The sequence below is a fragment of the Pseudophryne corroboree genome, unplaced genomic scaffold, assembly GCF_028390025.1.
Source record: "Pseudophryne corroboree isolate aPseCor3 unplaced genomic scaffold, aPseCor3.hap2 scaffold_890, whole genome shotgun sequence".
Taxonomy (NCBI): domain Eukaryota; kingdom Metazoa; phylum Chordata; class Amphibia; order Anura; family Myobatrachidae; genus Pseudophryne; species Pseudophryne corroboree.
Genome location: NW_026970469.1, coordinates 101542 through 173033, shown reverse-complemented (window position 1 = coordinate 173033; position 71492 = coordinate 101542). Strand labels below are relative to the sequence as shown.

General features: G+C 37.2%; 6 non-coding genes across 6 annotated transcripts; all 6 read right to left on the bottom strand.

The window, feature by feature from the left end:
- Window positions 1–23621: 23621 nt before the first annotated feature.
- TRNAS-ACU (transfer RNA serine (anticodon ACU)) lies at window positions 23622–23695 on the bottom strand. The gene has a single exon. It is a non-coding gene; the product is annotated as a tRNA-Ser (tRNA).
- Window positions 23696–29438: 5743 nt separating this feature from the next.
- Window positions 29439–29512, bottom strand: TRNAS-ACU (transfer RNA serine (anticodon ACU)). The gene has a single exon. It is a non-coding gene; the product is annotated as a tRNA-Ser (tRNA).
- Window positions 29513–42248: 12736 nt separating this feature from the next.
- On the bottom strand, window positions 42249–42322 carry TRNAS-ACU (transfer RNA serine (anticodon ACU)). The gene has a single exon. It is a non-coding gene; the product is annotated as a tRNA-Ser (tRNA).
- A 2263-nt stretch (window positions 42323–44585) lies between these two features.
- TRNAS-ACU (transfer RNA serine (anticodon ACU)) lies at window positions 44586–44659 on the bottom strand. The gene has a single exon. It is a non-coding gene; the product is annotated as a tRNA-Ser (tRNA).
- A 13955-nt stretch (window positions 44660–58614) lies between these two features.
- Window positions 58615–58688, bottom strand: TRNAS-ACU (transfer RNA serine (anticodon ACU)). The gene has a single exon. It is a non-coding gene; the product is annotated as a tRNA-Ser (tRNA).
- Window positions 58689–60955: 2267 nt separating this feature from the next.
- TRNAS-ACU (transfer RNA serine (anticodon ACU)) lies at window positions 60956–61029 on the bottom strand. The gene has a single exon. It is a non-coding gene; the product is annotated as a tRNA-Ser (tRNA).
- Between the last annotated feature and the right edge of the window lie 10463 nt (window positions 61030–71492).

The window sequence follows — 71492 nt, the reverse complement described above, 5'->3', positions numbered from 1 at the left end:
TCAGTCAGTTCTGGATTAATTTGGACCTGGACTCGTGGGTTTTACAAATAGTGTCCCAAGGGTACAAACTGGGGTTTCAAGACGTTCCCCCCTCACCGATTGTTCAAATCTGCCTTAGTCAGCAGGGAGAAGGCTTTTATTCAAGCCTCTTCGTGGTCCCGAAGCCGGAAGGCTCAGTCAGACCAATCTGAAATCTGAAATCCCTCAATTTCTACCTAAAGAAATTCAATTTCAAGATGGAATCTCTCAGGGTAGGGATCTCCAGTCCGGAGGAAGGAGATTTCATGGTTTTGGTAGACATAAGGATGCCTACTTACATGTTCCGTTTAGCCACTGCATCAAGCTACCTGAGGTTTGCAATTCAGTATTGTCATTACCAATTTCAGACGTTGCCGTTTGGTCTGTCCACGGCTCCGAGGATTTTCACCAGGGTGATGGCGGAAATGATGGTTCTCCTTCGCAAGCAAGGAGTCACAATTATTCTGTACTTGGATGATCTCTTGATAAAGGCGAGATCCAGGGACCAGTTGTTGCAAAACATTGCACTCTCCCTGACAGTTCTTCAACAACATGGTTGGCTCCTAAACTTGCCAAAATCGCAGTTGGTCCCAATGACGCGGTTGTTGTTTTTGGGAGTGATACTGGACACAGAAGAGGTTTTCTTCCAGTGGAAAGGCTATGGAGATCCAGAGTCTGGTCAAACAAATTCTGAAACCAGCAAGAGTGTTAATCCATCAATGCATTCGGTTGCTGGGGAAGATGGTTGCGGCCTACGAGGCCATTCAGTTTGGCAGGTTCCATGCTAGAGTGTTCCAGTGGGACCTGTTGGACAAGTGGTCCGGATCCCACCTACACATGCACCGGAGGATAATCCTGTCTTCCAAGACCAGAATATCACTCCATTGGCGGCTGCACAGTTCTCACCTCCTAGAGGGGCGATGGTTCGGGATCCAGGAACGGATCCTAGGGACCACGGATGCAACCCTCCGAGGCTGGGGAGCAGTCACACAGGGGGAAAACATCCAAGGAAGATGGTCAAGTCGGGAAAGTTGTCTCCACATAAATGTTCTGGAGTTAAGGGCCATTTAATAACTGCAGACACAGTACGCACTGGGACGGGTGCCCAGCATCCTCTACGGACTAAGAGAAAAGGATTTACCGGTAGGTATTAAAATCCTATTTTCTCTAACGTCCTAGAGGATGCTGGGGACTCTGTAAGGACCATGGGGATAGACGGGCTCCGCAGGAGACATGGGCACTTTAAGAAAGACTTTAGTTCTGGGTGTGCAGTGGCTCCTCCCTCTATGCCCCTCCTCCATACCTCAGTTTGATACTGTGCCCAGTGGAAACTGTGTGCTTTTCAGGAGCTCTCCTGAGCTTTCTGACAGAAAGTATTTTGTTAGGTTTTTAATTTTCAGGGAGCACCTCTCCGTTGATGGGAAAGGATACGCCATAAGAATCCTTTTGGAAATCTGCAGTCTTTTATCTGGAGATTCCCAAGCTTTTTCACATAACTCGTTCAGCTCGTGTGAGGGGGGAAAGGTTACCTCAGGCTTCTTTCCCTTGTACATATGTACCCTCTTGTCAGGGACAGGGGGTTCCTCTGTGATGTGCAAAACATCTTTTATTGCCATAATCCTATATCGAATGGATTTTGCCAATTTTGGCTGTAACTTTGCATCAACGTAATCGACACTGGAGTCAGAATCCGTGTCGGTATCTGTGTCAACAATCTGGGATAGTGGGCACTTATGAGACCCTGACAGTCCCTGCGACATAGGATCAGGCATGGGTTGAGACCCTGAGTGTCCCAAAGCTTCAGCCTTGTCTAATCTTTTGTGCAATGAGTTTACACTAGCATTTAAAACATTCCACATATCCATCCAATCAGGTGTCGGCGGAAACACCACATTCATTTGCTCCCGCTCCTCTCTAATATAGCCTTCTTCCTCAGACATGTCGACACACGTGTACCGACACACCACACACACACAGGGAATGCTTTTTCTGAAGACAGTTTCCCCACAAGGCCCATTGGAGAGACAGAGAGAGAGAGTATGCCAGCACACACCCAAGCGCTATATAACCCAGGAATAACACAGTAACTTAATGTTTGTCCAGTAGCGCTGCTGTATGTCATTTGCACCGAATTATGTGCCCCCCCTCTCTTTTCAACCCTCTTGTCTACCATAGTATAAGCAGGGGAGAGTCCGGGCAGCTTCCTCTCAGCGGTGCTGTGGAGAAAAAATGGCGCTGGTGAGTGCTGAGGGAGAAGCCCCGCCCCCTCGGCGGCGGGCTTCTGTCCCGCTTAAACTGTAAAATTGGCAGGGGCTCATACATATACAGTGCCCAGCTGTATATATGTTATATTTTTGCCAAAAAGAGGTTTATATTGCTGCCCAGGGCGCCCCCCCCTGCGCCCTGCACCCTTACAGTGACCGGAGTATGTGAGGTGTATGGGAGCAATGGTGCACAGCTGCAGTGCTGTGCGTTACCTCAGTGAAGATCATGAACTCTTCTGCCGCCTCTGAAGTCTTCTTTTCTTCTCATACTCACCCGGCTTCTATCTTCTGAATCTGCGAGGGGGACGGCGGCGCGGCTCTGGGACGGACGGCGAGGGTGAGATCCTGCGTACCAATCCCTCTGGAGCTAATGGTGTCCAGTAGCCTAAGAAGCAGAACCTTGCAACTCAGAGAGTAGGGCTGCTTCTCTCCCCTCAGTCCCTCGATGCAGGGAGTCTGTTGCCAGCAGTGCTCCCTGAAAATTAAAAACCTAACAAAATACTTTCTGTCAGAAAGCTCAGGAGAGCTCCTGAAAAGCACCCAGTCTCAACTGGGCACAGTATCAAACTGAGGTATGGAGGAGGGGCATAGAGGGAGGAGCCAGTGCACACCCAGAACTAAAGTCTTTCTTAAAGTGCCCATGTCTCCAGCGGAGCCCGTCTATCCCCATGGTCCTTACGGAGTCCCCAGCATACTCTAGGACATTAGAGAAACTAGAATTTTAATACCTACCGGTAAATCCTTTTCTCTTAGTCCGTAGAGGATGCTGGGCACCCGTCCCAGTGCGTACTGTGTCTGCTGTTATTAAATGGCCCTTAACTCCAGAACATTTATGTGGAGACAACTTCCCTGACTTGACCATCTTCCTTGGACGTTTTCCCCCTGTGTGACTGCTCCCCACCTCGAAAGGGTTGCATCCGTGGTCCCTAGGATCCAGTCCTGGATCCCGAACCATCGCCCCTCTAGGAGGTGAGAACTGTGCAGCCACCAATGGAGTGAGATTCTGGTCTTGGAAGACAGGATTATACTCCGGTGCATGTGTAAGTGGGATCCGGACCACTTGTCCAACAGGTCCCACTGGAACACTCTGGCATGGAACCTGCCAAACTGAATGGCCTCGTAGGCCAAAACCATTTTCCCCAGCAACCGAATGCATTGATGGATTAACACTCTTGCTGGTTTCAGAATTTGTTTGACAAGACTCTGGATCTCCATAGCCTTTCCACTGGAGGAAAACCTCTTCTGTGTCCAGTATCACTCCCAAAAACAACAACCGCGTCATTGGGACCAACTGCGATTTTGGCAAGTTTAGGAGCCAACCATGTTGTTGAAGAACTGTCAGGGAGAGTGCAATGTTTTGCACCAACTGGTCCCTGGATCTCGCCTTTATCAGGAGAACATCCAAGTACGGGATAATTGTGACTCCTTGCTTGCGAAGGAGAACCATCATTTCCGCCATCACCCTGGTGAAAATCCTCGGAGCCGTGGACAGACCAAATGGCAACGTCTGAAATTAGTAATGACAATCCTGAATTGCAAACCTCAGGTAGCTTGATGCAGTGGCTAAATGGGAAATGTAAGTAGGCATCCTTTAAGTTTACCAAAACCATGAAATCTCCTTCCTCCGGACTGGAGATCACTACCGTGAGAGATTCCATCTTGAAATTGAATTTCTTTAGGTAGAAATTGAGGGATTTCAGATTTCAGATTGGTCTGACTGAGCAGTCCGGCTTCGGGACCACGAAGCGGCTTGAATAAAAACCTTCTCCCTGCTGACTAAGGCTGATTTGAACAATCGGTGAGGGGGAACGTCTTGAAACCCCAGTTTGTACCCTTGGGACACTATTTATAAAACCCACGAGTCCAGGTCCGAATGAATCCAGAACTGACTGAAGAGTTTTAGACGTGCCCCCACTGGTGCGGGCTCCTGCAAGAAAGCCCTAGCGTCATGCAGTGGATTTGGCAGAAGCAGAGGACAATCTCTGCTCCTGCAATCTTGAAGAGGCTACAGACCTCTTCCCTCTTCTCCTTCCTCTACCTGCAAAGAAAGAGGAATCTTAACTTCTTGCATATCTATTGGGCCGAAATGACTGCATCAGATAATGATGCGTCTTTATCCGTTGAGAGGGAACATAGTGCAAGAAGGTTGACTTACCTGCGGGAGCTGCCGAGATCAAATTAACTAGGCCGTCACCAAACAAGGCTTCACCTTCATAGGGAAGAGACTCCCTTTCTTCTTGGAGTCAGTATCAGCATTTCCTTGGTGAATCCAGATATACAGGGAATGGGGGGAAGGGGATGTGTTCTGCACCAGCTATTAAATTCTAAATATTTGTATGAAGAGGCCCCAATAAAAGTCCATCAGTTATATTAAATATTAATTGTAGGACGTTCGGGGGTGCTACCAGAGACAAGTAATGTTATGCAGGAAAGGAGAAGAGAAAAGAATGTCTCTTTTGCTGGCGCACAAATGATGATTTAAAAATTAACTTTTAATAAATTCGTTAAAATTGTCTAAACACGAAATAAAGTACAATAAGTTTGTATAATGCAATTACCATATATAATAAATGGAAATACATTTATTAATATCAAGGTTCGCTACCTGTGTTGTGTCTTTATTATTGATCCAAATTGACTATATCAATTAGTCTGATACTGAATTACTGGACACTATGTAATATTAGTTGAATGTATATTAGTAATTCACTTGACAAATGTCAGAACCTGGCAATAGTTCTACATATCATACACTTACAGCACTCTTTCCACAATATTTTCCCTTTATTCCAGATCAAATGGTATAATCCCCCACAGTAATTATTCCTGTTGTAGTATAATACAGTATGGTTGCTGGGGACGTCTTTAATGAAAAGAGAGGGAACATCTAATGTGTCTCCTTATGGGTAAAATACTTGCAAGCTAAGTGCTATGAATAGCATCAGCATGTAGATAAATGCTGAGTGTTAGGTGAGTAATGCAGATAAATAGGGATATCTAATAATTCTATAGAATAGTGGGTGAATTATTAGATATCCCTATTTATCTGCACCTCTAAGCACACTATTTGACTGTCCACACCCTGCTGTGCCTATTACCCATCTCCTCCACCACCCTCAACACTGACCCACACATCATTCACCCACAAAGATACAATAAAGGTAGTTTGGATAAATTAGCTAAATGAAATGGATTTAACCAATTTATCTAAATGACCATTTTTGGATGTTTTCCAGTGTTTGGGAGCAAAAGGTCAATTGTCATTTGCTGCCACATATTAGCATAATTTTGTTTCAACTAGAAAAAAAAATTGGACAGATAATCTAAGTGTGGATCCAGTTTAATGCTGATTTCAGAGCCAACTATAGACTTGATTGAGGTACTGTGTCCCCGGTACCAAATACCAATTAAAATAATATTGTGAGGTGTTCAAAAAAGACTGAAAATGAGTGGAAATTATGGTTATTGAGGTTAATAATACTATGGGATCAAAATGACCCCCAAATTCTATGATTTAAGCTGTTTTTTAGGGTTTTTTTGAAAAAAACACCCGAATCCAAAACACACCCGAATCCGACAAAAAAATTTCGGTGAGGTTTTGCCAAAACGCGTCCGAACCCAAAACACGGCCGCGGAACCGAACCCAAAACCCGAAAAATTTCCGGTGCACATCACTACTTAATTAGAACTTCAGTCAATGTGAATTAATTATTGGACTCAACCATGGTTATCCTTAAAACCCAGGGGTCTATTTAAGATCGATCTTAATCGATGTTGGGCTTCCAGGATGAAAACAACACACATTTACTAACATTTTAAAATTTATATAAAAAATCATCTGTTCGTAAATGCAGTGCACATGGTTTTGCCCAACTGCTAACAAAATTCCTGCTGCGATCAACTTGGAATTACCCCCATCGATTGATGTTTTCACACTGCTCGTTCCAACCCCAAAAACTATGAAGAGGATGGGGGCATATACGCAGGGTCCATCCTGTGCATGTGCCTACATTTTCTCCGGGTGCCCCGCAGAAAATGCGAATGCCTCTGCCTGTCAATCAATAGAGGGCGTACCTTCGCAGGTATATCGCGATCATGAGCCATGTCTCCCATTTTTGTCATTATAGGTGCTCTGTGAGCTGCTGACAATGCCCCAGCCCCTCTGTCTCCCGTGAATAGACATTGGGGCTTATTCAGACCAGATCGCTTCAATTTATTTTCACCCAGCGGGCAATCAGGTCTGCACTGCACATGCGTATGCGCCACAATGCGTAGGTGCGACGGTCCGGAGATCACAAGAAGATTGACAAGAAGAGGGTGTTTGTGTGGGTGGCAACTGAATGTTTCTAGGGAGTGTCCGGAAAAACACTGGAGGGACCCGGCGTTTTGTGGGAGGATTTGTGACGTCACCTCAATGGCTGAGTAAGTGCTGAGCTGTGCAGCTCTTGTGCACATGTGATCACACACCTGCACAGCAAATTTTCCCTTCCGCTGTAGGCGGCAACCACCTGATCACAGGGATGCAAAAAACACACCCTAGCGATCAGGTCTGAATTACCCACAATGTGCATATTTGCAGAGCAACAAGCTACAGGGAGCCTTCCACCCCCCCCCCCCTTCCCCAAGACTATGGGACACTGGGGGGGGGGTTTATTTGGGTTAGCTGGACATTCCCAAAAAAAGTGACTGTCCTGCAAAAATTGGGTTAGTTGGGAGGTATGTGCAAATACATTTATTGTTTTGCATGCAGGGTAAATACTGGCTTCTTTGACATTTAGCCACAAATGCTGCACAGTTGAATTACAGTATTACACTGCAATTAACAGTTATGCTAGGACATTCCTTCTCCCAAAATCTACCTCTCTCTGCATGTTCCATCTGTCCCACAGTGGCGTGCGGTGAGGTCAGTGGCTAGTGAGGCACTACATCCATAATGTCCGCCGAATCCTGCCGATGACCCTTAGCCAATGCCCGCTACTGCCTCTGAGCCGATACCCACTGCCACCGCCAATGGCTTACAAACTCTCCCACAATCAACTGACCCAGCCCTCCACCACTAATTTCTATCTCAGTCCGATGCCGCCAATGCCCGCTGCCTGCCTGCTCATTGTTCTTGTGATATATTATAAATTTTTAAAGAAAAAAAATGAGTGTTTGGGACTGGGAAGGGTGAGGGAGGAGGACATGAATGCAATTTTGTTGTCCAGGGCTTCCATTAACTTAAAGGAGAAGGGTCTGAATGGGTTAAAAAAAATGTGTGAGGTCCCCCCTCCTTAGTATAACCAGCCTCTTTGAGCCGGTCCTGGTTATTTAAATACTGGGGGAAAAATTGGACGAGGTTCCCCGTATTTAGACAACCAGCACCGGGCTCTTATACGGGTCCTGGTTCCAAAAATACGTGGGACAAAAGATGTAGGGGTACCCCATATTTTTAAAACCAGCACCGGGCTCCACTAGCCAGAGAGATAATGCCACAGCCAGGGGACACTTTTATGTAGGTCCCTGCGGCCCTGGCATTACCCCTCCAACTAGTCACCCCTGGCCGGGGTTCCCTGGAGGAGTGGGGATCCCTTAAATCAAGAGGTTCCTCCCCTCGAGGCACCCAAGGGCCAGGGGTGAAGCCCGAGGCTGTCCCCAGCACCCCTGGGTGGTGGGTGCCGGGCTGATAGCCATATGTGTAAAAAAAAATATTGTTTTTTTGTTGTGGAACTACAAGGCCCAGCAAGCCTCCCCCACTTGCTGGTACTTGGAGAACCTCAAGTACCAGCAGGCGGGGAAATAACAGGCTCGCTGGTACCTGTAGTTCTACAACAACAAAAAATACCCAAATAAAAACACAAACACACACACCGTGACAGTAAAATTATTGAGACAGGCTGTAGCATGTGGATGCATGTAACCCTATAAAAGTGATGGATTGGGTGACTATTACAATACCCACTGTTGCTGTCTGAAAAATGATGGATTTATAGATTGCTCTGCCGAGATATGTTTTTTTTTCTAAAATGCACCACAGGTATGGATGGATAGTATACTTGACGACACAGAGGTAGGTAGAGCAGTGGCCTACTGTACCGTACTGCTATATATTATATTATTTATTATTATTATCCTTTATTTATATGGCGCCACAAGGGTTCCGCAGCACCAAATTACAGAGTACATAAACAAATAATCAAACAGGAAAACAGCAACTTACAGTTGATGACAATATAGGACAAGTACAGGGTAAATAAACATAGCTACATCAGCAGATGACACTGGAATAAGTATCAGGTGGCAGAAGACTGCTGGATTTGGTGCAGCTGAAGATTATTAAAGTAAGAAAAGAGTAAGCACATGAGGGAAGAGGGCCCTGCTCATGAGAGCTTACATTCTAAAGGGGAGGGGTAGACAGACAGGGGTGAGACAGATGGGGTACATAGAGAGCGTGGAACAGAGGTTTAGGATGAGATTTGGCTGGGTTTGGTGAAGAAGTGGGTCTTGAGAGCCCATTTGAAGTTTTGTAGAGAGGTGAAGAGTCTGAGGGGGAGAGGTAGGGAATTCCAGAGAAGTGGTGCAGCACGTGAAAAATCTTGGAGGTAGGAGTGGGAGGAAGTAATCCGTAGGCAGGAGAGTCGGCGTGCATTAGCAGAGCGAAGAGGACGGGTGGGAGTGTAAAGCGAGATAAGATCAGAGATGTAGATGGGAGAGGAGTGGGTGAGGGTTTTGTAAGCAAGTGTGAGAAGCTTGAAATGGATTCTGAAAGGGAAGGGGAGCCAGTGAAGGACTAGTAAGAGAGGAGAGGTGGACGTAGTGCATTTGGTGAGGAAAATGAGCCGGGCAGCAGCATTGAGGATAGATTGGAGTGGAGAGAGGTATTTGTCAGGAATGCCAGTCAGGAGGAGATTACAGTAGTCCAGTCTGGAGATGACCAGTGAGTGGATAAGAGTCTTAGTAGCATCCTGGGTCAGAAAGGGTCTGATCCTGGAAATATTTTTTAGATGAAAACGGCAGGTTTGTGAGAGGTGCTGAATGTGTGGTTTGAAGGAGAGGGAGGAGTCAAGGATTACTCCAAGACAGCGCACTTGGGGGGTAGAGGAGATAGTAGTGCCATCAATAGATAATGAGATTGTAGGAGGTGAGGTTATGCGGGAGGGAGGGAAGATGATCAGCTCGGTCTTAGACATGTTAAGTTTAAGAAAGCGCTGGGACATCCAGGAAGAGATAGCAGAGAGACAGTTGGAGATACGAGTGAGGAGAGTAGGGGAGAGGTCTGGAGAGGAAAGATAGATTTGAGTGTCATCAGCATAGAGATGATATTGGAAACCAAAAGAACTAATGAGCTTACCTAGTGAGGACGTATAGAGAGAGAGAAGAGGACCAAGGACAGAACCTTGGGGTACCCCTACAGTTAGTGGAAGTGAGGGGGAGGTGGAGTCATGAGAGGAGACAGAGAATGAACGGTCAGAAAGGTAGGACGACAACCAAGAGAGGGCAGTGTTACGCAGACCAATGGAGTGAAGGATTTGCAGTAGGAGAGGATGGTCCACAGTGTCAAAAGCAGCAGAGAGATCAAGTAGAATAAGTAGAGAGTAGTGTCCCTTAGATTTAGCAGCATGGAGGTCATTGCATACTTTTGTAAGGGCAGTTTCAGTGGAGTGGAGAGGACGGAAGCCAGACTGGAATGGGTCAAGCAGTGAGTGTGAGGGAAGTAAGGCGGTTGTAGACAATACGCTCAAGGAGTTTGGAGGCAAAAGGGAGAAGAGAGATGGGTCGGTAGTTGGAGAGAGTGTTTGGATCAAGGGTAGGTTTTTTAAGAATAGGAGAGATGAGAGCGTGCTTGAAGGCAGAGGGGACAGTGCCTGATGAGAGGGAGAGATTGAGAAGGTGGGAAAGATGGGAACAAGCAGAAGAAGAGATGTGGCAGAGGAGGCGGGAGGGGATAGGGTCAAGTGGGGAGGTGGTGAGGGGAGAGGAACGAATGAGGGCCATGACTTCCTCTCCAGATGCATGGGAGAAAGATGACAGAGTTGGTGCGAGGGATGGGGAGGGTTGGTAAGGGATGGGAGAAGGCTGGTTACTGATAGTCTGGTGTGATGTGATGTCCTGACGTATGGAGTCAATTTTGGATGTGAAGTAAGTGGCAAAGTCAAGAGCAGAGAGTGAGGAAGGGAGACGAGGTGGAGGTGGGCAGAGGAGTGAGTTGAGAGTGGCAAAGAGGCGCCGGGGGTTGGAAGACTGGGAGGAGATGAGGTTCTTGAAGTATGACTGTTTAGCAAGAGAAAGGGCAGCACTGAAGGATGAGAGCATAAGTTTGAAATGGAGGAAGTCTGCCTTAGAGCGTGATTTCCTCCAGTGTCGCTCAGCCGTACGTGAGCATTTTTGCAGATATCTGGTGCATTTGGTGTGCCAGGGTTGAGGTGTTAATTTGCGAGGGTGAACAGTGGTTGGTGGAGCAACAGAGTCAAGAGCAGAAGTAAGGGAAGCATTGTATGTGGAAGTGGCTTGTTCAGGGCATGAGAGAGAGAGAGAATAGGAGAGAGAAGTGAGTCAAACAGGGAGGAAAGGAATGTGGTGTCAATAGCTTCAATGTTACGCTTAGTGATGGTAGCCTTAGGAGGTTGAGATGGGGAAGTCGAGAGAGATAGGTTGAAGGAGAGCAGGTGGTGGTCAGAGAGGGGAAATGGGGAGTTGGAAAAATCAGAAATATCACAGCGGTGAGTGAAGACCAGATCCAGTGAGCTCCCATTCACATGGGAGGGTGAGGAGGTCCACTGGGAGAGACCAAGTGAAGAGGTGAGGTTAAGGAGTTTAGAGGCAGGGGATTGTGTGGGGATGTCAATAGGGATGTTGAAATCGCCTAGGATAATGGTGGGAATGTCAGAAGAGAGGAAGTGAGGAAGCCAGGAAGCAAAGTTGTCGATGAATTTGGAAGCAGTGCCAGGGGGGCGGTAAATGACAGCTACTCTAAGATGGACTGGTTGGAAGAGACATATGGAGTGGACCTCAAATGTAGATAATATAAGGGATGGTTCTGGTGGTATGAGTTGGTAGGAGTAACTAGAAGGTAAAAGGACCCCAACACCACCCCCATGGCGACCCCCAGGTCGGCGGGTGTGTGTGAATGTAAGGCCCCCAGCAGAGAGAGCAGCAGCAGAAGTAGTGTCAGAGGGCGTAATCCAAGTTTCAGTAATGGCTAGTAGGTGTAGGGAGTTGGAAATGAAAAGGTCATGAGTGGGGACCAGTTTGTTACAAACGGATCTGGCATTCCAGAGGGCACAGGATAGGTGGTATGAGTTTGTGGGAGAGATGTGAATTAGATGTTCAGGGTTGCTGTAGCGATGAGGTGGGATTAACTTTGAGGGCAGGGATGAGAGAGTAGTGATGGTACGGGTGCCTGAGATAGGAGGGGAAACTGCAGGAGGTGGGCAGGGAGGGAGGTCAGTGTGATGTGGATGGGGGTGTGGGGAGGTGACAGGGAAGGGAGAGAGAGGGAGCAGGGCTGAGTTGTGGGGTAGCAGGACCATGGGGCAGAGGTGAATGAAAGTGGGGTAACAGGAAAGGTGGGGGAAGGAAACAGAGGGATGGAGGGGAGACAGAGGAGGAGGTGGAGGAGACTAGGGGGGAAGGATAAAGATACATTATTAGGTAGACACTGAGTGATGTGGGGAGTATAAGAAAGCATTCACATAGTGTTAAGTAGGTAAATAGGTTGAGGGAAAGTGGAAGTAGGAGAGGAGACTGTAAGGGAATCCGAGCAGAAGAATTGTAGAAATGCAGGTGAGAAAAGCAGTGTAGGCTCAAGGGGTGTAGATTTAGTATGAAATGAGTCAAAAGCGTAGATAAAGTGGGTGCAGAAATGTATTTGGAGTGTAAGAAATGAAAGGATTGTGAGAGGTTTAAGAAGCAATGGTAATTATGTTAGATGTTTTAAGTGTTTGCAGGTAAAATTGCATTGGTGCAGCTGTGCTTAAAAAACAAAATTACAATAATACAGATACAGGCATTTGTAGGTGAAATGGATGGTTTATGAAATGTCCAAGTAAGGTAGTTCTGTGCTATGTAATCAGATGCAACAATCAGGAGGTGAGTGATCTGAGGAGTAAGTGACTCACATTTGTTATTAGTTCTTCAGTTTTCTTTGTTTTGTTAGATTGGTGTGCTTCTGTTTTCATTCTTTTTCACTTCGATTGAACGCTAATTGAACACTGCTGTTATGTGTCAATTTTATCACGCTTTTATAAAAATGCACGCTTAGATCAATAAATGCACAGCCAAATGGCTTTGCACAGCCTACACCATTGGACTTTAGTAGAAGACTATTACAAGTGAAACCAATAATTGAAATCTGTAACCACACCCCACCCCCTCAAATGCAAGGCAATAAATTACCTTAAAAACAACAACCAGGCATTCCACAAAGATTAAACTGGGTCTATATCATTCAAAACTTTAAAAAAGTACTTCAAAATCACATTCTATGCAATAATGTTTCAATTTGCATTACCCAGCAGAATTAGCTTTGCATATATAGATATAGTGCAGCAGAATAGATTGGTGGTTGTAGTCAATTGTAATTACCTGTAGGTGACAAGAAGAGAAGAAACGTCAATTCACAATCGATATCAGCTGAAGATAAATTAACGCTGATTGAACGCTGCGTTATGTGTCAATTTTATCACGCTTTGATAAAAATGCATGCTTTGATCAATAAATGCACAGCCAAACAGCTTTGCACATCCTACACCATTGGACTTAAGTAGAAGTCTGGTGGTCAGCAAAATTTTGCACTGTCCTCCTACTATATATAGTGCGCACAACTACTAAAATACACCACAGGTATGGATGGATAGTATACTTGACGACACAGAGGTAGGTAGAGCAGTGGCCTACTGTACCGTATTGCTATATATTATATACTGGTGGTCAGCAAAATTCTGCTCTGTCCTCCTACTATATATACTGCGCACAACTACTAAAATACACCACAGGTATGGATGGATAGTATACTTGACGACACAGAGGTAGGTAGAGCAGTGGCCTACTGTACCGTACTGCTATATATTATATACTGGTGGTCAGCAAAATTCTGCCCTGTCCTCATACTATATAATACAATGCAGCACAGACATGGAGCATTTTTCAGGCAGAGAACGTAGATATTTTCAGCACACTGAGCACAGATATTTGCAAGCACACTGAGCACAGATATTTGCAGCACACTGAACACAGAAACTGAGAAAACGCTGCACGTCCTCTCCCTATCATCTCCAATGCACAAGTGAAAATGGCGGCGACTCGTGGCTCCTTATATAGAATAGAATAGCTGCTGACGGGCACGATTGAGGGAGGAAAGGGACATTTGAATCCAGCCCATAGATGCAATGTGAATATGTAATTTGTACCTTCCTATCTTAAAATGTATATACAGTGTATATGTCACAACTGAGGGCCTGAGCTGACTGGAGGCAGCCTCAGTTGTAGGGGCTGAGGTGTAGTGGAATCTGGGAGGTTGTATCAGACCCCTGGACATGTAAGTTAAATGTAGAAGAATTGCCCGAAGGCGTGCCCACGACAACCAGGATAAAAGTCAATGATGTTTATTTTGACAAACTCCATGCATCACAGCAGTAATAAAAGAGAAACATAAAATCAGCAGAGAAATAATACAGTTCCTGGGTACTACAGGAGGACAAGGACCACAGGGCTCTGGTAGTATGAGACAGTTCTTATTATCTTCTAGTTGGAAAGTCCTTACCAGTCCCGACTGTAGCAATGGAGATAGCCCAGGATCATACTAGCTGGTGTTCCAGGAAAAGCTGGGCTGCTGTGGATAAAATGGCTGCTGTGGGTACTGGCTGAAACCAGACTGATGTAAGCACGGAGTGGATTGCTGGATGGAACCAGCCAAATAATAAATGAAGCTTGAGAGCGATGAAATATGATTGATATATGGCGTTTGAGAGCGGTGAAATAATAGTGCCGGTGGTGAGTGGTAATCTGCGGAAATGATACCGGCACTTTAAGAGGAGCTGATCTCTGCTGGAAGCTAGGCTGGAAGCAGGTAAATCTGTAACTGGAAACAGATGAGTCCCAGAGGACTGGAGAGTCAGGCTGCACCGCAGGTGGTAGACTAGAGCGGGTCTCTTTAGTGGAGGTTTGGAGATGGTAACTGGAACCTGGAAAACAACCACGGGAGAGAGACAAACTGGAACTAGGTTTGACAACCAAATCACTGACGCCTTCCTTGCTCAGGCACAGAATACTTATACCTGCAGCAAGGAAGGGATTGGCTAGGCAATTATGCAGATTACAATGGAAACAGCGGATTGGTGGAAATGAACAGGTGACAGAATCCAACATGGCTGCGCCCATGCAGACACTTGGAGGGAAGATTGGCTTGATAATCCATGTGGGAACTTTAACAGCAATGGCGGCGCCGGCCACAGTAAACAGGAGACGCCAGACTGATGAGTGCACATTTGAACCACGCGGGCAACAGCGGAGGCCGCGGCTGACATAAGCGCCACTCTGACATCCTGCATGCAGAAACTCAGGGACGGCGGCGGAGGCCGCGGGAGATGCCATTCAAGATGTAACATGGCGCCGCTGTGACAGCGTCTCAGAGTGACAGGAGAGGAGGCAGGAATGGGGACATCAGAATAACAGATGGGATCCGGTCCTGGAGCGCTGAGCCAGCCTTAGGAGGCATCTGAAAGGTAAGTTATGGCGTCCAGATACCCGGATCGTGACAGTATACACTAGAGGTCTTTCCGAACCCCCTAATCCTAACATTGTAATTTGCTTTAGGGCGCACCTCCAATTAGTCTAGTGTTTCTTGCTGCCTTTCCAATGAAGCAAGTTTAATTTAGTAATAGGTGAAAAACCATCCCTACAAAGGTGTTAATCAGAGACTTGGCTTTGTGGACACTTTTCAGAGAACAAATTTGTTAGCATAAAAATAAAGCCAGAAAATGAAGAGCTGTTTAATCACTCAATTGGATTTTTTTTTGCCGGCATATTTCTTTTTCTCTGCAACCCACTGCTAAATTGTGCTTCCTAGCTGTTTTTATTAAATCACTGAATCAAATCTAACTCTGATTACATCAGAAAAGGCCAGGTACCCTACACCATAACAGGGGGTTTGAAATTTTGACTTGTCTACTTAAAGATCACCAAAATCTGATAACAAGGTCAATTACGTCCCTGGGTGGGATTGAACCACCAACCTTTTGGTTAGTAGCCGGACACACTAACCGATTGCGCCACAGAGACACTTCGTAAAAAGTACATACTGACAAAGGCTAATAAGCATTCATCTAGAACGTTTCCTAGAAAAACTTTAAAAAGTCAATATTCTGGAGAGTTTTTGTAAGATGTTTCTTCCATCCACCAACGAAGAAACACATTGGTACTTTCCCATGATGAGTGAGTGCTTCAGGATCTCTTGCACTTACATGTGCAGCAGAGTACTGCAATGGAAGCATGCTGGGCCCATAACCCAGCGGTAGGCAGATTGAAACTATCCTCTGCTATATGCATTTTTTTTTGTTAATTAAAGTAATCCAAAACTGGGATTGATATTTTGGCTCTTTTATTTTTACTTAAAGTACAATAACTTTTACCATTTTAATTTGTATTAATAGTATATTGACAGCATTGTTTTCTTTCAAAAATCCATTTAATTTTCTTTACCCTATTATTAAAATGGTAATTGACAAAAACAAACTACATTGTCACCAGAAGAGCAATACAAAATGTACAAGTGATATATTAAAATCATCTTTCCAGCTTGAATTTCAATGATGCATTGGGGCAACGATTTTGTGAGAAACATCTTCACCCTTAAATAAAGATTTTCTTAATTCCTTACCTGTGTGCTAATTAGATATCACCTTGTTTTCACATTAAACAGACTTCCACATGAGAAAGCAGCAAGGATACAGTGGCGTTAATGTTTCCTGGTGTCAACCTGTATTATTTCAGTAGACATTGAAATGAGGATGCATCTTGCTGCCTTTCCAATGAAGCAAGTTTAATTTAGTAATAGGTGAAAAACCATCCCTACAAAGGTGTTAATCAGAGACTTGGCTTTGTGGACACTTTTCAAAGAACAAATTTGTTAGCATAAAAATAAAGCCAGAAAATGAAGAGCTGTTTAATCACTCAATTGGATTTTTTTTGCCAGCATATTTCTTTTTCTCTGCAACCCACTGCTAAATTGTGCTTCCTAGCTGTTTTTATAAAATCACTGAATCAAATCTAACTCTGATTACATCAGAGAAGGCCAGGTACCCTACACCATAACAGGGGGTTTGAAATTTTGACTTGTCTACTTAAAGATCACCAAAATCGGATAACAAGGTCAATTACGTCCCTGGTTGGGATTGAACCACCAACCTGTTGGTTAGTAGCCAGACACACTAACCGATTGCGCCACAGAGACACTTTGCAAAAAGTACATACTGACAAAGTCTAATAAGCATACATCTAGAACGTTTCCTAGAAAAACTTTAAAAAGTCAATAATCTGGAGAGTTTTTGTAAAATGTTTCTTCCATCAACCAACGAAGAAACACATTGGTACTTTCCCATGATGAGTGAGTGCTTCAGGATCTCTTGCACTTACATGTGCAGCAGAGTACTGCAATAGAAGCATGCTGGGCCCATAACCCAGAGGTAGGCAGATTGAAACTATCCTTTGCTATATGCATTTTTTTTGTTAATCTAAGTAATCAAAACTGGGATTGATATTTTTGCTCTTTTATTTTTACTTGAAGTACAATAACTTTTACCATTTTAATTTGTTTGAATAGTATATTGACAGTATAGTTTTCTTTAAAAAATCCACTTAATTTTCTTTACCCTATTATTAAAAGGGTAATTGACAAAAACAAACTACATTGTCACCAGAAGAGCAATACAAAATGTACAAGTGATATATTAAAATCATCTTTCCAGCTTGAATTTCAATGATGCATTGGGGCAACGATTTTGTGAGAAACATCTTCACCCTTAAATAAAGATTTTCTTAATTCCTTACCTGTGTGCTAATTAGATATCACCTTGTTTTCACATTAAACAGACTTCCACATGAGAAAGCAGCAAGGATGCAGTGGCGTTAATGTTTCCTGGTGTCAACCTGTATTATTTCAGTAGACATTGAAATGAGGATGCATCTTGCTGCCTTTCCAATGAAGCAAGTTTAATTTAGTAATAGGTGAAAAACCATCCTTACAAAGGTGTTCATCAGAGACTTGGCTTTGTGGACACTTTTCAGAGAACAAATTTGTTAGCATAAAAATAAAGCCAGAAAATGAAGAGCTGTTTAATCACTCAATTGGATTTTTTTGCCAGCATATTTCTTTTTCTCTGCAACCCACTGCTAGCTGTTTTTATAAAATCACTGAATCAAATCTAACTCTGATTACATCAGAGAAGGCCAGGTACCCTACACCATAAGAGTGGGTTTGAAATTTTGACTTGTCTACTTAAAGATCACCAAAATCTGATAACAAGGTCAATTACGTCCCTGGGTGGGATTGAACCACCAACCTTTTGTTTAATAGCCATACACACTAACTGATTGCGCCACAGAGACACTTTGCAAAAGTACATACTGACAAAGGCTAATAAGCATTCATCTAAAACGTTTCCTAGAAAAACTTTAAAAAGTCAATAATCTGGAGAGTTTTTGTAAGATGTTTCTTCCATCAACCAACGAAGAAACACATTGGTACTTTCCCATGATGAGTGAGTGCTTCAGGATCTATTGCACTTACATGTGCAGTAGAGTACAGCAATGGAAGCATGCTGGGCACATAACCCAGAGGTAGGCAGATTGAAACTATCCTCTGCTATATGCATTTTTTTTTGTTAATTAAAGTAATCCAAAACTGGGATTGATATGTTGGCTCTTTTATTTTTACTTACAGTACAATAACTTTTACCATTTTAATTTGTTTTAATAGTATATTAAAAGTATTGTTTTCTTTCAAAAATCCACTTAATTTTCTTTACCCTATTATTAAAAGGGTAATTGACAAAAACAAACTACATTGTCACCAGAAGAGCAATACAAAATGTACAAGTGATATATTAAAATCATCTTTCCAGCTTGAATTTCAATGATGCATTGGGGCAACGATTTTGTGAGAAACATCTTCACCCTTAAATAAAGATTTTCTTAATTCCTTACCTGTGTGCTAATTAGATATCACCTTGTTTTCACATTAAACAGACTTCCACATGAGAAAGCAGCAAGGATACAGTGGCGTTAATGTTTCCTGGTGTCAACCTGTATTATTTCAGTAGACATTGAAATGAGGATGCATCTTGCTGCCTTTCCAATGAAGCAAGTTTAATTTAGTAATAGGTGAAAAACCATCCCTACAAAGGTGTTAATCAGAGACTTGGCTTTGTGGACACTTTTCAAAGAACAAATTTGTTAGCATAAAAATAAAGCCAGAAAATGAAGAGCTGTTTAATCACTCAATTGGATTTTTTTTGCCAGCATATTTCTTTTTCTCTGCAACCCACTGCTAAATTGTGCTTCCTAGCTGTTTTTATAAAATCACTGAATCAAATCTAACTCTGATTACATCAGAGAAGGCCAGGTACCCTACACCATAACAGGGGGTTTGAAATTTTGACTTGTCTACTTAAAGATCACCAAAATCGGATAACAAGGTCAATTACGTCCCTGGTTGGGATTGAACCACCAACCTGTTGGTTAGTAGCCAGACACACTAACCGATTGCGCCACAGAGACACTTTGCAAAAAGTACATACTGACAAAGTCTAATAAGCATACATCTAGAACGTTTCCTAGAAAAACTTTAAAAAGTCAATAATCTGGAGAGTTTTTGTAAAATGTTTCTTCCATCAACCAACGAAGAAACACATTGGTACTTTCCCATGATGAGTGAGTGCTTCAGGATCTCTTGCACTTACATGTGCAGCAGAGTACTGCAATAGAAGCATGCTGGGCCCATAACCCAGAGGTAGGCAGATTGAAACTATCCTTTGCTATATGCATTTTTTTTGTTAATCTAAGTAATCAAAACTGGGATTGATATTTTTGCTCTTTTATTTTTACTTGAAGTACAATAACTTTTACCATTTTAATTTGTTTGAATAGTATATTGACAGTATAGTTTTCTTTAAAAAATCCACTTAATTTTCTTTACCCTATTATTAAAAGGGTAATTGACAAAAACAAACTACATTGTCACCAGAAGAGCAATACAAAATGTACAAGTGATATATTAAAATCATCTTTCCAGCTTGAATTTCAATGATGCATTGGGGCAACGATTTTGTGAGAAACATCTTCACCCTTAAATAAAGATTTTCTTAATTCCTTACCTGTGTGCTAATTAGATATCACCTTGTTTTCACATTAAACAGACTTCCACATGAGAAAGCAGCAAGGATGCAGTGGCGTTAATGTTTCCTGGTGTCAACCTGTATTATTTCAGTAGACATTGAAATGAGGATGCATCTTGCTGCCTTTCCAATGAAGCAAGTTTAATTTAGTAATAGGTGAAAAACCATCCTTACAAAGGTGTTCATCAGAGACTTGGCTTTGTGGACACTTTTCAGAGAACAAATTTGTTAGCATAAAAATAAAGCCAGAAAATGAAGAGCTGTTTAATCACTCAATTGGATTTTTTTGCCAGCATATTTCTTTTTCTCTGCAACCCACTGCTAGCTGTTTTTATAAAATCACTGAATCAAATCTAACTCTGATTACATCAGAGAAGGCCAGGTACCCTACACCATAAGAGTGGGTTTGAAATTTTGACTTGTCTACTTAAAGATCACCAAAATCTGATAACAAGGTCAATTACGTCCCTGGGTGGGATTGAACCACCAACCTTTTGTTTAATAGCCATACACACTAACTGATTGCGCCACAGAGACACTTTGCAAAAGTACATACTGACAAAGGCTAATAAGCATTCATCTAAAACGTTTCCTAGAAAAACTTTAAAAAGTCAATAATCTGGAGAGTTTTTGTAAGATGTTTCTTCCATCAACCAACGAAGAAACACATTGGTACTTTCCCATGATGAGTGAGTGCTTCAGGATCTATTGCACTTACATGTGCAGTAGAGTACAGCAATGGAAGCATGCTGGGCACATAACCCAGAGGTAGGCAGATTGAAACTATCCTCTGCTATATGCATTTTTTTTTGTTAATTAAAGTAATCCAAAACTGGGATTGATATGTTGGCTCTTTTATTTTTACTTACAGTACAATAACTTTTACCATTTTAATTTGTTTTAATAGTATATTAAAAGTATTGTTTTCTTTCAAAAATCCACTTAATTTTCTTTACCCTATTATTAAAAGGGTAATTGACAAAAACAAACTACATTGTCACCAGAAGAGCAATACAAAATGTACAAGTGATATATTAAAATCATCTTTCCAGCTTGAATTTCAATGATGCATTGGGGCAACGATTTTGTGAGAAACATTTTCACCCTTAAATAAAGATTTTCTTAATTCCTTACCTGTGTGCTAATTAGATATCACCTTGTTTTCACATTAAACAGACTTCCACATGAGAAAGCAGCAAGGATGCAGTGGCGTTAATGTTTCCTGGTGTCAACCTGTATTATTTCAGTAGACATTGAAATGAGGATGCATCTTGCTGCCTTTCCAATGAAGCAAGTTTAATTTAGTAATAGGTTATAAACCATCTTTACAAAGGTGTTCATCAGAGACTTGGCTTTGTGGACACTTTTCAGAGAACAAATTTGTTAGCATAAAAATAAAGCCAGAAAATTAAGAGCTGTTTAATCACTCAATTGGATTTTTTTTGCCAGCATATTTCTTTTTCTCTGCAACCCACTGCTAAATTGTGCTTCCTAGCTGTTTTTATAAAATCACTGAATCAAATCTAACTCTGATTACATCAGAGAAGGCCAGGTACCCTACACCAGAACAGGGGGTTTGAAATTTTGACTTGTCTACTTAAAGATCACCAAAATCTGATAACAAGGTCAATTACGTCCCTTGGTGGGATTGAACCACCAACATTTTGGTTAATAGCCGTGCACACTAACTGATTGCGCCACATAGACACTTTGCAAAAGTCCATACTGACAAAGGCTAATAAGCATTCATATAAAACTTTTCCTAGAAAAACTTTAAAAAGTCAATAATCTGGAGAGTTTTTGTAAGATGTTTCTTCCATCAACCAACGAAGAAACACATTGGTACTTTCCCATGATGAGTGAGTGCTTCAGGATCTCTTGCACTTACATGTGCAGCAGAGTACTGCAATGGAAGCATGCTGGGCCCATAACCCAGCGGTAGGCAGATTGAAACTATCCTCTGCTATATGCATTTTTTTTTGTTAATTAAAGTAATCCAAAACTGGGATTGATATTTTGGCTCTTTTATTTTTACTTAAAGTACAATAACTTTTACCATTTTAATTTGTTTTAATAGTATATTGACAGCATTGTTTTCTTTCAAAAATCCATTTAATTTTCTTTACCCTATTATTAAAATGGTAATTGACAAAAACAAACTACATTGTCACCAGAAGAGCAATACAAAATGTACAAGTGATATATTAAAATCATCTTTCCAGCTTGAATTTCAATGATGCATTGGGGCAACGATTTTGTGAGAAACATCTTCACCCTTAAATAAAGATTTTCTTAATTCCTTACCTGTGTGCTAATTAGATATCACCTTGTTTTCACATTAAACAGACTTCCACATGAGAAAGCAGCAAGGATACAGTGGCGTTAATGTTTCCTGGTGTCAACCTGCATTATTTCAGTAGACATTGAAATGAGGATGCATCTTGCTGCCTTTCCAATGAAGCAAGTTTAATTTAGTAATAGGTGAAAAACCATCCCTACAAAGGTGTTAATCAGAGACTTGGCTTTGTGGACACTTTTCAAAGAACAAATTTGTTAGCATAAAAATAAAGCCAGAAAATGAAGAGCTGTTTAATCACTCAATTGGATTTTTTTTGCCAGCATATTTCTTTTTCTCTGCAACCCACTGCTAAATTGTGCTTCCTAGCTGTTTTTATAAAATCACTGAATCAAATCTAACTCTGATTACATCAGAGAAGGCCAGGTACCCTACACCATAACAGGGGGTTTGAAATTTTGACTTGTCTACTTAAAGATCACCAAAATCTGATAACAAGGTCAATTACGTCCCTGGTTGGGATTGAACCACCAACCTTTTGGTTAGTAGCCAGACACACTAACCGATTGCGCCACAGAGACACTTTGCAAAAGTGCATACTGACAAAGTCTAATAAGCATACATCTAGAACGTTTCCTAGAAAAACTTTAAAAAGTCAATAATCTGGAGAGTTTTTGTAAGATGTTTCTTCCATCAACCAATGAAGAAACACATTGGTACTTTCCCATGATGAGTGAGTGCTTCAGGATCTCTTGCACTTACATGTGCAGCAGAGTACTGCAATGGAAGCATGCTGGGCCCATTACCCAGAGGTAGGCAGATTGAAACTATCCTCTGCTATATGCATTTTTTTTGTTAATTAAAGTAATCAAAACTGGGATTGATATTTTTGCTCTTTTATTTTTACTTAAAGTACAATAACTTTTACCATTTTAATTTGTTTTAATAGTATATTGACAGTATAGTTTTCTTTAAAAAATCCACTTAATTTTCTTTACCCTATTATTAAAAGGGTAATTGACAAAAACAAACTACATTGTCACCAGAAGAGCAATACAAAATGTACAAGTGATATATTAAAATCATCTTTCCAGCTTGAATTTCAATGATGCATTGGGGCAACGATTTTGTGAGAAACATCTTCACCCTTAAATAAAGATTTTCTTAATTCCTTACCTGTGTGCTAATTAGATATCACCTTGTTTTCACATTAAACAGACTTCTACATGAGAAAGCAGCAAGGATGCAGTGGCGTTAATGTTTCCTGGTGTCAACCTGTATTATTTCAGTAGACATTGAAATGAGGATGCATCTTGCTGCCTTTCCAATGAAGCAAGTTTAATTTAGTTATAGGTGAAAAACCATCCCTACAAAGGTGTTAATCAGAGACTTGGCTTTGTGGACACTTTTTAGAGAACAAATTTGTTAGCATAAAAATAAAGGCAGAAAATGAAGAGCTGTTTAATCACTCAATTGGATTTTTCTGCCAGCATATTTTTTTTCTCTGCAACCCATTGCTAAATTGTGCTTCCTAGCTGTTTTTTATAAAATCACTGAATCAAATCTAACTCTGATTACATCAGAGAAGGCCAGGTACCCTACACCATAAGAGGGGGTTTGAAATTTTGACTTGTCTACTTAAATATCACCAAAACCTGATCACAAGGTCAATTATGTCCCTGGGTGGGATTGAACCACCAACCTTTTGGTTAGTAGCCAGACACACTAACCGATTGCGCCACAGAGACAATTTGCAAAAAGTACATACTGACAAAGGCTAATAAGCATTCATCTAGAACGTTTCCTAGAAAAACTTTAAAAAGTCAATAATCTGGAGAGTTTTTGTAAGAATTTTCTTAAATCAACCAACGAAGAAACACATTGGTACTTTCCCATGATGAGTGAGTGCTTCAGGATCTCTTGCACTTACATGTGCAGCAGAGTACTGCAATGGAAGCATGCTGGGCCCATTAACCAGAGGTAGGCAGATTGAAACTATCCTCTGCTATATGCATTTTTTTTTGTTAAAGTAATCCAAAACTGGGATTGATATGTTAGCTATTTTATGTTTACTTAAAGTACAATAACTTTTACCATTTTAATTTGTTTTAATAGTATATTGACAGTATTGTTTTCTTTCAAAAATCCACTTAATTTTCTTTACCCTATTATTAAAATGGTAATTGACAAAAACAAACTACATTGTCACCAGAAGAGCAATACAAAATGTACAAGTGATATATTAAAATCATCTTTCCAGCTTGAATTTCAATGATGCATTGGGGCAACGATTTTGTGAGAAACATCTTCACCCTTAAATAAAGATTTTCTTAATTTCTTACCTGTGTGCTAATTAGATATCACCTTGTTTTCACATTAAACAGACTTCCACATGAGAAAGCAGCAAGGATGCATTGGCGTTATTGTTTCCTGGTGTCAACCTGTATTATTTCAGTAGACATTGAAATGAGGATGCATCTTGCTGCCTTTCCAATGAAGCAAGTTTAATTTAGTAATAGGTGAAAAACCATCCATACAAAGGTGTTCATCAGAGACTTGGCTTTGTGGACACTTTTCAGAGAACAAATTTGTTAGCATAAAAATAAAGCCAGAAAATGAAGAGCTGTTTAATCATTCAATTGGATTTTTTTGCCAGCATATTTCTTTTTCTCTGCAACCCACTGCTAAATTGTGCTTCCTAGCTGTTTTTATAAAATCACTGAATCAAATCTAACTCTGATTACATCAGAGAAGGCCAGGTACCCTACACCATAAGAGGGGATTTGAAATTTTGACTTGTCTACTTAAAGATCACCAAAATCAGATAACAAGGTCAATTACATCAATGGGTGGGATTGAACCACCAACCTTTTGGTTTATAGCCGTACACACTAACTGATTGCGCCACAGAGACACTTTGCAAAAGTCCATACTGACAAAGGCTAATAAGCATTCATCTAAAACGTTTCCTAGAAAAACTTTAAAAAGTCAATAATCTGGAGAGTTTTTGAAAGATGTTTCTTCCATCCACCAACGAAGAAACACATTGGTACTTTCCCATGATGAGTGAGTGCTTCAGGATCTCTTGCACTTACATGTGCAGCAGAGTACTGCAATGGAAGCATGCTGGGCCCATAACCCAGAGGTAGGCAGATTGAAACTATCCTTTGCTATATGCATTTTTATTTGTTAATTTAAGTAATCAAAACTGGGATTGATATTTTTGCTCTTTTATGTTTACTTAAAGTACAATAACTTTTACCATTTTAATTTGTTTTAATAGTATATTGACAATATAGTTTTCTTTAAAAAATCCACTTAATTTTCTTTACCCTATTATTAAAAGGGTAATTGACAAAAACAAACTACATTGTCACCAGAAGAGCAATACAAAATGTACAAGTGATCTTTCCAGCTTGAATTTCAATGATGCATTGGGGCAACGATTTTGTGAGAAACATCTTCACCCTTAAATAAAGATTTTCTTAATTCCTTACCTGTGTGCTAATTAGATATCACCTTGTTTTCACATTAAACAGACTTCCACATGAGAAAGCAGCAAGGATGCATTGGCGTTAATGTTTCCTGGTGTCAACCTGTATTATTTCAGTAGACATTGAAATGAGGATGCATCTTGCTGCCTTTCCAATGAAGCAAGTTTAATTTAGTAATAGGTGAAAAACCATCCATACAAAGGTGTTCATCAGAGACTTGGCTTTGTGGACACTTTTCAGAGAACAAATTTGTTAGCATAAAAATAAAGCCAGAAAATGAAGAGCTGTTTAATCACTCAATTGGATTTTTTTGCCAGCATATTTCTTTTTCTCTGCAACCCACTGCGAAATTGTGCTTCCTAGCTGTTTTTATAAAATCACTGAATCAAATCTAACTCTGATTACATCAGAGAAGGCCAGGTACCCTACACCATAAGAGGGGATTTGAAATTTTGACTTGTCTACTTAAAGATCACCAAAATCAGATAACAAGGTCAATTACGTCAATGGGTGGCATTGAACCACCAACCTTTTGGTTTATAGCCGTACACACTAACTGATTGCGCCACAGAGACACTTTGCAAAAGTCCATACTGACAAAGGCTAATAAGCATTCATCTAAAACGTTTCCTAGAAAAACTTTAAAAAGTCAATAATCTGGAGAGTTTTTGTAAGATGTTTCTTCCATCCACCAACGAAGAAACACATTGGTACTTTCCCATGATGAGTGAGTGCTTCAGGATCTCTTGCACTTACATGTGCAGCAGAGTACTGCAATGGAAGCATGCTGGGCCCATAACCCAGAGGTAGGCAGATTGAAACTATCCTTTGCTATATGCATTTTTTTTTGTTCATTTAATTAATCAAAACTGGGATTGATATTTTTGCTCTTTTATTTTTACTTAAAGTACAATAACTTTTACCATTTTAATTTGTTTTAATAGTATATTGACAGTATAGTTTTCTTTAAAAAATCCACTTAATTTTCTTTACCCTATTATTAAAAGGGTAATTGACAAAAACAAACTACATTGTCACCAGAAGAGCAATACAAAATGTACAAGTGATATATTAAAATCATCTTTCCAGCTTGAATTTCAATGATGCATTGGGGGCAACGATTTTGTGAGAAACATTTTCACCCTTAAATAAAGATTTTCTTAATTCCTTACCTGTGTGCTAATTAGATATCACCTTGTTTTCACATTAAACAGATTTCTACATGAGAAAGCAGCAAGGATGCAGTGGCGTTAATGTTTCCTGGTGTCAACCTGTATTATTTCAGTAGACATTGAAATGAGGATGCATCTTGCTGCCTTTCCAATGAAGCAAGTTTAATTTAGTAATAGGTGAAAAACCATCCCTACAAAGGTGTTAATCAGAGACTTGGCTTTGTGGACACTTTTCAGAGAACAAATTTGTTAGCATAAAAATAAAGCCAGAAAATGAAGAGCTGTTTAATCACTCAATTGGATTTTTTTTGCCAGCATATTTCTTTTTCTCTGCAACCCACTGCTAAATTGTGCTTCCTAGCTGTTTTTATAAAATCAATGAATCAAATCTAACTCTGATTACATCAGAGAAGGCCAGGTACCCTACACCAGAACAGGGGGTTTGAAATTTTGACTTGTCTACTTAAAGATCACCAAAATCTGATAACAAGGTCAATTACGTCCCTGGGTGGGATTGAACCATCAACCTTTTGGTTTATAGCCGTACACACTAACTGATTGCGCCACAGAGACAATTTGCAAAAGTACATACTGACAAAGGCTAATAAGCATTCATCTAGAACGTTTCCTAGAAAAACTTTAAAAAGTCAATATTCTGGAGAGTTTTTGTAAGATGTTTCTTCCATCCACCAACGAAGAAACACATTGGTACTTTCCCATGATGAGTGAGTGCTTCAGGATCTCTTGCACTTACATGTGCAGCAGAGTACTGCAATGGAAGCATGCTGGGCCCATAACCCAGAGTTAGGCAGATTAAAACTTTCCTCTGCTATATGCATTTTTTTTGTTAATTAAAGTAATCCAAAACTGGGATTGATATTTTTGCTCTTTATTTTTCATTAAAGTACAATAACTTTTACCATTTTAATTTGTTTTAATAGTATATTGAAAGTATTGTTTTCTTTTAAAAATCCACTTAATTTTCTTTACCCTATTATTAAAATGGTAATTGACAAAAACAAATTACATTGTCACCAGAAGAGCAATACAAAATGTACAAGTGATATATTAAAATCATCTTTCCAGCTTGAATTTCAATTATGCATTGGGGGCAACGATTTTGTGAGAAACATTTTCACCCTTAAATAAAGATTTTCTTAATTCCTTACCTGTGTGCTAATTAGATATCACCTTGTTTTCACATTAAACAGACTTCTACATGAGAAAGCAGCAAGGATGCAGTGGCGTTAATGTTTCCTGGTGTCAACCTGTATTATTTCAGTAGACATTGAAATGAGAATGCATCTTGCTGCCTTTCCAATGAAGCAAGTTTAATTTAGTAATAGGTGAAAAACCATCCCTACAAAGGTGTTAATCAGAGACTTGGCTTTGTGGACACTTTTCAGAGAACAAATTTGTTAGCATAAAAATAAAGCCAGAAAATGAAGAGCTGTTTAATCACTCAATTGGATTTTTTTTGCCAGCATATTTCTTTTTCTCTGCAACCCACTGTTAAATTGTGCTTCCTAGCTGTTTTTATAAAATCAATGAATCAAATCTAACTCTGATTACATCAGAGAAGGCCAGGTACCCTACACCATAACAGGGGGTTTGAAATTTTGACTTGTCTACTTAAAGATCACCAAAATCTGATAACAAGGTCAATTACATCCCTGGGTGGGATTGAACCACCAACCTTTTGGTTAGTAGCCGGACACACTAACCGATTGCGCCACAGAGACACTTTGCAAAAAAGTACATACTGACAAAGGCTAATAAGCATACATCTAGAACGTTTCCTAGAAAAACTTTAAAAAGTCAATAATCTGGAGAGTTTTTGTAAGATGTTTCTTCCATCAACCAACGAAGAAACACATTGGTACTTTCCCATGATGAGTGAGTGCTTCAGGATCTCTTGCACTTACATGTGCAGCAGAGTACTGCAATGGAAGCATGCTGGGCCCATAACCCAGAGGTAGGCAGATTGAAACTATCCTTTGCTATATGCATTTTTTTTTGTTAATTTAAGTAATCAAAACTGGGATTGATATTTTTGCTCTTTTATTTTTACTTAAAGTACAATAACTTTTACCATTTTAATTTGTTTTAATAGTATATTGACAATATAGTTTTCTTTAAAAAATCCACTTAATTTTCTTTACCCTATTATTAAAAGGGTAATTGACAAAAACAAACTACATTGTCACCAGAAGAGCAATACAAAATGTACAAGTGATCTTTCCAGCTTGAATTTCAATGATGCATTGGGGCAACGATTTTGTGAGAAACATCTTCACCCTTAAATAAAGATTTTCTTAATTCCTTACCTGTGTGCTAATTAGATATCACCTTGTTTTCACATTAAACAGACTTCTACATGAGAAAGCAGCAAGGATGCAGTGGCGTTAATGTTTCCTGGTGTCAACCTGTATTATTTCAGTAGACATTGAAATGAGGATGCATCTTGCTGCCTTTCCAATGAAGCAAGTTTAATTTAGTTATAGGTGAAAAACCATCCCTACAAAGGTGTTAATCAGAGACTTGGCTTTGTGGACACTTTTTAGAGAACAAATTTGTTAGCATAAAAATAAAGGCAGAAAATGAAGAGCTGTTTAATCACTCAATTGGATTTTTCTGCCAGCATATTTTTTTTCTCTGCAACCCATTGCTAAATTGTGCTTCCTAGCTGTTTTTTATAAAATCACTGAATCAAATCTAACTCTGATTACATCAGAGAAGGCCAGGTACCCTACACCATAAGAGGGGGTTTGAAATTTTGACTTGTCTACTTAAATATCACCAAAACCTGATCACAAGGTCAATTATGTCCCTGGGTGGGATTGAACCACCAACCTTTTGGTTAGTAGCCAGACACACTAACCGATTGCGCCACAGAGACAATTTGCAAAAAGTACATACTGACAAAGGCTAATAAGCATTCATCTAGAACGTTTCCTAGAAAAACTTTAAAAAGTCAATAATCTGGAGAGTTTTTGTAAGAATTTTCTTAAATCAACCAACGAAGAAACACATTGGTACTTTCCCATGATGAGTGAGTGCTTCAGGATCTCTTGCACTTACATGTGCAGCAGAATACTGCAATGGAAGCATGCTGGGCACATTAACCAGAGGTAGGCAGATTGAAACTATCCTCTGCTATATGCATTTTTTTTGTTAATTAAAGTAATCCAAAACTGGGATTGATATGTTAGCTATTTTATATTTACTTAAAGTACAATAACTTTTACCATTTTAATTTGTTTTAATAGTATATTGACAGTATTGTTTTCTTTCAAAAATCCACTTAATTTTCTTTACCCTATTATTAAAATGGTAATTGACAAAAACAAACTACATTGTCACCAGAAGAGCAATACAAAATGTACAAGTGATATATTAAAATCATCTTTCCAGCTTGAATTTCAATGATGCATTGGGGCAACGATTTTGTGAGAAACATCTTCACCCTTAAATAAAGATTTTCTTAATTCCTTACCTGTGTGCTAATTAGATATCACCTTGTTTTCACATTAAACAGACTTCCACATGAGAAAGCAGCAAGGATGCATTGGCGTTAATGTTTCCTGGTGTCAACCTGTATTATTTCAGTAGACATTGAAATGAGGATGCATCTTGCTGCCTTTCCAATGAAGCAAGTTTAATTTAGTAATAGGTGAAAAACCATCCTTACAAAGGTGTTCATCAGAGACTTGGCTTTGTGGACACTTTTCAGAGAACAAATTTGTTAGCATAAAAATAAAGCCAGAAAATGAAGAGCTGTTTAATCACTCAATTGGATTTTTTTGCCAGCATATTTCTTTTTCTCTGCAACCCACTGCTAAATTGTGCTTCCTAGCTGTTTTTATAAAATCACTGAATCAAATCTAACTCTGATTACATCAGAGAAGGCCAGGTACCCTACACCATAAGAGGGGATTTGAAATTTTGACTTGTCTACTTAAAGATCACCAAAATCTGACAACAAGGTCAATTACGTCAATGGGTGGGATTGAACCACCAACCTTTTGGTTAATAGCCGTACACACTAACTGATTGCGCCACAGAGACACTTTGCGAAAGTCTATACTGACAAAGGCTAATAAGCATTCATCTAAAACGTTTCCTAGAAAAACTTTAAAAAGTCAATAATCTGGAGAGTTTTTGTAAGATGTTTCTTCCATCCACCAACGAAGAAACACATTGGTACTTTCCCATGATGAGTGAGTGCTTCAGGATCTCTTGCACTTACATGTGCAGCAGAGTACTGCAATGGAAGCATGCTGGGCCCATTACCCAGAGGTAGGCAGATTGAAACTATCCTTTGCTATATGCATTTTTTTTGTTAATTTAAGTAATCAAAACTGGGATTGATATTTTTGCTCTTTTATTTTTACTTAAAGTACAATAACTTTTACCATTTTAATTTGTTTTAATAGTATATTGACAGTATAGTTTTCTTTAAAAAATCCACTTAATTTTCTTTACCCTATTATTAAAAGGGTAATTGACAAAAACAAACTACATTGTCACCAGAAGAGCAATACAAAATGTACAAGTGATATATTAAAATCATCTTTCCAGCTTGAATTTCAATGATGCATTGGGGCAACGATTTTGTGAGAAACATCTTCACCCTTAAATAAAGATTTTCTTAATTCCTTACCTGTGTGCTAATTAGATATCACCTTGTTTTCACATTAAACAGACTTCTACATGAGAAAGCAGCAAGGATGCAGTGGCGTTAATGTTTCCTGGTGTCAACCTGTATTATTTCAGTAGACATTGAAATGAGGATGCATCTTGCTGCCTTTCCAATGAAGCAAGTTTAATTTAGTTATAGGTGAAAAACCATCCCTACAAAGGTGTTAATCAGAGACTTGGCTTTGTGGACACTTTTTAGAGAACAAATTTGTTAGCATAAAAATAAAGGCAGAAAATGAAGAGCTGTTTAATCACTCAATTGGATTTTTCTGCCAGCATATTTTTTTTCTCTGCAACCCATTGCTAAATTGTGCTTCCTAGCTGTTTTTTTATAAAATCACTGAATCAAATCTAACTCTGATTACATCAGAAAAGGCCAGGTACCCTACACCATAAGAGGGGGTTTGAAATTTTGACTTGTCTACTTAAATATCACCAAAACCTGATCACAAGGTCAATTACATCAATGGGTGGGATTGAACCACCAACCTTTTGGTTTATAGCCGTACACACTAACTGATTGCGCCACAGAGACACTTTGCAAAAGTCCATACTGACAAAGGCTAATAAGCATTCATCTAGAACGTTTCCTAGAAAAACTTTAAAAAGTCAATAATCTGGAGAGTTTTTGTAAGAATTTTCTTAAATCAACCAACGAAGAAACACATTGGTACTTTCCCATGATGAGTGAGTGCTTCAGGATCTCTTGCACTTACATGTGCAGCAGAGTACTGCAATGGAAGCATGCTGGGCCCATTAACCAGAGGTAGGCAGATTGAAACTATCCTCTGCTATATGCATTTTTTTTTGTTAAAGTAATCCAAAACTGGGATTGATATGTTAGCTATTTTATGTTTACTTAAAGTACAATAACTTTTACCATTTTAATTTGTTTTAATAGTATATTGACAGTATTGTTTTCTTTCAAAAATCCACTTAATTTTCTTTACCCTATTATTAAAATGGTAATTGACAAAAACAAACTACATTGTCACCAGAAGAGCAATACAAAATGTACAAGTGATATATTAAAATCATCTTTCCAGCTTGAATTTCAATGATGCATTGGGGCAACGATTTTGTGAGAAACATCTTCACCCTTAAATAAAGATTTTCTTAATTTCTTACCTGTGTGCTAATTAGATATCACCTTGTTTTCACATTAAACAGACTTCCACATGAGAAAGCAGCAAGGATGCATTGGCGTTATTGTTTCCTGGTGTCAACCTGTATTATTTCAGTAGACATTGAAATGAGGATGCATCTTGCTGCCTTTCCAATGAAGCAAGTTTAATTTAGTAATAGGTGAAAAACCATCCATACAAAGGTGTTCATCAGAGACTTGGCTTTGTGGACACTTTTCAGAGAACAAATTTGTTAGCATAAAAATAAAGCCAGAAAATGAAGAGCTGTTTAATCATTCAATTGGATTTTTTTGCCAGCATATTTCTTTTTCTCTGCAACCCACTGCTAAATTGTGCTTCCTAGCTGTTTTTATAAAATCACTGAATCAAATCTAACTCTGATTACATCAGAGAAGGCCAGGTACCCTACACCATAAGAGGGGATTTGAAATTTTGACTTGTCTACTTAAAGATCACCAAAATCAGATAACAAGGTCAATTACATCAATGGGTGGGATTGAACCACCAACCTTTTGGTTTATAGCCGTACACACTAACTGATTGCGCCACAGAGACACTTTGCAAAAGTCCATACTGACAAAGGCTAATAAGCATTCATCTAAAACGTTTCCTAGAAAAACTTTAAAAAGTCAATAATCTGGAGAGTTTTTGAAAGATGTTTCTTCCATCCACCAACGAAGAAACACATTGGTACTTTCCCATGATGAGTGAGTGCTTCAGGATCTCTTGCACTTACATGTGCAGCAGAGTACTGCAATGGAAGCATGCTGGGCCCATAACCCAGAGGTAGGCAGATTGAAACTATCCTTTGCTATATGCATTTTTATTTGTTAATTTAAGTAATCAAAACTGGGATTGATATTTTTGCTCTTTTATGTTTACTTAAAGTACAATAACTTTTACCATTTTAATTTGTTTTAATAGTATATTGACAATATAGTTTTCTTTAAAAAATCCACTTAATTTTCTTTACCCTATTATTAAAAGGGTAATTGACAAAAACAAACTACATTGTCACCAGAAGAGCAATACAAACTGTACAAGTGATCTTTCCAGCTTGAATTTCAATGATGCATTGGGGCAACGATTTTGTGAGAAACATCTTCACCCTTAAATAAAGATTTTCTTAATTCCTTACCTGTGTGCTAATTAGATATCACCTTGTTTTCACATTAAACAGACTTCCACATGAGAAAGCAGCAAGGATGCATTGGCGTTAATGTTTCCTGGTGTCAACCTGTATTATTTCAGTAGACATTGAAATGAGGATGCATCTTGCTGCCTTTCCAATGAAGCAAGTTTAATTTAGTAATAGGTGAAAAACCATCCATACAAAGGTGTTCATCAGAGACTTGGCTTTGTGGACACTTTTCAGAGAACAAATTTGTTAGCATAAAAATAAAGCCAGAAAATGAAGAGCTGTTTAATCACTCAATTGGATTTTTTTGCCAGCATATTTCTTTTTCTCTGCAACCCACTGCTAAATTGTGCTTCCTAGCTGTTTTTATAAAATCACTGAATCAAATCTAACTCTGATTACATCAGAGAAGGCCAGGTACCCTACACCATAAGAGGGGATTTGAAATTTTGACTTGTCTACTTAAAGATCACCAAAATCAGATAACAAGGTCAATTACGTCAATGGGTGGGATTGAACCACCAACCTTTTGGTTTATAGCCGTACACACTAACTGATTGCGCCACAGAGACACTTTGCAAAAGTCCATACTGACAAAGGCTAATAAGCATTCATCTAAAACGTTTCCTAGAAAAACTTTAAAAAGTCAATAATCTGGAGAGTTTTTGTAAGATGTTTCTTCCATCCACCAACGAAGAAACACATTGGTACTTTCCCATGATGAGTGAGTGCTTCAGGATCTCTTGCACTTACATGTGCAGCAGAGTACTGCAATGGAAGCATGCTGGGCCCATAACCCAGAGGTAGGCAGATTGAAACTATCCTTTGCTATATGCATTTTTTTTTGTTCATTTAATTAATCAAAACTGGGATTGATATTTTTGCTCTTTTATTTTTACTTAAAGTACAATAACTTTTACCATTTTAATTTGTTTTAATAGTATATTGACAGTATAGTTTTCTTTAAAAAATCCACTTAATTTTCTTTACCCTATTATTAAAAGGGTAATTGACAAAAACAAACTACATTGTCACCAGAAGAGCAATACAAAATGTACAAGTGATATATTAAAATCATCTTTCCAGCTTGAATTTCAATGATGCATTGGGGGCAACGATTTTGTGAGAAACATTTTCACCCTTAAATAAAGATTTTCTTAATTCCTTACCTGTGTGCTAATTAGATATCACCTTGTTTTCACATTAAACAGATTTCTACATGAGAAAGCAGCAAGGATGCAGTGGCGTTAATGTTTCCTGGTGTCAACCTGTATTATTTCAGTAGACATTGAAATGAGGATGCATCTTGCTGCCTTTCCAATGAAGCAAGTTTAATTTAGTTATAGGTGAAAAACCATCCCTACAAAGGTGTTAATCAGAGACTTGGCTTTGTGGACACTTTTCAGAGAACAAATTTGTTAGCATAAAAATAAAGGCAGAAAATGAAGAGCTGTTTAATCACTCAATTGGATTTTTCTGCCAGCATATTTTTTTTCTCTGCAACCCATTGCTAAATTGTGCTTCCTAGCTGTTTTTTATAAAATCACTGAATCAAATCTAACTCTGATTACATCAGAGAAGGCCAGGTACCCTACACCATAAGAGGGGATTTGAAATTTTGACTTGTCTACTTAAAGATCACCAAAATCTGACAACAAGGTCAATTACGTCAATGGGTGGGATTGAACCACCAACCTTTTGGTTAATAGCCGTACACACTAACTGATTGCGCCACAGAGACACTTTGCGAAAGTCCATACTGACAAAGGCTAATAAGCATTCATCTAAAACGTTTCCTAGAAAAACTTTAAAAAGTCAATAATCTGGAGAGTTTTTGTAAGATGTTTCTTCCATCCACCAACGAAGAAACACATTGGTACTTTCCCATGATGAGTGAGTGCTTCAGGATCTCTTGCACTTACATGTGCAGCAGAGTACTGCAATGGAAGCATGCTGGGCCCATTACCCAGAGGTAGGCAGATTGAAACTATCCTTTGCTATATGCATTTTTTTTGTTAATTTAAGTAATCAAAACTGGGATTGATATTTTTGCTCTTTTATTTTTACTTAAAGTACAATAACTTTTACCATTTTAATTTGTTTTAATAGTATATTGACAGTATAGTTTTCTTTAAAAAATCCACTTAATTTTCTTTACCCTATTATTAAAAGGGTAATTGACAAAAACAAACTACATTGTCACCAGAAGAGCAATACAAAATGTACAAGTGATATATTAAAATCATCTTTCCAGCTTGAATTTCAATGATGCATTGGGGCAACGATTTTGTGAGAAACATCTTCACCCTTAAATAAAGATTTTCTTAATTCCTTACCTGTGTGCTAATTAGATATCACCTTGTTTTCACATTAAACAGACTTCTACATGAGAAAGCAGCAAGGATGCAGTGGCGTTAATGTTTCCTGGTGTCAACCTGTATTATTTCAGTAGACATTGAAATGAGGATGCATCTTGCTGCCTTTCCAATGAAGCAAGTTTAATTTAGTTATAGGTGAAAAACCATCCCTACAAAGGTGTTAATCAGAGACTTGGCTTTGTGGACACTTTTTAGAGAACAAATTTGTTAGCATAAAAATAAAGGCAGAAAATGAAGAGCTGTTTAATCACTCAATTGGATTTTTCTGCCAGCATATTTTTTTTCTCTGCAACCCATTGCTAAATTGTGCTTCCTAGCTGTTTTTTTATAAAATCACTGAATCAAATCTAACTCTGATTACATCAGAAAAGGCCAGGTACCCTACACCATAAGAGGGGGTTTGAAATTTTGACTTGTCTACTTAAATATCACCAAAACCTGATCACAAGGTCAATTACATCAATGGGTGGGATTGAACCACCAACCTTTTGGTTTATAGCCGTACACACTAACTGATTGCGCCACAGAGACACTTTGCAAAAGTCCATACTGACAAAGGCTAATAAGCATTCATCTAGAACGTTTCCTAGAAAAACTTTAAAAAGTCAATAATCTGGAGAGTTTTTGTAAGAATTTTCTTAAATCAACCAACGAAGAAACACATTGGTACTTTCCCATGATGAGTGAGTGCTTCAGGATCTCTTGCACTTACATGTGCAGCAGAGTACTGCAATGGAAGCATGCTGGGCCCATTAACCAGAGGTAGGCAGATTGAAACTATCCTCTGCTATATGCATTTTTTTTTGTTAAAGTAATCCAAAACTGGGATTGATATGTTAGCTATTTTATGTTTACTTAAAGTACAATAACTTTTACCATTTTAATTTGTTTTAATAGTATATTGACAGTATTGTTTTCTTTCAAAAATCCACTTAATTTTCTTTACCCTATTATTAAAATGGTAATTGACAAAAACAAACTACATTGTCACCAGAAGAGCAATACAAAATGTACAAGTGATATATTAAAATCATCTTTCCAGCTTGAATTTCAATGATGCATTGGGGCAACGATTTTGTGAGAAACATCTTCACCCTTAAATAAAGATTTTCTTAATTTCTTACCTGTGTGCTAATTAGATATCACCTTGTTTTCACATTAAACAGACTTCCACATGAGAAAGCAGCAAGGATGCATTGGCGTTATTGTTTCCTGGTGTCAACCTGTATTATTTCAGTAGACATTGAAATGAGGATGCATCTTGCTGCCTTTCCAATGAAGCAAGTTTAATTTAGTAATAGGTGAAAAACCATCCATACAAAGGTGTTCATCAGAGACTTGGCTTTGTGGACACTTTTCAGAGAACAAATTTGTTAGCATAAAAATAAAGCCAGAAAATGAAGAGCTGTTTAATCATTCAATTGGATTTTTTTGCCAGCATATTTCTTTTTCTCTGCAACCCACTGCTAAATTGTGCTTCCTAGCTGTTTTTATAAAATCACTGAATCAAATCTAACTCTGATTACATCAGAGAAGGCCAGGTACCCTACACCATAAGAGGGGATTTGAAATTTTGACTTGTCTACTTAAAGATCACCAAAATCAGATAACAAGGTCAATTACATCAATGGGTGGGATTGAACCACCAACCTTTTGGTTTATAGCCGTACACACTAACTGATTGCGCCACAGAGACACTTTGCAAAAGTCCATACTGACAAAGGCTAATAAGCATTCATCTAAAACGTTTCCTAGAAAAACTTTAAAAAGTCAATAATCTGGAGAGTTTTTGAAAGATGTTTCTTCCATCCACCAACGAAGAAACACATTGGTACTTTCCCATGATGAGTGAGTGCTTCAGGATCTCTTGCACTTACATGTGCAGCAGAGTACTGCAATGGAAGCATGCTGGGCCCATAACCCAGAGGTAGGCAGATTGAAACTATCCTTTGCTATATGCATTTTTATTTGTTAATTTAAGTAATCAAAACTGGGATTGATATTTTTGCTCTTTTATGTTTACTTAAAGTACAATAACTTTTACCATTTTAATTTGTTTTAATAGTATATTGACAATATAGTTTTCTTTAAAAAATCCACTTAATTTTCTTTACCCTATTATTAAAAGGGTAATTGACAAAAACAAACTACATTGTCACCAGAAGAGCAATACAAAATGTACAAGTGATCTTTCCAGCTTGAATTTCAATGATGCATTGGGGCAACGATTTTGTGAGAAACATCTTCACCCTTAAATAAAGATTTTCTTAATTCCTTACCTGTGTGCTAATTAGATATCACCTTGTTTTCACATTAAACAGACTTCCACATGAGAAAGCAGCAAGGATGCATTGGCGTTAATGTTTCCTGGTGTCAACCTGTATTATTTCAGTAGACATTGAAATGAGGATGCATCTTGCTGCCTTTCCAATGAAGCAAGTTTAATTTAGTAATAGGTGAAAAACCATCCATACAAAGGTGTTCATCAGAGACTTGGCTTTGTGGACACTTTTCAGAGAACAAATTTGTTAGCATAAAAATAAAGCCAGAAAATGAAGAGCTGTTTAATCACTCAATTGGATTTTTTTGCCAGCATATTTCTTTTTCTCTGCAACCCACTGCTAAATTGTGCTTCCTAGCTGTTTTTATAAAATCACTGAATCAAATCTAACTCTGATTACATCAGAGAAGGCCAGGTACCCTACACCATAAGAGGGGATTTGAAATTTTGACTTGTCTACTTAAAGATCACCAAAATCAGATAACAAGGTCAATTACGTCAATGGGTGGGATTGAACCACCAACCTTTTGGTTTATAGCCGTACACACTAACTGATTGCGCCACAGAGACACTTTGCAAAAGTCCATACTGACAAAGGCTAATAAGCATTCATCTAAAACGTTTCCTAGAAAAACTTTAAAAAGTCAATAATCTGGAGAGTTTTTGTAAGATGTTTCTTCCATCCACCAACGAAGAAACACATTGGTACTTTCCCATGATGAGTGAGTGCTTCAGGATCTCTTGCACTTACATGTGCAGCAGAGTACTGCAATGGAAGCATGCTGGGCCCATAACCCAGAGGTAGGCAGATTGAAACTATCCTTTGCTATATGCATTTTTTTTTGTTCATTTAATTAATCAAAACTGGGATTGATATTTTTGCTCTTTTATTTTTACTTAAAGTACAATAACTTTTACCATTTTAATTTGTTTTAATAGTATATTGACAGTATAGTTTTCTTTAAAAAATCCACTTAATTTTCTTTACCCTATTATTAAAAGGGTAATTGACAAAAACAAACTACATTGTCACCAGAAGAGCAATACAAAATGTACAAGTGATATATTAAAATCATCTTTCCAGCTTGAATTTCAATGATGCATTGGGGGCAACGATTTTGTGAGAAACATTTTCACCCTTAAATAAAGATTTTCTTAATTCCTTACCTGTGTGCTAATTAGATATCACCTTGTTTTCACATTAAACAGATTTCTACATGAGAAAGCAGCAAGGATGCAGTGGCGTTAATGTTTCCTGGTGTCAACCTGTATTATTTCAGTAGACATTGAAATGAGGATGCATCTTGCTGCCTTTCCAATGAAGCAAGTTTAATTTAGTAATAGGTGAAAAACCATCCCTACAAAGGTGTTAATCAGAGACTTGGCTTTGTGGACACTTTTCAGAGAACAAATTTGTTAGCATAAAAATAAAGCCAGAAAATGAAGAGCTGTTTAATCACTCAATTGGATTTTTTTTGCCAGCATATTTCTTTTTCTCTGCAACCCACTGCTAAATTGTGCTTCCTAGCTGTTTTTATAAAATCAATGAATCAAATCTAACTCTGATTACATCAGAGAAGGCCAGGTACCCTACACCAGAACAGGGGGTTTGAAATTTTGACTTGTCTACTTAAAGATCACCAAAATCTGATAACAAGGTCAATTACGTCCCTGGGTGGGATTGAACCATCAACCTTTTGGTTTATAGCCGTACACACTAACTGATTGCGCCACAGAGACAATTTGCAAAAGTACATACTGACAAAGGCTAATAAGCATTCATCTAGAACGTTTCCTAGAAAAACTTTAAAAAGTCAATATTCTGGAGAGTTTTTGTAAGATGTTTCTTCCATCCACCAACGAAGAAACACATTGGTACTTTCCCATGATGAGTGAGTGCTTCAGGATCTCTTGCACTTACATGTGCAGCAGAGTACTGCAATGGAAGCATGCTGGGCCCATAACCCAGAGTTAGGCAGATTAAAACTTTCCTCTGCTATATGCATTTTTTTTGTTAATTAAAGTAATCCAAAACTGGGATTGATATTTTTGCTCTTTATTTTTCATTAAAGTACAATAACTTTTACCATTTTAATTTGTTTTAATAGTATATTGAAAGTATTGTTTTCTTTTAAAAATCCACTTAATTTTCTTTACCCTATTATTAAAATGGTAATTGACAAAAACAAATTACATTGTCACCAGAAGAGCAATACAAAATGTACAAGTGATATATTAAAATCATCTTTCCAGCTTGAATTTCAATTATGCATTGGGGGCAACGATTTTGTGAGAAACATTTTCACCCTTAAATAAAGATTTTCTTAATTCCTTACCTGTGTGCTAATTAGATATCACCTTGTTTTCACATTAAACAGACTTCTACATGAGAAAGCAGCAAGGATGCAGTGGCGTTAATGTTTCCTGGTGTCAACCTGTATTATTTCAGTAGACATTGAAATGAGAATGCATCTTGCTGCCTTTCCAATGAAGCAAGTTTAATTTAGTAATAGGTGAAAAACCATCCCTACAAAGGTGTTAATCAGAGACTTGGCTTTGTGGACACTTTTCAGAGAACAAATTTGTTAGCATAAAAATAAAGCCAGAAAATGAAGAGCTGTTTAATCACTCAATTGGATTTTTTTTGCCAGCATATTTCTTTTTCTCTGCAACCCACTGTTAAATTGTGCTTCCTAGCTGTTTTTATAAAATCAATGAATCAAATCTAACTCTGATTACATCAGAGAAGGCCAGGTACCCTACACCATAACAGGGGGTTTGAAATTTTGACTTGTCTACTTAAAGATCACCAAAATCTGATAACAAGGTCAATTACATCCCTGGGTGGGATTGAACCACCAACCTTTTGGTTAGTAGCCGGACACACTAACCGATTGCGCCACAGAGACACTTTGCAAAAAAGTACATACTGACAAAGGCTAATAAGCATACATCTAGAACGTTTCCTAGAAAAACTTTAAAAAGTCAATAATCTGGAGAGTTTTTGTAAGATGTTTCTTCCATCAACCAACGAAGAAACACATTGGTACTTTCCCATGATGAGTGAGTGCTTCAGGATCTCTTGCACTTACATGTGCAGCAGAGTACTGCAATGGAAGCATGCTGGGCCCATAACCCAGAGGTAGGCAGATTGAAACTATCCTTTGCTATATGCATTTTTTTTTGTTAATTTAAGTAATCAAAACTGGGATTGATATTTTTGCTCTTTTATTTTTACTTAAAGTACAATAACTTTTACCATTTTAATTTGTTTTAATAGTATATTGACAATATAGTTTTCTTTAAAAAATCCACTTAATTTTCTTTACCCTATTATTAAAAGGGTAATTGACAAAAACAAACTACATTGTCACCAGAAGAGCAATACAAAATGTACAAGTGATCTTTCCAGCTTGAATTTCAATGATGCATTGGGGCAACGATTTTGTGAGAAACATCTTCACCCTTAAATAAAGATTTTCTTAATTCCTTACCTGTGTGCTAATTAGATATCACCTTGTTTTCACATTAAACAGACTTCTACATGAGAAAGCAGCAAGGATGCAGTGGCGTTAATGTTTCCTGGTGTCAACCTGTATTATTTCAGTAGACATTGAAATGAGGATGCATCTTGCTGCCTTTCCAATGAAGCAAGTTTAATTTAGTTATAGGTGAAAAACCATCCCTACAAAGGTGTTAATCAGAGACTTGGCTTTGTGGACACTTTTTAGAGAACAAATTTGTTAGCATAAAAATAAAGGCAGAAAATGAAGAGCTGTTTAATCACTCAATTGGATTTTTCTGCCAGCATATTTTTTTTCTCTGCAACCCATTGCTAAATTGTGCTTCCTAGCTGTTTTTTATAAAATCACTGAATCAAATCTAACTCTGATTACATCAGAGAAGGCCAGGTACCCTACACCATAAGAGGGGGTTTGAAATTTTGACTTGTCTACTTAAATATCACCAAAACCTGATCACAAGGTCAATTATGTCCCTGGGTGGGATTGAACCACCAACCTTTTGGTTAGTAGCCAGACACACTAACCGATTGCGCCACAGAGACAATTTGCATAAAGTACACACTGACAAAGGCTAATAAGCATTCATCTAGAACGTTTCCTAGAAAAACTTTAAAAAGTCAATAATCTGGAGAGTTTTTGTAAGAATTTTCTTAAATCAACCAACGAAGAAACACATTGGTACTTTCCCATGATGAGTGAGTGCTTCAGGATCTCTTGCACTTACATGTGCAGCAGAATACTGCAATGGAAGCATGCTGGGCACATTAACCAGAGGTAGGCAGATTGAAACTATCCTCTGCTATATGCATTTTTTTTGTTAATTAAAGTAATCCAAAACTGGGATTGATATGTTAGCTATTTTATATTTACTTAAAGTACAATAACTTTTACCATTTTAATTTGTTTTAATAGTATATTGACAGTATTGTTTTCTTTCAAAAATCCACTTAATTTTCTTTACCCTATTATTAAAATGGTAATTGACAAAAACAAACTACATTGTCACCAGAAGAGCAATACAAAATGTACAAGTGATATATTAAAATCATCTTTCCAGCTTGAATTTCAATGATGCATTGGGGCAACGATTTTGTGAGAAACATCTTCACCCTTAAATAAAGATTTTCTTAATTCCTTACCTGTGTGCTAATTAGATATCACCTTGTTTTCACATTAAACAGACTTCCACATGAGAAAGCAGCAAGGATGCATTGGCGTTAATGTTTCCTGGTGTCAACCTGTATTATTTCAGTAGACATTGAAATGAGGATGCATCTTGCTGCCTTTCCAATGAAGCAAGTTTAATTTAGTAATAGGTGAAAAACCATCCTTACAAAGGTGTTCATCAGAGACTTGGCTTTGTGGACACTTTTCAGAGAACAAATTTGTTAGCATAAAAATAAAGCCAGAAAATGAAGAGCTGTTTAATCACTCAATTGGATTTTTTTGCCAGCATATTTCTTTTTCTCTGCAACCCACTGCTAAATTGTGCTTCCTAGCTGTTTTTATAAAATCACTGAATCAAATCTAACTCTGATTACATCAGAGAAGGCCAGGTACCCTACACCATAAGAGGGGATTTGAAATTTTGACTTGTCTACTTAAAGATCACCAAAATCTGACAACAAGGTCAATTACGTCAATGGGTGGGATTGAACCACCAACCTTTTGGTTAATAGCCGTACACACTAACTGATTGCGCCACAGAGACACTTTGCGAAAGTCCATACTGACAAAGGCTAATAAGCATTCATCTAAAACGTTTCCTAGAAAAACTTTAAAAAGTCAATAATCTGGAGAGTTTTTGTAAGATGTTTCTTCCATCCACCAACGAAGAAACACATTGGTACTTTCCCATGATGAGTGAGTGCTTCAGGATCTCTTGCACTTACATGTGCAGCAGAGTACTGCAATGGAAGCATGCTGGGCCCATTACCCAGAGGTAGGCAGATTGAAACTATCCTTTGCTATATGCATTTTTTTTGTTAATTTAAGTAATCAAAACTGGGATTGATATTTTTGCTCTTTTATTTTTACTTAAAGTACAATAACTTTTACCATTTTAATTTGTTTTAATAGTATATTGACAGTATAGTTTTCTTTAAAAAATCCACTTAATTTTCTTTACCCTATTATTAAAAGGGTAATTGACAAAAACAAACTACATTGTCACCAGAAGAGCAATACAAAATGTACAAGTGATATATTAAAATCATCTTTCCAGCTTGAATTTCAATGATGCATTGGGGCAACGATTTTGTGAGAAACATCTTCACCCTTAAATAAAGATTTTCTTAATTCCTTACCTGTGTGCTAATTAGATATCACCTTGTTTTCACATTAAACAGACTTCTACATGAGAAAGCAGCAAGGATGCAGTGGCGTTAATGTTTCCTGGTGTCAACCTGTATTATTTCAGTAGACATTGAAATGAGGATGCATCTTGCTGCCTTTCCAATGAAGCAAGTTTAATTTAGTTATAGGTGAAAAACCATCCCTACAAAGGTGTTAATCAGAGACTTGGCTTTGTGGACACTTTTTAGAGAACAAATTTGTTAGCATAAAAATAAAGGCAGAAAATGAAGAGCTGTTTAATCACTCAATTGGATTTTTCTGCCAGCATATTTTTTTTCTCTGCAACCCATTGCTAAATTGTGCTTCCTAGCTGTTTTTTTATAAAATCACTGAATCAAATCTAACTCTGATTACATCAGAAAAGGCCAGGTACCCTACACCATAAGAGGGGGTTTGAAATTTTGACTTGTCTACTTAAATATCACCAAAACCTGATCACAAGGTCAATTATGTCCCTGGGTGGGATTAAACCACCAACCTTTTGGTTAGTAGCCAGACACACTAACCGATTGCGCCACAGAGACAATTTGCAAAAAGTACATACTGACAAAGGCTAATAAGCATTCATCTAGAACGTTTCATAGAAAAACTTTAAAAAGTCAATAATCTGGAGAGTTTTTGTAAGAATTTTCTTAAATCAACCAACGAAGAAACACATTGGTACTTTCCCATGATGAGTGAGTGCTTCAGGATCTCTTGCACTTACATGTGCAGCAGAGTACTGCAATGGAAGCATGCTGGGCCCATTACCCAGAGGTAGGCAGATTGAAACTATCCTCTGCTATATGCATTTTTTTTGTTAATTAAAGTAATCCAAAACTGGGATTGATATGTTAGCTATTTTATGTTTACTTAAAGTACAATAACTTTTACCATTTTAATTTGTTTTAATAGTATATTGACAGTATTGTTTTCTTTCAAAAATCCACTTAATTTTCTTTACCCTATTATTAAAATGGTAATTGACAAAAACAAACTACATTGTCACCAGAAGAGCAATACAAAATGTACAAGTGATATATTAAAATCATCTTTCCAGCTTGAATTTCAATGATGCATTGGGGCAACGATTTTGTGAGAAACATCTTCACCCTTAAATAAAGATTTTCTTAATTCCTTACCTGTGTGCTAATTAGATATCACCTTGTTTTCACATTAAACAGACTTCCACATGAGAAAGCAGCAAGGATGCATTGGCGTTAATGTTTCCTGGTGTCAACCTGTATTATTTCAGTAGACATTGAAATGAGGATGCATCTTGCTGCCTTTCCAATGAAGCAAGTTTAATTTAGTAATAGGTGAGAAACCATCCTTACAAAGGTGTTCATCAGAGACTTGGCTTTGTGGACACTTTTCAGAGAACAAATTTGTTAGCATAAAAATAAAGCCAGAAAATGAAGAGCTGTTTAATCACTCAATTGGATTTTTTTGCCAGCATATTTCTTTTTCTCTGCAACCCACTGCTAAATTGTGCTTCCTAGCTGTTTTTATAAAATCACTGAATCAAATCTAACTCTGATTACATCAGAGAAGGCCAGGTACCCTACACCATAAGAGGGGATTTGAAATTTTGACTTGTCTACTTAAAGATCACCAAAATCTGATAACAAGGTCAATTACGTCCCTGGGTGGGATTGAACCACCAACCTTTTGGTTAGTAGCCGGACACACTAACCGATTGCGCCACAGAGACACTTTGCGAAAAGTTTATACTGACAAAGGCTAATAAGCATTCATCTAAAATGTTTCCTAGAAAAACTTTAAAAAGTCAATAATCTGGAGAGTTTTTGTAAGATGTTTCTTCCATCCACCAACGAAGAAACACATTGGTACTTTCCCATGATGAGTGAGTGCTTCAGGATCTCTTGCACTTACATGTGCAGCAGAGTACTGCAATGGAAGCATGCTGGGCCCATAACCCAGAGGTAGGCAGATTAAAACTATCCTCTGCTATATGCATTTTTTTTGTTAATTAAAGTAATCCAAAACTGGGATTGATATTTTTGCTCTTTTATTTTTCATTAAAGTACAATAACTTTTACCATTTTAATTTGTTTTAATAGTATATTGAAAGTATTGTTTTCTTTTAAAAATCCACTTAATTTTCTTTACCCTATTATTAAAATGGTAATTGACAAAAACAAACTACATTGTCAGCAGAAGAGCAATTCAAAATGTACAAGTGATATATTAAAATCATCTTTCCAGCTTGAATTTCAATGATGCATTGGGGCAACGATTTTGTGAGAAACATTTTCACCCTTAAATAAAGATTTTCTTAATTCATTACCTGTGTGCTAATTAGATATCACCTTGTTTTCACATTAAACAGACTTCCACATGAGAAAGCAGCAAGGATGCAGTGGCGTTAATGTTTCCTGGTGTCAACCTGTATTATTTCAGTAGACATTGAAATGAGGATGCATCTTGCTGCCTTTCCAATGAAGCAAGTTTAATTTAGTAATAGGTGAAAAACCATCCTTACAAAGGTGTTAATCAGAGACTTGGCTTTGTGGACACTTTTCAGAGAACAAATTTGTTAGCATAAAAATAAAGCCAGAAAATGAAGAGCTGTTTAATCACTCAATTGGATTTTTTTGCCAGCATATTTCTTTTTCTCTGCAACCCACTGCTAAATTGTGCTTCCTAGCTGTTTTTATAAAATCACTGAATCAAATCTAAATCTGATTACATCAGAGAAGGCCAGGTACCCTACACCATAAGAGGGGGTTTGAAATTTTGACTTGTCTACTTAAAGATCACCAAAATCTGATAACAAGGTCAATTACGTCCCTGGGTGGGATTGAACCACCAACCTTTTGGTTAATAGCCATACACACTAACTGATTGCGCCACAGAGACACTTTGCAAAAGTCCATACTGACAAAGGCTAATAAGCATTCATCTAAAACGTTTCCTAGAAAAACTTTAAAAAGTCAATAATCTGGAGAGTTTTTGTAAGATGTTTCTTCCATCAACCAAAGAAGAAACACATTGGTACTTTCCCATGATGACTGAGTGCTTCAGGATCTCTTGCACTTACATGTGCAGCAGAGTACTGCAATGGAAGCATGCTGGGCCCATAACCCAGAGGTAGGCAGATTGAAACTATCCTTTGCTATATGCATTTTTTTTTGTTAATTTAAGTAATCAAAACTGGGATTGATATTTTTGTTCTTTTATTTTTACTTAAAGTACAATAACTTTTACCATTTTAATTTGTTTTAATAGTATATTGACAGTATAGTTTTCTTTAAAAAATCCACTTAATTTTCTTTACCCTATTATTAAAAGGGTAATTGACAAAAACAAACTACATTGTCACCAGAAGAGCAATACAAAATGTACAAGTGATATATTAAAATCATCTTTCCAGCTTGAATTTCAATGATGCATTGGGGCAACGATTTTGTGAGAAACATTTTCACCCTTAAATAAAGATTTTCTTAATTCCTTACCTGTGTGCTAATTAGATATCACCTTGTTTTCACATTAAACAGACTTCCACATGAGAAAGCAGCAAGGATGCAGTGGCGTTTATGTTTCCTGGTGTCAACCTGTATTATTTCAGTAGACATTGAAATGAGGATGCATCTTGCTGCCTTTCCAATGAAGCAAGTTTAATTTAGTAATAGGTGAAAAACCATCCCTACAAAGGTGTTAATCAGAGACTTGGCTTTGTGGACACTTTTCAGAGAACAAATTTGTTAGCATAAAAATAAAGCCAGAAAATGAAGAGCTGTTTAATCACTCAATTGGATTTTTTTTGCCAGCATATTTCTTTTTCTCTGCAACCAACTGCTAAATTGTGCTTCCTAGCTGTTTTTATAAAATCACTGAATCAAATCTAACTTTGATTACATCAGAGAAGGCCAGGTACCCTACACCATAACAGGGGGTTTGAAATTTTGACTTGTCTACTTAAAGATCACCAAAATCTGATAACAAAGTCAATTACGTCCCTGGTTGGGATTGAACCACCAACCTTTTGGTTAGTAGCCGGACACACTAACCGATTGCGCCACAGAGACACTTTGCAAAAAAAGTCCATTCTGACAAAGTCTAATAAGCATACATCTAGAACGTTTCCTAGAAAAACTTTAAAAAGTCAATAATCTGGAGAGTTTTTGTAAGATGTTTCTTCCATCAACCAATGAAGAAACACATTGGTACTTTCCCATGATGAGTGAGTGCTTCAGGATCTCTTGCACTTACATGTGCTGCAGAGTACTGCAATGGAAGCATGCTGGGCCCATAACCCAGAGGTAGGCAGATTGAAACTATCCTTTGCTATATGCATTTTTTTTTGTTCATTTAATTAATCAAAACTGGGATTGATATTTTTGCTCTTTTATTTTTACTTAAAGTACAATAACTTTTACCATTTTAATTTGTTTTAATAGTATATTGACAGTATAGTTTTCTTTAAAAAATCCACTTAATTTTCTTTACCCTATTATTAAAAGGGTAATTGACAAAAACAAACTACATTGTCACCAGAAGAGCAATACAAAATGTACAAGTGATTTATTAAAATCATCTTTCCAGCTTGAATTTCAATGATGCATTGGGGCAACGATTTTGTGAGAAACATCTTCACCCTTAAATAAAGATTTTCTTAATTCCTTACCTGTGTGCTAATTAGATATCACCTTGTTTTCACATTAAACAGACTTCTACATGAGAAAGCAGCAAGGATGCAGTGGCGTTAATGTTTCCTGGTGTCAACCTGTATTATTTCAGTAGACATTGAAATGAGGATGCATCTTGCTGCCTTTCCAATGAAGCAAGTTTAATTTAGTAATAGGTGAAAAACCATCCCTACAAAGGTGTTAATCAGAGACTTGGCTTTGTGGACACTTTTCAGAGAACAAATTTGTTAGCATAAAAATAAAGCCAGAAAATTAAGAGCTGTTTAATCACTCAATTGGATTTTTTTTGCCAGCATATTTCTTTTTCTCTGCAACCCACTGCTAAATTGTGCTTCCTAGCTGTTTTTATAAAATCAATGAATCAAATCTAACTCTGATTACATCAGATAAGGCCAGGTACCCTACACCATAAGAGGGGGTTTGAAATTTTGACTTGTCTACTTAAAGATCACCAAAATCTGATAACAAGGTCAATTACGTCCCTGGGTGGGATTGAACCACCAACCTTTTGGTTAGTAGCCGGACACACTAACCGATTGCGCCACAGAGACACTTTGCAAAAAGTACATACTGACAAAGGCTAATAAGCATACATCTAGAACGTTTCCTAGAAAAACTTTAAAAAGTCAATAATCTGGAGAGTTTTTGTAAGATGTTTCTTCCATCAACCAACGAAGAAACACATTGGTACTTTCCCATGATGACTGAGTGCTTCAGGATCTATTGCACTTACATGTGCAGCAGAGTACAGCAATGGAAGCATGCTGGGCACATAACCCAGAGGTAGGCAGATTGAAACTATCCTCTGCTATATGCATTTTTTTTTGTTAATTTTAGTAATCAAAACTGGGATTGATATTTTTGCTTTTTTATTTTTACTTAAAGTACAATAACTTTTACCATTTTAATTTGTTTTAATAGTATATTGACAGTATAGTTTTCTTTAAAAAATCCACTTAATTTTCTTTACCCTATTATTAAAAGGGTAATTGACAAAAACAAACTACATTGTCACCAGAAGAGCAATACAAAATGTACAAGTGATATATTAAAATCATCTTTCCAGCTTGAATTTCAATGATGCATTGGGGCAACGATTTTGTGAGAAACATCTTCACCCTTAAATAAAGATTTTCTTAATTCCTTACCTGTGTGCTAATTAGATATCACCTTGTTTTCACATTAAACAGACTTCTACATGAGAAAGCAGCAAGGATGCAGTGGCGTTAATGTTTCCTGGTGTCAACCTGTATTATTTCAGTAGACATTGAAATGAGGATGCATCTTGCTGCCTTTCCAATGAAGCAAGTTTAATTTAGTAATAGGTGAAAAACCATCCCTACAAAGGTGTTAATCAGAGACTTGGCTTTGTGGACACTTTTCAGAGAACAAATTTGTTAGCATAAAAATAAAGCCAGAAAATGAAGAGCTGTTTAATCACTCAATTGGATTTTTTTTGCCAGCATATTTCTTTTTCTCTGCAACCCACTGCTAAATTGTGCTTCCTAGCTGTTTTTATAAAATCAATGAATCAAATCTAACTCTGATTACATCAGAGAAGGCCAGGTACCCTACACCATAAGAGGGGGTTTGAAATTTTGACTTGTCTACTTAAAGATCACCAAAATCTGATAACAAGGTCAATTACGTCCCTGGGTGGGATTGAACCACCAACCTTTTGGTTAGTAGCCGGACACACTAACCGATTGCGCCACAGAGACACTTTGCAAAAAGTACATACTGACAAAGGCTAATAAGCATACATCTAGAACGTTTCCTAGAAAAACTTTAAAAAGTCAATAATCTGGAGAGTTTTTGTAAGATGTTTCTTCCATCAACCAACGAAGAAACACATTGGTACTTTCCCATGATGACTGAGTGCTTCAGGATCTATTGCACTTACATGTGCAGCAGAGTACAGCAATGGAAGCATGCTGGGCACATAACCCAGAGGTAGGCAGATTGAAACTATCCTCTGCTATATGCATTTTTTTTTGTTAATTTTAGTAATCAAAACTGGGATTGATATTTTTGCTTTTTTATTTTTACTTAAAGTACAATAACTTTTACCATTTTAATTTGTTTTAATAGTATATTGACAGTATAGTTTTCTTTAAAAAATCCACTTAATTTTCTTTACCCTATTATTAAAAGGGTAATTGACAAAAACAAACTACATTGTCACCAGAAGAGCAATACAAAATGTACAAGTGATATATTAAAATCATCTTTCCAGCTTGAATTTCAATGATGCATTGGGGCAACGATTTTGTGAGAAACATCTTCACCCTTAAATAAAGATTTTCTTAATTCCTTACCTGTGTGCTAATTAGATATCACCTTGTTTTCACATTAAACAGACTTCTACATGAGAAAGCAGCAAGGATGCAGTGGCGTTAATGTTTCCTGGTGTCAACCTGTATTATTTCAGTAGACATTGAAATGAGGATGCATCTTGCTGCCTTTCCAATGAAGCAAGTTTAATTTAGTAATAGGTGAAAAACCATCCCTACAAAGGTGTTAATCAGAGACTTGGCTTTGTGGACACTTTTCAGAGAACAAATTTGTTAGCATAAAAATAAAGCCAGAAAATGAAGAGCTGTTTAATCACTCAATTGGATTTTTTTTGCCAGCATATTTCTTTATCTCTGCAACCCACTGCTAAATTGTGCTTCCTAGCTGTTTTTATAAAATCAATGAATCAAATCTAACTCTGATTACATCAGAGAAGGCCAGGTACCCTACACCATAACAGGGGGTTTGAAATTTTGACTTGTCTACTTAAAGATCACCAAAATCTGATAACAAGGTCAATTACGTCCCTGGGTGGTATTGAACCACCAACCTTTTGATTAGTAGCCGGACACACTAACCGATTGCGCCACAGAGACACTTTGCAAAAAGTACATACTGACAAAGGCTAATAAGCATACATCTAGAACGTTTCCTAGAAAAACTTTAAAAAGTCAATAATCTGGAGAGTTTTTGTAAGATGTTTCTTCCATCAACCAACGAAGAAACACATTGGTACTTTCCCATGATGACTGAGTGCTTCAGGATCTCTTGCACTTACATGTGCAGCAAAGTACTGCAATGGAAGCATGCTGGGCCCATAACCCAGAGGTAGGTAGATTAAAACTATCCTCTGCTATATGCATTTTTTTTGTTAATTAAAGTAATCCAAAACTGGGATTGATATTTTTGCTCTTTTATTTTTCATTAAAGTACAATAACTTTTACCATTTTAATTTGTTTTAATAGTATATTGAAAGTATTGTTTTCTTTTAAAAATCCACTTAATTTTCTTTACCCTATTATTAAAATGGTAATAGACAAAAACAAACTACATTGTCACCAGAAGAGCAATACAAAATGTACAAGTGATAAATTAAAATCATCTTTCCAGCTTGAATTTCAATGATGCATTGGGGCAACGATTTTGTGAGAAACATTTTCACCCTTAAATAAAGATTTTCTTAATTCCTTACCTGTGTGCTAATTAGATATCACCTTGTTTTCACATTAAACAGACTTCCACATGAGAAAGCAGCAAGGATGCAGTGGCGTTAATGTTTCCTGGTGTCAACCTGTATTATTTCAGTAGACATTGAAATGAGGATGCATCTTGCTGCCTTTCCAATGAAGCAAGTTTAATTTAGTAATAGGTGAAAAACCATCCTTACAAAGGTGTTAATCAGAGACTTGGCTTTGTGGACACTTTTCAGAGAACAAATTTGTTAGCATAAAAATAAAGCCAGAAAATGAAGAGCTGTTTAATCACTCAATTGGATTTTTTTGCCAGCATATTTCTTTTTCTCTGCAACCCACTGCTAAATTGTGCTTCCTAGCTGTTTTTATAAAATCACTGAATCAAATCTAACTCTGATTACATCAGAGAAGGCCAGGTACCCTACACCAAACAGGGGGTTTGACATTTTGACTTGTCTACTTAAAGATCACCAAAATCTGATAACAAGGTCAATTACGTCCCTTGTTGGGATTGAACCACCAACCTTTTGTTTAGTAGCCGGACACACTAACCGATTGCGCCACAGAGACACTTTGCAAAAAGTACATACTGACAAAGTTTAATAAGCATACATCTAGAACGTTTCCTAGAAAAACTTTAAAAAGTCAATAATCTGGAGAGTTTTTGTAAGATGTTTCTTCTATCAACCAATGAAGAAACACATTGGTACTTTCCCATGATGAGTGAGTGCTTCAGGATCTCTTGCACTTACATGTGCAGCAGAGTACAGCAATGGAAGCATGCTGGGCCCATAACCCAGCGGTAGGCAGATTGAAACTATCCTCTGCTATATGCATTTTTTTTTGTTAATTAAAGTAATCCAAAACTGGGATTGATATTTTGGCTCTTTTATTTTTACTTAAAGTACAATAACTTTTACCATTTTAATTTGTTTTAATAGTATATTGACAGTATTGTTTTCTTTCAAAAATACACTCAATTTTCTTTACCCTATTATTAAAATGGTAATTGACAAAAACAAACTGCATTGTCACCAGAAGAGCAATACAAAATGTACAAGTGATATATTAAAATCATCTTTCCAGCTTGAATTTCAATGATGCATTGGGGCAACGATTTTGTGAGAAACATCTTCACCCTTAAATAAAGATTTTCTTAATTCCTTACCTGTGTGCTAATTAGATATCACCTTGTTTTCACATTAAACAGACTTCCACATGAGAAAGCAGCAAGGATACAGTGGCGTTAATGTTTCCTGGTGTCAACCTGTATTATTTCAGTAGACATTGAAATGAGGATGCATCTTGCTGCCTTTCCAATGAAGCAAGTTTAATTTAGTAATAGGTGAAAAACCATCCCTACAAAGGTGTTAATCAGAGACTTGGCTTTGTGGACACTTTTCAAAGAACAAATTTGTTAGCATAAAAATAAAGCCAGAAAATGAAGAGCTGTTTAATCACTCAATTGGATTTTTTTTGCCAGCATATTTCTTTTTCTCTGCAACCCACTGCTAAATTGTGCTTCCTAGCTGTTTTTATAAAATCACTGAATCAAATCTAACTACATCAGAGAAGGCCAGGTACCCTACACCATAACAGGGGGTTTGAAATTTTGACTTGTCTACTTAAAGATCACCAAAATCTGATAACAAGGTCAATTACGTCCCTGGTTGGGATTGAACCACCAACCTTTTGGTTAGTAGCCAGACACACTAACCGATTGCGCCACAGAGACACTTTGCAAAAAGTACATACTGACAAAGTCTAATAAGTATACATCTAGAACGTTTCCTAGAAAAACTTTAAAAAGTCAATAATCTGGAGAGTTTTTGTAAGATGTTTCTTCCATCAACCAATGAAGAAACACATTGGTACTTTCCCATGATGAGTGAGTGCTTCAGGATCTCTTGCACTTACATGTGCAGCAGAGTACTGCAATGGAAGCATACAGGGCCCATAACCCAGAGGTAGGCAGATTGAAACTATCCTTTGCTATATGCATTTTTTTGTTAATTTAAGTAATCAAAACTGGGATTGATATTTTTGCTCTTTTATTTTTACTTAAAGTACAATAACTTTTACCATTTTAATTTGTTTTAATAGTATATTGACAGTATAGTTTTCTTTAAAAAATCCACTTAATTTTCTTTACCCTATTATTAAAAGGGTAATTGACAAAAACAAACTACATTGTCACCAGAAGAGCAATACAAAATGTACAAGTGATATATTAAAATCATCTTTCCAGCTTGAATTTCAATGATGCATTGGGGCAACGATTTGGTGAGAAACATCTTCACCCTTAAATAAAGATTTTCTTAATTCCTTACCTGTGTGCTAATTAGATATCACCTTGTTTTCACATTAAACAGACTTCTACATGAGAAAGCAGCAAGGATGCAGTGGCGTTAATGTTTCCTGGTGTCAACCTGTATTATTTCAGTAGACATTGAAATGAGGATGCATCTTGCTGCCTTTCCAATGAAGCAAGTTTAATTTAGTAATAGGTGAAAAACCATCCCTACAAAGGTGTTAATCAGAGACTTGGCTTTGTGGACACTTTTCAGAGAACAAATTTGTTAGCATAAAAATAAAGCCAGAAAATGAAGAGCTGTTTAATCACTCAATTGGATTTTTTTTGCCAGCATATTTCTTTTTCTCTGCAACCCACTGCTAAATTGTGCTTCCTAGCTGTTTTTATTAAATCACTGAATCAAATCTAACTCTGATTACATCAGAAAAGGCCAGGTACCCTACACCATAACAGGGGGTTTGAAATTTTGACTTGTCTACTTAAAGATCACCAAAATCTGATAACAAGGTCAATTACGTCCCTGGGTGGGATTGAACCACCAACCTTTTGGTTAGTAGCCGGATACACTAACCGATTGCGCCACAGAGACACTTCGCTAAAAATACATTCTGACAAAGGCTAATAAGCATACATCTAGAACGTTTCCTAGAAAAACTTTAAAAAGTCAATAATCTGGAGAGTTTTTGTAAAATGTTTCTTCCATCAACCATCGAAGAAACACATTGGTACTTTCCCATGATGAGTGAGTGCTTCAGGATCTCTTGCACTTACATGTGCAGCAGAGTACTGCAATGGAAGCATGCTGGGCCCATAACCCAGAGGTAGGCAGATTGAAACTATCCTTTGCTATATGCATTTTTTTTGTTAATTTAAGTAATCAAAACTGGGATTGATATTTTTGCTCTTTTATTTTTACTTAAAGTACAATAACTTTTACCATTTTAATTTGTTTTAATAGTATATTGACAGTATAGTTTTCTTTAAAAAATCCACTTAATTTTCTTTACCCTATTATTAAAAGGGTAATTGACAAAAACAAACTACATTGTCACCAGAAGAGCAATACAAAATGTACAAGTGATATATTAAAATCATCTTTCCAGCTTGAATTTCAATGATGCATTGGGGCAACGATTTTGTGAGAAACATCTTCACCCTTAAATAAAGATTTTCTTAATTCCTTACCTGTGTGCTAATTAGATATCACCTTGTTTTCACATTAAACAGACTTCTACATGAGAAAGCAGCAAGGATGCAGTGGCGTTAATGTTTCCTGGTGTCAACCTGTATTATTTCAGTAGACATTGAAATGAGGATGCATCTTGCTGCCTTTCCAATGAAGCAAGTTTAATTTAGTAATAGGTAAAAAAACCATCCCTACAAAGGTGTTAATCAGAGACTTGGCTTTGTGGACACTTTTCAGAGAACAAATTTGTTAGCATAAAAATAAAGCCAGAAAATGAAGAGCTGTTTAATCACTCAATTGGATTTTTTTTGCCAGCATATTTCTTTTTCTCTGCAACCCACTGCTAAATTGTGCTTCCTAGCTGTTTTTATTAAATCATTGAATCAAATCTAACTCTGATTACATCAGAAAAGGCCAGGTACCCTACACCATAACAGGGGGTTTGAAATTTTGACTTGTCTACTTAAAGATCACCAAAATCTGATAACAAGGTCAATTACGTCCCTGGGTGGGATTGAACCACCAACCTTTTGGTTAGTAGCCGGATACACTAACCGATTGCGCCACAGAGACACTTCGCTAAAAATACATTCTGACAAAGGCTAATAAGCATACATCTAGAACGTTTCCTAGAAAAACTTTAAAAAGTCAATAATCTGGAGAGTTTTTGTAAAATGTTTCTTCCATCAACCAACGAAGAAACACATTGGTACTTTCCCATGATGAGTGAGTGCTTCAGGATCTCTTGCACTTACATGTGCAGCAGAGTACTGCAATGGAAGCATGCTGGGCCCATAACCCAGAGGTAGGCAGATTGAAACTATCCTTTGCTATATGCATTTTTTTTGTTAATTTAAGTAATCAAAACTGGGATTGATATTTTTGCTCTTTTATTTTTACTTGAAGTACAATAACTTTTACCATTTTAATTTGTTTGAATAGTATATTGACAGTATAGTTTTCTTTAAAAAATCCACTTAATTTTCTTTACCCTATTATTAAAAGGGAAATTGACAAAAACAAACTACATTGTCACCAGAAGAGCAATACAAAATGTACAAGTGATATATTAAAATCATCTTTCCAGCTTGAATTTCAATGATGCATTGGGGCAACGATTTTGTGAGAAACATCTTCACCCTTAAATAAAGATTTTCTTAATTCCTTACCTGTGTGCTAATTAGATATCACCTTGTTTTCACATTAAACAGACTTCCACATGAGAAAGCAGCAAGGATGCCGTGGCGTTAATGTTTCCTGGTGTCAACCTGTATTATTTCAGTAGAAATTGAAATGAGGATGCATCTTGCTGCCTTTCCAATGAAGCAAGTTTAATTTAGTAATAGGTGAAAAACCATCCCTACAAAGGTGTTAATCAGAGACTTGGCTTTGTGGACACTATTCAGAGAACAAATTTGTTAGCATAAAAATAAAGCCAGAAAATGAAGAGCTGTTTAATCACTCAATTGGATTTTTTTTGCCAGCATATTTCTTTTTCTCTGCAACCCACTGCTAAATTGTGCTTCCTATCTGTTTTTATAAAATCACTGAATCAAATCTAACTCTGATTACATCAGAGAAGGCCAGGTACCCTACACCATAACGGGGGGTTTGAAATTTTGACTTGTCTACTTAAAGATCACCAAAATCTGATAACAAGGTCAATTACGTCCCTGGGTGGGATTGAACCAACAACCTTTTGGTTAATAGCCATACACACTAACTGATTGCGCCACAGAGACACTGTGCAAAAGTACATACTGACAAAGGCTAATAAGCATTCATCTAAAATTTTTCCTAGAAAAACTTTAAAAAGTCAATAATCTGGAGAGTTTTTGTAAGATGTTTCTTCCATCAACCAACGAAGAAACACATTGGTACTTTCCCATGATGAGTGAGTGCTTCAGGATCTCTTGCACTTACATGTGCAGCAGAGTACTGCAATGGAAGCATGCTGGGCCCATAACCCAGAGGTAGGCAGATTGAAACTATCCTCTGCTATATGCATTCTTTTTTTGTTAATTTAAGTAATCAAAACTGGGATTGATATTTTTGCTCTTTTATTTTTACTTGAAGTACAATAACTTTTACCATTTTAATTTGTTTGAATAGTATATTGACAGTATAGTTTTCTTTAAAAAATCCACTTAATTTTCTTTACCCTATTATTAAAAGGGTAATTGACAAAAACAAACTACATTGTCACCAGAAGAGCAATACAAAATGTACAAGTGATATATTAAAATCATCTTTCCAGCTTGAATTTCAATGATGCATTGGGGCAACGATTTTGTGAGAAACATCTTCACCCTTAAATAAAGATTTTCCTAATTCCTTACCTGTGTGCTAATTAGATATCACCTTGTTTTCACATTAAACAGACTTCCACATGAGAAAGCAGCAAGGATGCAGTGGCGTTAATGTTTCCTGGTGTCAAGCTGTATTATTTCAGTAGAAATTGAAATGAGGATGCATCTTGCTGCCTTTCCAATGAAGCAAGTTTAATTTAGTAATAGATGAAAAACCATCCCTACAAAGGTGTTAATCAGAGACTTGGCTTTGTGGACACTTTTCAGAGAACAAATTTGTTAGCATAAAAATAAAGCCAGAAAATGAAGAGCTGTTTAATCACTCAATTGGATTTTTTTTGCCAGCATATTTCTTTTTCTCAGCAACCCACTGCTAAATTGTGCTTCCTATCTGTTTTTATAAAATCACTGAATCAAATCTAACTCTGATTACATCAGAGAAGGCCAGGTACCCTACACCATAACGGGGGGTTTGAAATTTTGACTTGTCTACTTAAAGATCACCAAAATCTGATAACAAGGTCAATTACGTCCCTGGGTGGGATTGAACCACCAACCTTTCGGTTAGTAGCCAGACACACTAACCGATTGCGCCACAGAGACACTTTGTAAAAAGTACATACTGACAAAGGCTAATAAGCATACATCTGGAACGTTTCCTAGAAAAACTTTAAAAAGTCAATAATCTGGAGAGTTTTTGTAAGATGTTTCTTCCATCAACCAACGAAGAAACACATTGGTACTTTCCCATGATGAGTGAGTGCTTCAGGATCTCTTGCACTTACATGTGCAGCAGAGTACTGCAATGGAAGCATGCTGGGCCCATAACCCAGAGGTAGGCAGATTGAAACTATCCTTTGCTATATGCATTTTTTTTTTGTTAATTTAAGTAATCAAAACTGGGATTGATATTTTTGCTCTTTTATTTTTACTTAAAGTACAATAACTTTTACCATTTTAATTTGTTTTAATAGTATATTGACAGTATAGTTTTCTTTAAAAAAATCCACTTAATTTTCTTTACCCTATTATTAAAAGGGTAATTGACAAAAACAAACTACATTGTCACCAGAAGAGCAATACAAAATGTACAAGTGATATATTAAAATCATCTTTCCAGCTTGAATTTCAATGATGCATTGGGGCAACGATTTTGTGAGAAACATCTTCACCCTTAAATAAAGATTTTCTTAATTCCTTACCTGTGTGCTAATTAGATATCACCTTGTTTTCACATTAAACAGACTTCTACATGAGAAAGCAGCAAGGATGCAGTGGCGTTAATGTTTCCTGGTGTCAACCTGTATTATTTCAGTAGACATTGAAATGAGGATGCATCTTGCTGCCTTTCCAATGAAGCAAGTTTAATTTAGTAATAGGTGAAAAACCATCCCTACAAAGGTGTTAATCAGAGACTTGGCTTTGTGGACACTTTTCAGAGAACAAATTTGTTAGCATAAAAATAAAGCCAGAAAATGAAGAGCTGTTTCATCACTCAATTGGATTTTTTTTGCCAGCATATTTCTTTTTCTCTGCAACCCACTGCTAAATTGTGCTTCCTAGCTGTTTTTATAAAATCAATGAATCAAATCTAACTCTGATTACATCAGAGAAGGCCAGGTATCCTACACCATAACAGGGGGTTTGAAATTTTGACTTGTCTACTTAAAGATCACCAAAATCTGATAACAAGGTCAATTACATCCCTGGGTGGGATTGAACCACCAACCTTTTGATTAGTAGCCAGACACACTAACCGATTGCGCCACAGAGACACTTTGCAAAAAGTACATACTGACAAAGGCTAATAAGCATACATCGAGAACGTTTCCTAGAAAAACTTTAAAAAGTCAATAATCTGGAGAGTTTTTGTAAGATGTTTCTTCCATCAACCAACGAAGTAACACATTGGTACTTTCCCATGATGAGTGAGTGCTTCAGGATCTCTTGCACTTACATGTGCAGCAGAGTACTGCAATGGAAGCATGCTGGGCCCATAACCCAGAGGTAGGCAGATTGAAACTATCCTTTGCTATATGCATTTTTTTTTGTTAATTTAAGTAATCAAAACTGGGATTGATATTTTTATCTTTTATTTTTCATTAAAGTACAATAACTTTTAACATTTTAATTTGTTTTAATAGTATATTGACAGTATAGTTTTCTTTAAAAAATCCACTTAATTTTCTTTACCCTATTATTAAAAGGGTAATTGACAAAAACAAACTACATTGTCACCAGAAGAGCAATACAAAATGTACAAGTGATATATTAAAATCATCTTTCCAGCTTGAATTTCAATGATGCATTGGGGCAACAATTTTGTGAGAAACATCTTCACCCTTAAATAAAGATTTTCTTAATTCCTAACCTGTGTGCTAATTAGATATCACCTTGTTTTCACATTAAACAGACTTCTACATGAGAAAGCAGCAAGGATGCAGTGGCGTTAATGTTTCCTGGTGTCAACCTGTATTATTTCAGTAGACATTGAAATGAGGATGCATCTTGCTGCCTTTCCAATGAAGCAAGTTTAATTTAGTAATAGGTGAAAAACCATCCCTACAAAGGTGTTAATCAGAGACTTGGCTTTGTGGACACTTTTCAGAGAACAAATTTGTTAGCATAAAAATAAAGCCAGAAAATGAAGAGCTGTTTAATCACTCAATTGGATTTTTTTGCCAGCATATTTCTTTTTCTCTGCAACCCACTGCTAAATTGTGCTTCCTAGCTGTTTTTTATAAAATCACTGAATCAAATCTAACTCTGATTACATCAGAGAAGGCCAGGTACCCTACACCATAAGAGGGGGTTTGAAATTTTGACTTGTCTACTTAAATATCACCAAAACCTGATCACAAGGTCAATTATGTCCCTGGGTGGGATTGAACCACCAACCTTTTGGTTAGTAGCCAGACACACTAACCGATTGCGCCACAGAGACACTTTGCAAAAAGTACATACTGACAAAGGCTAATAAGCATTCATCTAGAACGTTTCCTAGAAAAACTTTAAAAAGTCAATAATCTGGAGAGTTTTTGTAAGAATTTTCTTATATCAACCAACGAAGAAACACATTGGTACTTTCCCATGATGAGTGAGTGCTTCAGGATCTCTTGCACTTACATGTGCAGCAGAGTACTGCAATGGAAGCATGCTGGGCCCATTACCCAGAGGTAGGCAGATTGAAACTATCCTCTGCTATATGCATTTTTTTTTGTTAATTAAAGTAATCCAAAACTGGGATTGATATGTTAGCTATTTTATGTTTACTTAAAGTACAATAACTTTTACTATTTTAATTTTTTTAATAGTATATTGACAGTATTGTTTTCTTTCAAAAATCCACTTAATTTTCTTTACCCTATTATTAAAATGGTAATTGACAAAAACAAACTACATTGTCACCAGAAGAGCAATACAAAATGTACAAGTGATATATTAAAATCATCTTTCCATCTTGAATTTCAATGATGCATTGGGGCAACGATTTTGTGAGAAACATCTTCACCCTTAAATAAAGATTTTCTTAATTCCTTACCTGTGTGCTAATTAGATATCACCTTGTTTTCACATTAAACAGACTTCTACATGAGAAAGCAGCAAGGATGCAGTGGCGTTAATATTTCCTGGTGTCAACCTGTATTATTTCAGTAGACATTGAAATGAGGATGCATCTTGCTGCCTTTCCAATGAAGCAAGTTTAATTTAGTAATAGGTGAAAAACCATCCCTACAAAGGTGTTAATCAGAGACTTGGCTTTGTGGACACTTTTCAGAGAACAAATTTGTTAGCATAAAAATAAAGGCAGAAAATGAAGAGCTGTTTAATCACTCAATTGGATTTTTCTGCCAGCATATTTCTTTTTCTCTGCAACCCACTGCTAAATTGTGCTTCCTAGCTGTTTTTATAAAATCACTGAATCAAATCTAACTCTGATTACATCAGAGAAGGCCAGGTACCCTACACCATAAGAGGGGATTTGAAATTTTGACTTGTCTACTTAAAGATCACCAAAATCTGATAACAAGGTCAATTACGTCCCTGGGTGGGATTGAGCCACCAACCTTTTGGTTTAAAGCCATACACACTAACTGATTGCGCCACAGAGACACTTTGCAAAAGTACATACTGACAAAGGCTAATAAGCATTCATCTAAAACGTTTCCTAGAAAAACTTTAAAAAGTCAATAATCTGGAGAGTTTTTGTAAGATGTTTCTTCCATCCACCAACGAAGAAACACATTGGTACTTTCCCATGATGAGTGAGTGCTTCAGGATCTCTTGCACTTACATGTGCAGCAGAGTACTGCAATGGAAGCATGCTGGGCCCATAACACAGAGGTAGGCAGATTAAAACTATCCTCTGCTATATGCATTTTTTTTGTTAAAGTAATCCAAAACTGGGATTGATATTTTTGCTCTTTTATTTTTCATTAAAGTACAATAACTTTTACCATTTTAATTTGTTTTAATAGTATATTGAAAGTATTGTTTTCTTTTAAAAATCCACTTAATTTTCTTTACCCTATTATTAAAATGGTAATTGACAAAAACAAACTACATTGTCACCAGAAGAGCAATACAAAATGTACAAGTGATATATTAAAATCATCTTTCCTGCTTGAATTTCAATGATGCATTGGGGCAACGATTTTGTGAGAAACATTTTCACCCTTAAATAAAGATTTTCTTAATTCCTTACCTGTGTGCTAATTAGATATCACCTTGTTTTCACATTAAACAGACTTCCACATGAGAAAGCAGCAAGGATGCAGTGGCATTAATGTTTCCTGGTGTCAACCTGTATTATTTCAGTAGACATTGAAATGAGGATGCATCTTGCTGCCTTTCCAATGAAGCAAGTTTAATTTAGTAATAGGTGAAAAACCATCCCTACAAAGGTGTTAATCAGAGACTTGGCTTTGTGGACACTTTTCAGAGAACAAATTTGTTAGCATAAAAATAAAGCCAGAAAATGAAGAGCTGTTTAATCACTCAATTGGATTTTTTTTCCCAGCATATTTATTTTTCTCTGCAACCCACTGCTAAATTGTGCTTCCTAGCTGTTTTTATAAAATCACTGAATCAAATCTAACTCTGATTACATCAGAGAAGGCCAGGTACCCTACACCATAAAAGAGGGTTTGAAATTTTGACTTGTCTACTTAAAGATCACCAAAATCTGATAACAAGGTCAATTACGTCCCTGGGTGGGATTGAACCACCAACCTTTTGGTTAATAGCCATACACACTAACTGATTGCGCCACAGAGACACTTTGCTAAAGTACATACTGGCAAAGGCTAATAAGCATTCATCTAAAACGTTTCCTAGAAAAACTTTAAAAAGTCAATAATCTGGAGAGTTTTTGTAAGATGTTTCTTCCATCAACCAATGAAGAAACACATTGGTACTTTCCCATGATGAGTGAGTGCTTCAGGATCTATTACACTTACATGTGCAGCAGAGTACAGCAATGGAAGCATGCTGGGCACATAACCCAGAGGTAGGCAGATTGAAACTATCCTCTGCTATATGCATTTTTTTTTGTTAAAGTAATCCAAAACTGGGATTGATATGTTGGCTCTTTTATTTTTCATTAAAATACAATAACTTTTACCATTTTAATTTGTTTTAATAGTATATTGAAAGTATTGTTTTCTTTTAAAAATCCACTTAATTTTCTTTACCCTATTATTAAAATGGTAATTGACAAAAACAAACTACATTGTCACCAGAAGAGCAATACAAAATGTACAAGTGATATATTAAAATCATCTTTCCTGCTTGAATTTCAATGATGCATTGGGGCAACGATTTTGTGAGAAACATTTTCACCCTTAAATAAAGATTTTCTTAATTCCTTACCTGTGTGCTAATTAGATATCACCTTGTTTTCACATTAAACAGACTTCCACATGAGAAAGCAGCAAGGATGCAGTGGCGTTAATGTTTCCTGGTGTCAACCTGTATTATTTCAGTAGACATTGAAATGAGGATGCATCTTGCTGCCTTTCCAATGAAGCAAGTTTAATTTAGTAATAGGTGAAAAACCATCCCTACAAAGGTGTTAATCAGAGACTTGGCTTTGTGGACACTTTTCAGAGAACAAATTTGTTAGCATAAAAATAAAGCCAGAAAATGAAGAGCTGTTTAATCACTCAATTGGATTTTTTTTGCCAGCATATTTATTTTTCTCTGCAACCCACTGCTAAATTGTGCTTCCTAGCTGTTTTTATAAAATCACTGAATCAAATCTAACTCTGATTACATCAGAGAAGGCCAGGTACCCTACACCATAAGAGAGGGTTTGAAATTTTGACTTGTCTACTTAAAGATCACCAAAATCTGATAACAAGGTCAATTACGTCCCTGGGTGGGATTGAACCACCAACCTTTTGGTTAATAGCCATACACACTAACTGATTGCGTCACAGAGACACTTTGCTAAAGTACATACTGGCAAAGGCTAATAAGCATTCATCTAAAACGTTTCCTAGAAAAACTTTAAAAAGTCAATAATCTGGAGAGTTTTTGTAAGATGTTTCTTCCATCAACCAATGAAGAAACACATTGGTACTTTCCCATGATGAGTGAGTGCTTCAGGATCTATTACACTTACATGTGCAGCAGAGTACAGCAATGGAAGCATGCTGGGCACATAACCCAGAGGTAGGCAGATTGAAACTATCCTCTGCTATATGCATTTTTTTTTGTTAAAGTAATCCAAAACTGGGATTGATATGTTGGCTCTTTTATTTTTCATTAAAGTACAATAACTTTTACCATTTTAATTTGTTTTAATAGTATATTGAAAGTATTGTTTTCTTTTAAAAATCCACTTAATTTTCTTTACCCTATTATTAAAATGGTAATTGACAAAAACAAACTACATTGTCACCAGAAGAGCAATACAAAATGTACAAGTGATATATTAAAATCATCTTTCCTGCTTGAATTTCAATGATGCATTGGGGCAACGATTTTGTGAGAAACATTTTCACCCTTAAATAAAGATTTTCTTAATTCCTTACCTGTGTGCTAATTAGATATCACCTTGTTTTCACATTAAACAGACTTCCACATGAGAAAGCAGCAAGGATGCAGTGGCGTTAATGTTTCCTGGTGTCAACCTGTATTATTTCAGTAGACATTGAAATGAGGATGCATCTTGCTGCCTTTCCAATGAAGCAAGTTTAATTTAGTAATAGGTGAAAAACCATCCCTACAAAGGTGTTAATCAGAGACTTGGCTTTGTGGACACTTTTCAGAGAACAAATTTGTTAGCATAAAAATAAAGCCAGAAAATGAAGAGCTGTTTAATCACTCAATTGGATTTTTTTTGCCAGCATATTTATTTTTCTCTGCAACCCACTGCTAAATTGTGCTTCCTAGCTGTTTTTATAAAATCACTGAATCAAATCTAACTCTGATTACATCAGAGAAGGCCTGGTACCCTACACCATAAGAGAGGGTTTGAAATTTTGACTTGTCTACTTAAAGATCACCAAAATCTGATAACAAGGTCAATTACGTCCCTGGGTGGGATTGAACCACCAACCTTTTGGTTAATAGCCATACACACTAACTGATTGCGCCACAGAGACACTTTGCTAAAGTACATACTGGCAAAGGCTAATAAGCATTCATCTAAAACGTTTCCTAGAAAAACTTTAAAAAGTCAATAATCTGGAGAGTTTTTGTAAGATGTTTCTTCCATCAACCAATGAAGAAACACATTGGTACTTTCCCATGATGAGTGAGTGCTTCAGGATCTATTACACTTACATGTGCAGCAGAGTACAGCAATGGAAGCATGCTGGGCACATAACCCAGAGGTAGGCAGATTGAAACTATCCTCTGCTATATGCATTTTTTTTTGTTAAAGTAATCCAAAACTGGGATTGATATGTTGGCTCTTTTATTTTTACTTACAGTACAATAACTTTTACCATTTTAATTTGTTTTAATAGTATATTGACAGTATTGTTTTCTTTCAAAAATCCACTTAATTTTCATTACCCTATTATTAAAATGGTAATTGACAAAAACAAACTACATTGTCACCAGAAGAGCAATACAAAATGTACAAGTGATATATTAAAATCATCTTTCCAGCTTGAATTTCAATGATGCATTGGGGCAACGATTTTGTGAGAAACATTTTCACCCTTAAATAAAGATTTTCTTAATTCCTTACCTGTGTGCTAATTAGATATCACCTTGTTTTCACATTAAACAGACTTCCACATGAGAAAGCAGCAAGGATGCAGTGGCGTTAATGTTTCCTGGTGTCAACCTGTATTATTTCAGTAGACATTGAAATGAGGATGCATCTTGCTGCCTTTCCAATGAAGCAAGTTTAATTTAGTAATAGGTTAAAAACCATCCTTACAAAGGTGTTAATCAGAGACTTGGCTTTGTGGACACTTTTCAGAGAACAAATTTGTTAGCATAAAAATAAAGCCAGAAAATTAAGAGCTGTTTAATCACTCAATTTGATTTTTTTTGCCAGCATATTTCTTTTTCTCTGCAACCCACTGCTAAATTGTGCTTCCTAGCTGTTTTTATAAAATCACTGAATCAAATCTAACTCTGATTACATCAGAGAAGGCCAGGTACCCTACACCAGAACAGGGGGATTTGAAATTTTGACTTGTCTACTTAAAGATCACCAAAATCTGATAACAAGGTCAATTACGTCCCTGGGTGGGATTGAACCACCAACCTTTTGGTTAATCGCCGTGCACACTAAATGATTGCGCCACAGAGACACTTTGCAAAAGTCCATACTGACAAAGGCTAATAAGCATTCATCTAAAACGTTTCCTAGAAAAACTTTAAAAAGTCAATAATCTGGAGAGTTTTTGTAAGATGTTTCTTCCATCAACCAACAAAGAAACACATTGGTACTTTCCCATGATGAGTGAGTGCTTCAGGATCTCTTGCACTTACATGTGCAGCAGAGTACAGCAATGGAAGCATGCTGGGCCCATAACCCAGCGGTAGGCAGATTGAAACTATCCTCTGCTATATGCATTTTTTTTTTGTTAATTAAAGTAATCCAAAACTGGGATTGATATTTTGGCTCTTTTATTTTCACTTAAAGTACAATAACTTTTACCATTTTAATTTGTTTTAATAGTATATTGACAGTATTGTTTTCTTTCAAAAATCCACTTAATTTTCTTAACCCTATTATTAAAATGGTAATTGACAAAAACAAACTACATTGTCACCAGAAGAGCAATACAAAATGTACAAGTGATATATTAAAATCATCTTTCCAGCTTGAATTTCAATGATGCATTGGGGCAACGATTTTGTGAGAAACATCTTCACCCTTAAATAAAGATTTTCTTAATTCCTTACCTGTGTGCTAATTAGATATCACCTTGTTTTCACATTAAACAGACTTCCACATGAGAAAGCAGCAAGGATGCAGTGGCGTTAATGTTTCCTGGTGTCAACCTGTATTATTTCAGTAGACATTGAAATGAGGATGCATCTTGCTGCCTTTCCAATGAAGCGTTTAATTTAGTAATAGGTGAAAAACCATCCCTACAAAGGTGTTAATCAGAGACTTGGCTTTGTGGACACTTTTCAGAGAACAAATTTGTTAGCATAAAAATAAAGCCAGAAAATGAAGAGCTGTTTAATCACTCAATTGGATTTTTTTTGCCAGCATATTTCTTTTTCTCTGCAACCCACTGCTAAATTGTGCTTCCTAGCTGTTTTTATTAAATCACTGAATCAAATCTAACTCTGATTACATCAGAAAAGGCCAGGTACCCTACACCATAACAGGGGGTTTGAAATTTTGACTTGTCTACTTAAAGATCACCAAAATCTGATAACAAGGTCAATTACGTCCCTGGGTGGGATTGAACCACCAACCTTTTGGTTAGTAGCCGGACACACTAACCGATTGCGCCACAGAGACACTTCACAAAAAGTACATACTGACAAAGGCTAATAAGCATACATCTAGAATGTTTCCTAGAAAAACTTTAAAAAGTCAATAATCTGGAGAGTTTTTGTAAAATGTTTCTTCCATCAACCAACGAAGAAACACATTGGTACTTTCCCATGATGAGTGAGTGCTTCAGGATCTCTTGCACTTACATGTGCAGCAGAGTACTGCAATGGAAGCATACAGGGCCCATAACCCAGCGGTAGGCAGATTGAAACTATCCTTTGCTATATGCATTTTTTTTGTTAATTTAAGTAATCAAAACTGGGATTGATATTTTTGCTCTTTTATTTTTACTTGAAGTACAATAATTTTTACCATTTTAATTTGTTTAAATCCACTTAATTTTCTTTACCCTATTATTAAAAGGGTAATTGACAAAAACAAACTACATTGTCACCAGAAGAGCAATACAAAATGTACACGTGATATATTAAAATCATCTTTCCAGCTTGAATTTCAATGATGCATTGGGGCAACGATTTTGTGAGAAACATCTTCACCCTTAAATAAAGATTTTCTCAATTCCTTACCTGTGTGCTAATTAGATATCACCTTGTTTTCACATTAAACAGACTTCCACATGAGAAAGCAGCAAGGATGCAGTGGCATTAATGTTTCCTGGTGTCAACCTGTATTATTTCAGTAGAAATTGAAATGAGGATGCATCTTGCTGCCTTTCCAATGAAGCAAGTTTAATTTAGTAATAGGTGAAAAACCATCCCTACAAAGGTGTTAATCAGAGACTTGGCTTTGTGGACACTTTTCAGAGAACAAATTTGTTAGCATAAAAATAAAGGCAGAAAATGAAGAGCTGTTTAATCACTCAATTGGATTTTTCTGCCAGCATATTTCTTTTTCTCTGCAAACCACTGCTAAATTGTGCTTCCTATCTGTTTTTATAAAATCACTGAATCAAATCTAACTCTGATTACATCAGAGAAGGCCAGGTACCCTACACCATAAGAGGGGGTTTGAAATTTTGACTTGTCTACTTAAAGATCACCAAAATCTGATAACAAGGTCAATTACGTCCCGGGGTGGGATTGAGCCACCAACCTTTTGGTTAGTAGCCAGACACACTAACCGATTGCGCCACAGAGACACTTTGTAAAAAGTATATACTGACAAAGGCTAATAAGCATACATCTAGAACGTTTCCTAGAAAAACTTTAAAAAGTCAATAATCTGGAGAGTTTTTGTAAGATGTTTCTTCCATCAACCAACGAAGAAACACATTGGTACTTTCCCATGATGAGTGAGTGCTTCAGGATCTCTTGCACTTACATGTGCAGCAGAGTACTGTAATGGAAGCATGCTGGGCCCATAACCCAGAGGTAGGCAGATTGAAACTATCCTTTGCTATATGCATTTTTTTATTGTTAATTTAAGTAATCAAAACTGGGATTGATATTTTTGCTCTATTATTTTTACTTAAAGTACAAAAACTTTTACCATTTTAATTTGTTTTAATAGTATATTGACAGTATAGTTTTCTTTAAACAATCCACTTAATTTTCTTTACCCTATTATTAAAATGGTAATTGACAAAAACAAACTACATTGTCACCAGAAGAGCAATACAAAATGTACAAGTGATATATTAAAATCATCTTTCCAGCTTGAATTTCAATGATGCATTGGGGCAACGATTTTGTGAGAAACATCTTCACCCTTAAATAAAGATTTTCTTAATTCCTTACCTGTGTGCTTATTAGATATCACCTTGTTTTCACATTAAACAGACTTCTACATGAGAAAGCAGCAAGGATGCAGTGGCGTTAATGTTTCCTGGTGTCAACCTGTATTATTTCAGTAGACATTGAAATGAGGATGCATCTTGCTGCCTTTCCAATGAAGCAAGTTTAATTTAGTAATAGGTGAAAAACCATCCCTACAAAGGTGTTAATCAGAGACTTGGCTTTGTGGACACTTTTCAGAGAACAAATTTGTTAGCATAAAAATAAAGCCAGAAAATGAAGAACTGTTTAATCACTCAATTGGATTTTTTTTGCCAGCATATTTCTTTTTCTCTGCAACCCACTGCTAAATTGTGCTTCCTAGCTGTTTTTATAAAATCACTGAATCAAATCTAACTCTGATTACATCAGAGAAGGCCAGGTACCCTACACCAGAACAGGGGTTTTGAAATTTTGACTTGTCTACTTAAAGATCACCAAAATCTGATAACAAGGTCAATTACGTCCCTGGGTGGGATTGATCCACCAACCTTTTGTTTAATAGCCGTGCACACTAACTGATTGCGCCACAGAGACACTTTGCAAAAGTCCATACTGACAAAGGCTAATAAGCATTCATCTAAAACGTTTCCTAGAAAAACTTTAAAAAGTCAATAATCTGGAGAGTTTTTGTAAGATGTTTCTTCCATCAACCAACGAAGAAACACATTGGTACTTTCCCATGATGAGTGAGTGCTTCAGGATCTCTTGCACTTACATGTGCAGCAGAGTACAGCAATGGAAGCATGCTGGGCCCATAACCCAGCGGTAGGCAGATTGAAACTATCCTCTGCTATATGCATTTTTTTTGTTAATTTAAGTAATCAAAACTGGGATTGATATGTTAGCTCTTTTATGTTTACTTAAAGTACAATAACTTTTACCATTTTAATTTGTTTTAATAGTATATTGACAGTATTGTTTTCTTTCAAAAATCCACTTAATTTTCTTTACCCTATTATTAAAATGGTAATTGACAAAAACAAACTACATTGTCACCAGAAGAGCAACACAAAATGTACAAGTGATATATTAAAATCATCTTTCCAGCTTGAATTTCAATGATGCATTGGGGCAACGATTTTGTGAGAAACATCTTCACCCTTAAATAAAGATTTTCTTAATTCCTTACCTGTGTGCTAATTAGATATCACCTTGTTTTCACATTAAACAGACTTCCACATGAGAAAGCAGCAAGGATACAGTGGTGTTAATGTTTCCTGGTGTCAACCTGTATTATTTCAGTAGACATTGAAATGAGGATGCATCTTGCTGCCTTTCCAATGAAGCAAGTTTAATTTAGTAATAGGTGAAAAACCATCCCTACAAAGGTGTTAATCAGAGACTTGGCTTTGTGGACACTTTTCAGAGAACAAATTTGTTAGCATAAAAATAAAGCCAGAAAATGAAGAGCTGTTTAATCACTCAATTGGATTTTTTTTGCCAGCATATTTCTTTTTCTCTGCAACCCACTGCTAAATTGTGCTTCCTAGCTGTTTTTATAAAATCACTGAATCAAATCTAACTCTGATTACATCAGAGAAGGCCAGGTGCCCTACACCATAACAGGGGGTTTGAAATTTTGACTTGTCTACTTAAAGATCACCAACATCTGATAACAAGGTCAATTACGTCCCTGGTTGGGATTGAACCACCAACCTTTTGGTTAGTAGCCGGACACACTAACCGATT